The sequence below is a fragment of the Hibiscus syriacus genome, unplaced genomic scaffold (assembly GCF_006381635.1).
Source record: "Hibiscus syriacus cultivar Baekdansim isolate YM2019G1 unplaced genomic scaffold, ASM638163v2 tig00110505_pilon, whole genome shotgun sequence".
Taxonomy (NCBI): Eukaryota; Viridiplantae; Streptophyta; class Magnoliopsida; order Malvales; family Malvaceae; genus Hibiscus; species Hibiscus syriacus.
Window position 1 is genome coordinate 3,710,406 of NW_024062765.1, and position 72,089 is coordinate 3,782,494.

The window sequence follows — 72,089 nt, forward strand, 5'->3', positions numbered from 1 at the left end:
GAGTACTAAAAGTTTCGATTAAGAAGAAAGAAAGAAAATTAGATGGTTTTGGTTCAAAACTAACACTGAATATCTAGATCATTAACATGCAATTCCAGAAACATAAAAATTTCAACAAAAAACACACAATGCGAGCTGAAAATGGGAAAGTGAGAAATAGGAAAAGCTTACTTATGGATAGCCCAAAAGAGAAAATAAATACCTTCTTGCAAGTGAGGGGAGAGGCTAAGAAATAAACGTAATCGGTATTGCGTTCCAGCAATTCTTCCTCCATTTTTTCTTTGCAAATAAAGACAGAGCACTGCTTGGGTTTACAATTTTAGATGGCGGAAAATTGAAGAACAAAAACCAAACGAGAGTGCATGTGAACGAAAGAGACTGAGAGGTGAATACGCTGTTTGAGATTTCATTATATTTGATCATCTGTTGGAAAATCTTTAACCACAAGGATTAAACGAAGAAATTATTATATGCCATTTATACAAAATAATTCCAGCTTTGTTGGTGACTTTCAACAATGATACTTAGTTCATCTTAGTAGTATTTGTCAACTCTGTATTTCTAACCCTATTTTTTTCTCACAAACATTTCATCGAACATCTATGATTCACCTGAGATGACCTGTATCTAACATTACACCTTGAATCGTTGATGGTCCCGATAGTCCCTTGGTCGGGTCTTCTCTCAATAGACCCTTATTCAAGTTAACACCTCCACATAATTCAAAGTTAGATTAGAATTTCCCATACATCCCCGACTGAAAAGTTACGTTGGAAATGAGAAGAGAGAAGCGAAAAAGGAAATTCGAGATTGAAAAGGAATTTGGGGTTTAGAATGAAATTGAGGATTGTGTTGCAAGTTTTAAAAGTTGGGGGGACCTAAATGCAAGCGCCTGAAAAGTTTAGTGACCATATTGCAAACATACTAACGACAGTGTAACGACGTCACATGGTCGGTTACATCGGGGACCATATTGCAAATGGACTAAATGTTGGGGGACTGTATTGCAAACGGGCTAAATGTTGGGGGTTGTATTGTAAGTTTTAAAAGTTGGGGGACCTGAATGAAAACTTTAAAAATATTCAGTGACAATTATTATACTTTACCTATTTTAATTTAAATTAAACTCGAAAATCGAATCAATACTTTAAATCTAATAATTCAATTTGAATAATTTAAAATTTGAATAATTTAAACCAACCATTTAATAATTCAATTTGAATAATTTAAAATTTTAAAAAATTAATTTTTCTAATTGAGCCTAGTTTTATCTGCGGATTGAAATGCAACTTGATAGATTCCATTGAGCCCAAGAGAGCGGAGTGGAAACTGGAGGACGCAAAAAGCTGACAGAGAGGAGAAGAGACGCGACGATACACGAGGTGACTCATGAGTTATGAGACTCATTACTAATCAACGACGTTACTGGAAATTTACATCCGCTTTCGGGCGCTGCTTGGTCTAGATTCTTCTCGAATCAAATATCCCTCACAAATTATCCACATAGGCATCGTCATAGCTGAACTCAGCTTGCTCGAAAACGTCGCGATTTGGTGAACCCTAAAAGTAACCCCTCCATTTCCGTACACATTCGATTGCCTTATTCTCGATCACATCTGAATTCTCAGGTACCTCCGGATTTTAATTATTCCGCTTAGACTTCTGCATACTGTTTAGGTTCGTGCCTTTGGTTCCGTTGTTATTAGTATTATTTTTTTCTTCTGTTGTCTTCGATGTGAATCTACCGTTTTATTGGGTTTTAATTTGATGAAGTTTCCCTGAAATGTTTTTGACCATTTTTTATTTCCTCTAGGTTCTCCGACCCGACGATTGCTATGTGGTTGTTTTGAATGATTGATGTTATCGTCGTTTCCGATTTGTTGCATTTGCCATAACATCTTGTTTATTACCATTTTGCATTTTCTGTAGTTTTTCTTTATATTTGTCATGATTTCATTTGCTTTAGGAGCTAACTACTTTTTAGCCGATGATATTTTACTTTGGGAATTTGAACTAGTGGAAAATTTTGAATGGAAATAATATTATCACTTTTCTTTTGCTGTTATAGGCACTTGTAGCTGTTGAGTTTCCATGGCAGATCAGCACTGTAATGAAGGTTCGAGTATGGGCAGCACTTCTGGGGAATCTTCTGATTCACTTGTAGAGCTAAGAATCAAGACTCTTGATTCACGGATTTTTAGTTTCCTGTTGACAAAAATGTAAGCGCTAGCTTTTGATTGCCATCTAGTGCATCTTTAATTTTTATGAAAATTTTGCGTCATCAAGCTTTAGTTGATACCTCTTACTTGGATGGATTCAGACACCAGTTTCATTGTTCAAGGAGAGAATAGCTAAGGAACTTGGTGTTTCAGTTGGTCAGCAACGGCTGATTTTCAGGGGAAAGGTCTTAAAGGATGATAATCTCCTTGCTGAATATCGTATCCTGTCATATATGTTGCTAGAAACATCATTTCCTCAAACTAGATATGTTATGCACGAAGTTTTACTGTGCTGCAGTTTGATGCAGGACTAATTATTGGTTTCTTACATGGCACGTTCATTTGCACAATTATCACAATTATATAATTTAAAGCATGACCTCTGTGCATGCAAGTTTGTATTAGTTTTGTTCCTGGAAAAGTAAGTAGATTGCTAGTGGTGGTAACTGCTTCTTATTTACTATATTAATTTGTAGTAACTTCATGCTATGTGTCATAGGTAACCAGATTTGGAAATTAGTTATTGTAACTATAAAAAAAAGGGAATCAAGATGTTGTCTTATCTACTTAAGTTTGATATCTTGTTATAAGTTTCATTTCCTTATACCATATATCCTTCACTAGCATTTTAGAAGTTGAGAATGGGCATACATTGCACTTAGTTGAAAGGCAGCCTGCCCAATCACCACCTTCATCTGATGCAAGTTCAGGAGAGGCAGATGGAAATAACAGTAATAGAGGTATCAATATATACAGTGGTGCTTTCTGGTCTGTGAAATTAAATTCGGTGTGTTTTATTAAAAGCTGTAGCTATCAAGAGTGAGTTGAACTATGAATGACAGGAAATGGTGCTGCTTCAGGTGTCCCTCGTAACCGAATTGGGCAGATTTCACACAGTGTGGTTCTTGGGACCTTTAATGTTGGAGATCAAGGTGATGGCGGTGTTCCAGACCTTAGCCGGGTCAGTGCGCTCTCTCAATTTTTGAAGCGTATCGATTCACCTTTAACAATGTTGGTGAAGGGATGCTGATTATTAGTTCATTATTTGTTGCTTGACTTTTAGGTAATTGGGGCTGTTCTAAATTCTTTTGGAGTTGGAGGTCAGTCTACTACAAATGGTACCATTACACAGTCTTCAACCACTGTGAGTAATGCTCGGTTACAAACTTCTCTTTGCTTAAAATTAACAAGTTAAATCTGGCTTTTGATGGTATCAAAAAGCCCTGGTTAATCATCTTCATCATTTGTTACAACACGTGATTGTATTTCCCTCTAAGCTTTGTGTTGGAAAATGCTTCAGCTTTAAATTATTATTTCTCACATTTTCTTATGCATAATGCCGAACATGCCAATGATTCAAATGTAGCCAAAATGGAAAAACTAGAGTAATCATTGATAATGCTTTTGGCTTCTCAAGGTTGTAGTAATATAGAAGGCTCGAAGTAATTGAATAATCAAAATAATACTATCTTTCAGGTTCCTCAAGGAAATGAAACAAATGGAGGACGTGCTGCTGGTGAGAACCAAGCAGGAATCAGGCACAGTCTGCACAATCATTTCCCAGTCAATTTTTTCAAGTTGCTCATCAAGTTATGCCAATTCCTTTGAGTGTAGCACAAGTTTCGATTCCTTCACTTAATACAGTTGTGCAATTGAACTTATTCATCTTTTAGCATATTCTAATTTGATTGTTGTCTAATTCCATCCTTTTCTTTTTCTCCAGCCTATTTTCAATTCTTTAAATACTCTCTCCAAGTTTATGAACCGAATGGAGGCACATTCCCCAAATGGTGATAATTCTTAAATTATTAAGCATTTGTTTGGAAATAGTTGCAACGACTAATTGCTACTGCATTATGCAGGCTATCAGCCACATACATCTACAACTAACATAAGGGACCAGCCAAAGGTTGCATTACCATCTGATGCACGAGATCTGCCAACACCTGAAGCATTGAGCATTGTAATTCGACATGCAGTACGGCTTCTTAGCAGTCATGCTATTGGTGCATTGTCTGTAAGTGCCATGCATTAGCATGTTTCCTGTATTTACTGTCTTTTGGAAATTTTGAGGCTTTTTCTTGTTATTAAATGTTTAACCAAATTGATGTGAAGGTTGATATAATATGTTGAATACTAGTTTCCTTCTATAATTTGAAAACTGTTCCTCAGTTTTGTGCTAAAATCTCTATGAATTTTCTTCCGCATGTGAAATTATTGGCTGTCTGGTTGAAATTTTGTACGTTATGAAATGCACAAGTACTCATGTAGATTGAGGAAGCTAGATGGGAATTCTTTCTGTTATATGATTTGAACATCATAGTTTAAGTTAGAGCAGTTTTAAGATTATTATATAACCGAGGATTCTTTACTCTGAATAGATTCCACATTCTTTTTCTTTCTACCTTTCAAGTTTGAGAGATTTACATCAGATTCTATGTATCTTTTTAAATGCTGCTACTTTTGTAGCATATTGCAGGACGTTTAGAGCAAGAGAGGGATTCTTCTGATCCTACAGTGCGGGGGCAAATTCAAACAGAATCAGTGCAAGCAGGTCTTACAATGCAGCATTTAGGTTCTCTTCTTTTAGAGCTTGGCCGAACCATATTGACGTTGCGCATGGGACCTTCTCCTGTATGATCCACAATCTCTTGCATCCTTATTCCCTGTCCTCATCGAATAATAACATGTCACTAAATGCTTCTTTAAATTCACAGGCAGAATCTTCTGTTAATCCTGGACCTGCAGTTTATATATCTCCCTCTGGGCCGAATCCTGTAATGGTTCAGGTATGCTAAAAATTTGTTTACATTGTATCAAGTTGTAAAATGACTGTAGAATCCTGCTAATATATTATATTTATATATGGTAATGTGTAGATACATTGATTAATGGAACAACTCTGAGCAATTTATTCATGTAGCTGATTCTTTCATTCTAATATGTGTTTTCTGTTGATTATTACCAATAGCTAAATTGAAGAATATGATATATGGTTGTATCAATTTTTTAAAATACTGCACAATCCTGCTAATATATCCTATTCATGTTTGTTTCGGAAGAAAACAGGGAGTTCTTAGATGTAAAAAACTGTATTTTACAATTTTAACATGTTATTGTTAGTTCTATGCAACCTGGTGTTTTTTTTTCTTGAGTACAGACACTGTACATCACCAGTTGGCTTGAGATGTGCTGAAACAACAATGGATGAACTTGCTTTGTTAATTCAAGAGTTTAAAATGTCTTTAGGATCTTATTTATCATGCATGCATTGGTTGTTTATTTGCAGATTTTCCCCCTTCAAACCAGATCCCTCTTTAGTGGTTCCCAATCTCCATCAAATCCTTTGACAGTAGGTTCTGTTGGTGTTGGAAATCCTGCACGGCACATAAACATCCACATACATCCTGGTGGGTATGCAGTCAGGACATAATTTCCCTTTCTAAATCTAAAGTAAAGAGACTTTTTTATTTTGTAATTGTCATTATTATCAGGCAGAACTCTGGCATCTGTGGTTTCAGCAGTTGGTAATAGAACAAGTAATGCGGAAGGGATGCAAGGGGAGCGTGGTAACAATGGTTCAGTGCGGGTTCTTCCTGTGCGAGGTGCTATTGCTGCTACTGACCAACCACATGCTACTGGTGCAATGTCCCTTGCAGCCCAATCTACACCCACCGAGTCATCTCTATCCTCTGTTGTTACCGAACTCAATTCAAGAATTAGAAACTTAGTCAGTATGCAGGGAGATACCCAGGCTGCATCAGGTAAATGGCAATGAATTGTTTTCAGATTCTAATAACTACATTGTTATTCATATTATATCTCTGGTATTTGAAGGTCAAAGTAGAATTGTGGAATTCATGTTGCATCTGGTACAGGTAGTCGGCAGCCCAATAATATTGATTCTAGTGGAGCTGGGGATTATACTGTTGCTGCTTTACCAGCAAACCTTGAAACTGAAGAACCAAAGGTGTGCTTTATTCACAATAAAATGATCTCAAGTAGGGATTATCTGTTTAGTGTCTCTGACCACTAATTTGTTACTATTAATAATCAGTCACAACCTCAGCATGTTGAAGTTAGCAACAATAACACGAAGAGTGGTGAGAGTTCAAAGGATGCATCAGTTGGCACAGTTGGATCCTCTCCTAGTTCAAGTGGAGAATCTATGGTTAAATCAGAAGATTCTTCAGGAAGTGTTCTCAAATCCAGTGAGGACAATGCCAAACCTGTACCACTTGGATTGGGGTTGGGGGGTTTGGAACGTAAGGTGTGATGATAAATTTTTTACTTTTATTATTAATCTAATTATGTTACTTCTATTGAAAATGATCATATGATATCATTCTGACCAGGGACAAGTCAAACCGACAAAATCATCTTCCACTGCCGGTGATAGTGGGGCCTCTAGTTCTTATCTTGATCAAAACCTGAGTGCTAGAACTACTGGTCAAAAGATTTTGCAGTCACTTGCATCTCGGAGCTCTTCTATAAATAGGTTAGATCCTTCTTCAGGCAATCCAGGTGTTCAAAGTAGTAGATTGTCAAGATTGCAGGGTTCCGTTGATCAATCAGGGGCTGTTAATGCTGTCTCTGAAGTTCTTCAAAGTCCTGCATTAAATGGCTTATTGGCTGGGGTTCAGAGCAAACTGGTGTTGGTTCACCAGATGATTTTAGGAACATGTTGCAGCAACTCACTCAAAGTCCACAAATCATGAACACTGTAAGTCAACTGGCTCAGCAGGTTGATAGCCAGGATATTGGAAACATGTTTTCAGGTTTTGGAGGAGGTCAAGGTGGTATTGATCTGTCACGAATGTTCCAACAAATGATGCCTATTGTTACTCAGGCGCTTGGTCATGGGCCATCTGTACGTCCGCCATTCCCTGCTGTAGAACCTAAATTGCAGGTATATTGTGATGAGGGAAGGTCAAATCTTGTGATCAAGATTTTCAGTTTTTTTTAATTATTATTTACATATAATTTAGATTTTTCATGTGGTTTGTGTGTGTGTGTGTGTATACACTGACATGGAGGACTGTTCTATCTCTGTTTCTTCCAGGATATTGAAAACATGGCTCAGAGGATTGTGCAATCTAATCAACCAGGTAACGTCTTCCATGCCGTTGCCGAAAATGCAGTTCAAGTATATGGTAATGGGAGGAATGCCGAAGAACTTCTGATTGAGTTGTGTGGTAAAGGTCTTGCGAAGGTGAGTTGTCTGGCTCGGAGATATTGTCTTTGCAAATGCAGTGAGAAGTTTTAAGTGGTTCCATTATGTTGAGAAATAGAATGGCTTAAACAGCATTATCCTCTTAACTGCCTAATTTTCCATATTGGTTATTGAACAGAAACTCATAATATTTTCTTACATGTTCAGGAATACACAGATGCTACAGCAGGACCTACGTCAAAGATTTCAGGATAACTCTCAGAAGGATAAGTCTAGCTCCTGATTCTTAGAAGTAAAAATTGTTATTATTTCTTCTGAAAGTTGTGCGGCTAATCTCTTGTACTGTGTTGGGGTAATTTATTATCCAGACTCCATTTGTAAACTCAGGCTTCTGGGATGATTGATCCATATTTGTTTTGTATGTGCTCATTGTTTAATTGAAATTATCAATGATAATTATATAGTTTATCATCAGGCCATTGGTGTGTTTCTTTATGCTGGTTTCTTAGATATGAAAATGCAGACATCTATTACCTCGTTTTTCAATTAACTAACCACCCTATATTATCTAAAGATCCAAATGATCTAATATATACAAATTAAAGTTTCCTTAACATTTACGTGTTATGCTCGGCATTTCCGTTCATTTAAGCTTCTTGGATGACTGGTGTGGTTTAATTTAAGCTACATGGCTTCTCTTGGTTCTGCTCCTCTCGATTTTCATGAGAAATAACTTAAGCTAGGATTTGTTCATGGCCATCTGAATCAAAAGAGGGAGTGGGTACTCTGTGGATGTTTTTTAGTGGTTCAATATAACAAACAGTCCGTTCTATATATTGTTGATCAGGATTGTAGAATGAGAAGGGTGATGATTCCATATGCTTAGCTACTTTACATGGGCTTTATTTGTAATCTTAAGGGTATCTGAAACGTAGATAAGGTGAACCATGTTGTATTATTAACGTGATATAGTTATAGATATAACCCATAACTGAAATGATATCTGAAAACCAAAATGAACGGTGTGAAAGTAGTGTTCTTGACCAAGGGCGTGACTGCCGCACTCAAGTTATCTATGTACTTTGAAAAGAGAACTTTCAAAGTTGCATGTGGTTTGCTGGACTCTTGTCGCAATTTATGGTTATGCAGTCCGCAGAGCATGGATGAAAAAAGCTAACCCTAAAACTATATGAAATCAACTCGAGTCAAAACTATTTGTAACTTGAGCAGTGGTGATCCGAAACCGACTCGAGTCGGAACCTGTGTTGACCTGAACCCGAGTTGGACCTAGAATTTGTGGATTTGAACCCGACATGCATCCGATCTGAGAATGACCTGAACTCGAACTGAAAAGAGAATATGATAAACGAACCTGACCTACATTTGACTAATGTGAACCCGAACCCGAGATTAACCTGATAAATAACTGGTATTACCCGACCTATTTGATATTTACCTTAATTGATATTTACCTGACTTATAAATTACCATTGATGAAATTATAAGATTTTGATAAGTTGTGAGATTTTGAGTTTATAATAAATCATGTTAATTAATATGATAATTTTTAAATATTATAATAAATTATTAATTATGACAATTAAATTAATAAATTTACTTACTATATTAATTATGATTCTTATATTATAAATCTTAATTATAATCATTAAATTAATTTTATTAAGAATTTACTTATTGAACATGATTAATTAAATTAATTATAATCATTACAAGTTAAAATAATTTATTGGAATTGAATAAAAATAATTAAATTAATTATAATCATTAAAAGTTAAAACAATTTATTTATTGAACATGATTAATTAACTAATTAATTTGAATATTTATTAGCTTAATTTATGTTTTATGTAATAATTAATTAATAATGTAAAGATAATTTATCTTAAATTTTGAACATATATATAAAGGATAATATAAAAGATGAATTTCCTTGATATTAAAAAATTGAATAACATGATATTGAAAATTTGAATAACATAAAACTTATAACAATTCAATACAATAAAATTACAATAGAATGATAAAAAATAAATGTGTTAAAATTTAAGCTCTCATATCTTATAACAAGAATTTGATAAGCCTAAAAGTCTTACTTTGCAACCAGAAATTTCTTCATCGAGCTTTATCTCAAAAGATCTAAATGTTGCTAACATTATTAAATTACGAGAAATTTTTTAGCTTTAAAAGCCGAAATGCCACCAATATAATTTAACATGAGCAATTATTTAAATTTTTTTACAAGTTACAACTATTTATTCAAGTTAGACCAACAATAATTTACAAGGCAACAACAAGAAGCGTTGTATCAATTCAACATTCAACATTTCTGCATTCAACAAGCATCTAGTCAGTGATAAAACCAAAGGGAATATGATGGCCAACAGTGCCAAATATTTCTGACTTTACCAAACCCTTACATAATCAAGCATTCAACAAAAATTTCTAAATCAAACAATATCAAACATAATCATGACATAATCATGCAAGAAGCATTTAGCATGATACTTGTAGTAACTTGTAAGACACACAAAAAAACAGAAGCATTAGTAAACAATTTGAAAAATTAATTTAATAAGCATAATAGATATAGAAAAAATAAATTACCTTTAAAAGGAAGAAATAAGACATAATCATTTATAAACCAAATCCAATGTTTTGACTTACTGTAAAACACTATACAAAATTAAAAATAAAATCATTAATAAGCAATTCAAAATGTTATTGAAATTCAAATAAAAATAAAATAAAAAAATTATTTACCTTTACAGAGCAAAATCATTAACTACAACAAGATAATCTTTATCTCTTTCCTCCGGCTCAAAACCATTCAACCAATTACAGGTTGTTACAAAAATCTCATTATTTTTAGGTAAGAGTTTAGCTCTCAACTTGTTCAAAATTCGTCTCCCCATACTAAAGGATGATTCAGATGCAACTGAAGTAATTGAAATGACCAATATATCTCTCGCCATGCTAGAAAGTATCGGATAAGAAATACTTTGATTTTTCCAATACTCCAAAATATCAAAGTCTGATTCTCTAGTACAAGGGACAAGGGGCAAACTGATGTAAGAGTCAACATCTGATCGTCCACTCCTTGAAGCAACTAAATTGGCATCAAATTTTTTGAAAAAACAAAGAAAACAAAATAATTAAATTATGAAAACATAAAAAATAAATTAAAATAAATAAAATTGAATATGAAATTCTAAAAACTAACCTGAAATAGATCTAATTTTTTAAATGATCGAGGTCGATTAGAATTTGACCCACTTTTGTCTAAAGATGTGCTACTTTGGACAGAAGAAGAAGAAGAACCACAAGGTGTATTTTTTTTGAATAAAATACATATAACTCAAGAAAATCATTATAAATGAGACTTACCCTCCGTTGAACCCCGTCCTCGACATAAAGAACATTTACAACTCCTTCAAAAGTTGTAATTTATATCGAGGATCAAGTAAAACAACAAAAGACAAAATCATTAAGTGATAAGACCAATATTTCTCATATAGTTCAAGCATGGGTTCTGCCATTGCAGAAATACCTTCACAAGGATCATTATGAGCATCACACAACAATTTTTCAATTGCAACAATGTTAGCCAAGTACAAGTTAGAAGTGGGATACCTAGATCCAGAGAACATAGTAGAAATTTCATAAAACGGCTAAAAAAATCACAGATTGTTTGAACAGTTTCCCACTCATGATCAATAATGATTTTCAACTCATTTTCCCTATTAACAAACAAGTTTATGGCTACTCTAGCCTCAAGTTCCCTAAGAATCATTGAGTAAGTATAATTATATTGAGTAGAAACATCCAATAACAACTTACAACGGAAAGAAGAATCATAATCTTAATTCAAAGGCACAAAGGCGGGAGTTAAAATAATCAATAAACTTAACAATTTCACGCAATTTAATAATAGAAGAATCAATTACCTTCAAACCTTTTTGAACTATCAAGTTCAAAATGTGGGCACCGTACCTTATACGGAAGCACTTACCATTATAGGGAAGAGGAGAAATGACATTCAAATCATCTTTAAGTCTCTTAACCATTTTATCATTTGCAGAAGCATATCAAGTGTTATGATAAAAGTTTTTTTTTCAAGATCCCACTCACATATCATCTTTTTCACAAACAAAAAAATAGACTCACCATCATGGGCGGAGGAAAAAGGTGAAAATTCAGTATTTTAGACCAAAGTTTTAAGTTATTATCAACATAATGTGCAGTAAGAGAAAAATAAGAACGTGAAGTGCATCAGTCCATCACATGTAAAACATATACGACTTGAAACATAATACATTGAACTATGTAACAATTTTTTATGCTTTTCATGCTCCAACATGTAATACTTATTAACAGTATACCTCAATATATTTGTAACACCAGACCCGTACCTGACCCGGATACAAATCTGAGGTGTCACATTGACTTTTCGAACACTTTGACTCATTTAAAATTCATCTAAAACTTTTCAATGAAAAAAAAGCTTTTAAAAACATAGTTATAAACATATCATAACATCTATGTCTTACACCTTTTAGTACATGCCAACAATCAAATCACATACTATTTAGTTTACTTTGATATGATATTCTCCCAAGCTATGATGTCCTTGTAACATCCCAAAATCCCGGCTTGTTACCAAAATATAAGATTTTGAAATTTTATGGTCAATTTTGATAAATTGAAAAGTTCAGGGATTTAATTTAAATTATTTGTGTAGGATTGATTAGTAAATATGGAAGAATAGAAGGGCATAATGGTCATTTGACAAAGGAAATGAATTTAAATTTTTTTGGGTGTAATATAAACCCTGGAGGATGTGAGAAAAGGAAAGAAAAATCTGGAAACTTATTCTCTTCTTCTTCTTCCACCGTGAGTGCTTGACTAAGGTAAGAATGCTTCTAGTTGGTTATTTCTTGAAATTTATGAGTGGTTTTGATTCTTGGAGTATTAGGAAAGCTTAAGGAAGCTTAAAGAAAAGTAAAACCTAAATGATGGATAAGTTATGGGTGATTAAGTAAAAATGGTTTTTGAGTGAATTCATGAGAAAGAGTTAGTAAATGGATTTTGAAGTCACATTTGACTTGTCATAAGCTGGAACAAGAAATCTAAAGTGTTAGATAGGGATTTGAGACATGTTGATTAATTGGTATGATTTTTGGTTCTAAGTGTTACTAGTGAGATATTGGATGTTTAGATGTGTTAAAGTGATGTAAGTTGATTTGAATAAGTGTAGTTGAGTTTAAAGGCTTAAAAGGAGAGTAAAGTGGGAAATTTATGTAAGTTTTGGTTATTTTTGGGTTAAAATGAGTAAGTTATGGGCAAGGGGTATTAGTATTGGATGAACAATACGATACTTCAAAGAAAAAATAGGGATATTTGGGTTTGGATATCGATACTGGAAGAATAATATCGATACCATATGGTGAAATTGTACGAATCAATAGTATAATATCGATACTGAATGAGTAGCATCGATACCAAAGGTATCGATACTAAGGGACAAGTATCGGTACCATTTTTAGAGATAAAATTCTAGAATCGAGAATGGGTATCGATACTGAAGTATAATATCAATACCATAGCGAGGAAGTATAGGTACTGGGCTTAGGGTACCGATACTATTCAGAATGGAAATTTGAATTTAGTGCTTCGTTCAGTTTAAGTAAATGATGATTGATTAATAGTAATTTGAACTCCAATATTAATTTAGAACGTGTATTTGTGTAGATATCGAGCGAAAGCCAATTCTGGATGAATCGAAGATATAAGATTGAGAAAGAGAGAGATAAAGAGTTATAAGTGTTGCTTTGACTAAATGAGGCCAATGTGAGTGCATACTACTATGAAATATGATCATATGGAAAAAAGACTTGCGATGAGTCTATTTCCAATGTTTGATTGCATGATTTCATGAATACAAGTATATTATTGATATGGTTTCTATATGGACATGAGTATAAGCATATGTATATATGTTACATGAAATGTTATACATGAGCTATGTATTACATGTCATCCTAGGTGTTACATGATCTATGTGGGCATATGAGAATAAGATATAAACTCTGTGACCATGATCTATGCGATTATATGCCGATGTGAAAGTAAACTACATGATTATATGAATATGTGAACTATATAAATGGTAAATCCCAAAAGTATGTGATATGAGAGCTAAATGTATAGTTGGCATGCCAAGAGTCGAGGGTTCTACGTAGTCATTCGGGATAATTCTATGTGGTCCTTTAGGACAATAATATGTGGTCCTTTGGGTCATTTCTATGTGGCACTTCGGTGAATATTCTACGCGGCACTTCAGTGCATTTTATACGAGCTGTGGTGACAACATTAGTGCACAACCTCAATGCACTCACATACCTTAAGTTCTCAATGATGTACCATGTACAATTAAAAGAAAGTATATAAATGAACAGTGAATGATAATGATAATGATGTTGATGATGATATATGTATATATCTGCATATATGCTTTTGTTATATGATGCATTCCATGTGTTCTTTATATGTTTTTATGAAATGTTTATAATATGTTTAAGTGTTTTAAGATTTTATTACGCCCTTTATATGCCTCACTAAGTTAACGACTTAGCGTGTGAGTGTTTCACACATAGGTTCAAAGAAGCAAAATGATTAAAGCTAGGAGTCAAGACAACATAATTCTTCCGAAGATCAGATCAGAAAAGATTTAACAGTATGTGTTTTGTTGTATTAAATTTGGTTGGCATGCAATTAAATGTTAAATCGTATATGCTCTGATCACTTTTGTAAACGAACTTTACTGTTTATGTAAATTATTAAGTCTTTTATTTTCATATGGAGTTTGAATTTTCTTTATACACTTTGATCAAGGGATTCCACCAATTTAAACAAATAAAAGTTTAACTTTTCAATTATCCTTTAAAAGAAGATGTTTTAAAAATTCAATGTGACACATCAGATTCGTATCCGGGTCGGATACGGGTTGGGGTGTTACAGTTCTGCCCTTGCTTACTATGCTGATATCTCCGAACCTACGTGTGAAAATAATCACACGCTAAGTCTAGGGCTTAGTGGGACATTATGAGCAATATTAAATCGTAAAGCATTTATTTAAACCTTTTAGATAATTATACTTAATATGAAATTCAATTTATGTTTCATATAAATAGAATAGACTTTTATTCACCGTTCAACTTACAATCACTTTACAATTCATATAACTACATGTACACTTATACACTTTTCATTTCATATCAATTTGTTTAATTTATAACCATTTATTGAATTAGCTCAACATATATTGCTGAGAACTCTAGGTATGCAAGTACATTGAGGTTGTGCACTAATGCAATCACCACCGTTCACATAATTTGTCCCGAAGGACCACATAGATTTGTCTCGAAGGACCACATAGATTTGTCCCGAAGGACCACATAGAACCCTCGACTCTTGGCATGCCAACTATACCTCTAATTCTCATACATATACCTTGGGCTTTAACCATATAATTATTCTTCATTTCTTTCTTCAGATTTTGTCTTATCCACGAAAAACACATTCACATACAAGATTTACTCATAACAGTTCCTATAACATTTCTAACTTATCATTTATGTTCCATAGAACATATTCAGTTAGCACACATTTACATAGTATAGATTTAAATCCAGATATCATCTACTCATTGTATTTCAACTAGCCTTTATTAACTTATCATTTATTCACATAAATCATATAAGAATAACATTTCATATTTCATTACTCCAAATTATCATTTCTTATGTAAAACATGTTCACATAATTCATATATTTATACTCACAACAATACAATTTAAACATTACTTTATAAAATATGATTTAACTAAAACCATAAATAATTCAAATCTTTTAGTTTAGCTACATTTGAGGTTGGCTCCTCGCAAGACGTCCTCAAATCATATTTAGGATAAGTAATTAGCACTCACTTAAGCCTTAAAAAACTCTTTATCTCTTTCACTTTATCTTGGTACGTCCATTCATTCCACATTTGCTTTTAATCAAATCTACACATAGCATGACCCATATGAATACCTGAACTCAATTAACATCTAACCCAATAACTTTTATTTAAGAGAAATGAAACACTTAATTAATATTTTCGACTGAATAATATCGATACTCAACCTACAATACTGATACTTCTCTTCTATGGTACCGATACCCACTTCAGTACCGATACCATTTTAGCATTCTGGAATTACCATTTCCATTATAGTATCGATACCTTCCACTTGGTACCGATACCTCCACATCAATATGATACTACTTCAATCAATATCAATATTGTTCATCATATTCATACTTTTTCCTTACATTTTAACCTTATAGTATCGGTACTGTTCTTCCAGTACCGATACCCTTACCCAGAATTCATCTATTTCACTTCGAACATTTACCCAACTTCTTACTAAACTTCACTTAAATCTCCTAATTTAAACTCAATGCATGCCTTTAAACTCACTTACACTTATTACCACAACTTATATCCATTAAAACCCTTTTAACACCCTAATTTCTCCATAGAACTCTTGAAACTAAAAATCATACCAATTTTTCAAACATATTTTCAATCCTTTCTAACACTTCAAATCCCTTAATTAGACCTTTGACAAGTCAAATATGATTTTAGAATTCAATTACTAACCAAAATTCATATTTTCACTTAAAAACTCATTTTACTAATTCATCCTTAAATCACCAACTCTTAGTTTCTATTCATCTTAAAGCTTTCCTTAAGCTTCCATACCACTCAAGGATTTAAAACCAACCAAAAATTAAGAAAATAACCAAAAAGTAACTTACCTTAACCATAGAGCTTCACGTGAAGAGGAAGAAGAAAAGAGCCAGCTTCCATATTTTTCTCTTGTCTCTCTCAACCCACATGCTTAAAATATCTTTAAAAATGAATATTAAATTCATTCCATGATAAAAGACCATAATACCCTTTCATTCTTCAAGCTTTAACAATAAGTCCTAAATAAAATTTTCAAAATCAGTCCTTGAACATTTCAATTTATTCCAAATCAACCACTAAATTTTAAATTCTTACATTTTAGTCACTGACCCGATGTTTGGGATATTACAATATTCTTCACACTAGAATTAAGGTAATGATGCAAATTCCTAAGTTTTTCATGCTCAACCATACTCAAAGCATAACCATGACACGAAATAGCCTTATCAAACAACTCACAATATTTGTTTTGATCAAAAGAACTTATCAAAGCAGGATTTTCAGCAAGATATTCCTTATAAGATTGACATTTCTCAGTACGCCTTCTAGGGTTAGATGTACCAATATAAGAATCAACTTTATACCTTTTAATTTTGCAATACTTACACTTGGCATAAACAGAACCATCCAAAAATTTGATAAATGTGTAATGCTCCCAAACAAAAGAAGTTCTTCTCCCAAACTCGACTGAACATGTAGCCTTCCTCTTAGAGGATTTATTGACATCAATTACTTCGGACAGTTGATCGTTTACATCCCCTTAAAAACCTTATATTAGTCAATATTATATATATAACTTAAAAATCGAACAAAAAAAATCATTTACCTCTTTCAAAATGTTGTTCATTCAGATCTGTTGGGTTTCTCTTACAAAAGAAAATAAAAATATTAATACGAATAAAAAAATCAAAACTAACCTAGAAAGTTCAGCTCGTAAGACAAACTATCCATGAAACCCTAGAAAAAAATAAAGATTTCGAATGGACAAGGGGAATAATCTCGGTTAGAGAAGATGAACAGAGACAGAATAAGATGAAGAGTCTCGGTTAGATATAGGGCTAGAGAAGATGAACATGAGATGAAGAGTCTCGATAAGATTTAGGGTTATAGAAGATGAACAATAGATGAAGAGTCTCGATAAGATTTAGGGTTAAAGATATGAACATGACATGAATAGTCTTGTTTAGATTTATGGTTAGAGAAATGAACAGAACATGAACAGTCTCAGTTAGATGAACAATTTAGAGAAGAATAAGATGAACAACACTTGGAAAAGAAGATGAATAATACTCTTTTAGATTTAGGATTAGAGAATAAGATGATGAACAATACTCGGGTAGATCTATAAAACATGTTGGGAATTGGGATTGGGTGTTTGAAGAGATGGAATGAGGATTTTGGGGATGAACTCAAATGAACAGTGGTTGAGTTTAGGGTGTTTGATTGAAAAAATAGGTTTGATCTTGGGTTTAGATGTTTGTAAGGATCGAATGAGAGTTTTGGGGATGAACACAAATGAACAAGGGTTGATTTTTGGGTGTTTGATCGAAAAAAAAAAACAGGTTTGATCTTGGGTTTTGGTGTTTGTAAAAATCAAATGAGGGTTTTATGATGAACATGAGTTGAATTTAGTGTGTTTGATCGAAAAATAGAAGGATTTTTGGGTTTGAAGTATTTGTGGCTGAGAATTTTAGAAAGAAGTCAGATGATTTTGAGAGAATTGGAGTTTAGAGAGAGAAAGTAAAATGAGAAAAGAATAAAAAGTTTCTAAAGTTAGATAATTTTGAGTTTATATATTAGTTTAAATTCAGGCAGGTTGGCCCGCGTGTTTTTAAAGTTTAGTTGTCATTTTAGTGTCGCCCCTTGTTTTAAATTCGTTCAATTTAGTCCAAATGTATAACATAATTTATTGAATTTAAGCATTATATTTTTAATTCTTCTAATTTGATCCCTATATATTTTTCATTTCTTTCAATTAATATTATATGTACACTTATACATTAATGTATTCAACTATATTGTATATACTTTGAATTTATATAGTGTAAATTATATAAATACAAACTATATACTAGTTTATAACTTTATATATTAGTTTAAATTCGGGCCGGTTGACCCGTGTGTTTTTAAAGTTTAGTTGTCATTTTAGTATCACCCCATTGTTTAAATTCGTTCAGTTTAGTCCAAATGTATAACACAATTTATTGAATTTAAGCTTTATATTTTTAATTCTTCCAATTTGATACCTATATATTTTTCATTTCTTTCAATTAATATTATATGTACACTTATACATTAATGTATTCAACTATATAGTATTCATACATATATTATATACTTTGAATTTATATAATATAAATTATATAAATATAAACTATATTATATAGTATATAAATGTCAACTATAATATATAGTTTATTTATAAACTATAGTTTATATACTTCATATATAATATATGGTTTACATATAGTATATATGGTTTATATATAGTTTATATATATATATTTATATATATATTATATTATTATATAGTTTATATATATATTATAATTATTTTAATTTTTCTTAACTTTTAAAATGAATGCAATTTAGTTCATTTTACAGATTTCTTCACATTTTATAATTATTTCGATTCGATCATTTTGTGTTGTTTAATTTAGTCCTTAAAATTATATTTGCATATGAAATTGGCCCATACTTATTGCTTATTTATATTTTTGTAATTGACCCATAACTTTTTAAATGGATATAATTTAGTACTTTTTTATATTAATTTCAACCTCACATTTTAAAATTGTTTCGATTTGGTCCCTCATCAATGCGTGTTGTTTAATTTATTTAAAATTTTACTTTTACTTTTGTATTTGTTCAATTTAATCCTTAAAAATATATATTTTTTTTATCAAAATTGATCCATAATTATTTATATTTTTAGTAATTTACTTTAAATCATATACAATTACAAATTGCAATTCAACGTTTATGAAAGTCGAAAAATAATTAATTCAAAAATAAAAAATGACCCGAGTTGAAGTCAATTTGTATCCGATAAAGATCCTGATCTGAATTTTATCTGTCAATGATGTGACTCTATCTGAACGAGATCTGATTAAAGTCCACCCGAACCTGAATTAACCTAGTGTTTAACTGCTCCTCACCTGAACAGTTTTGACCTTAACTGACATCGATTCGAACTGAAATTAACCTGACCTAAACTGAATATGATATCAAATCAACTTAAAAATGACCCGAACTGATTTGACATGGATCTGATCTGATCTGAATTGAACCATTAAAATGCCTAACACGACTTATATCCGACTTTATCTGACCTGACAGATGCAATTGAAACCTAAACGATTACCTTATTTTACATCACTACAAGAGCAAACGCTATCCTGGCTGTATGGTACGAACATGACGTGCCCACAAATTATGTGTTGGCTGCACCACCGAGTCTACAGCATTTCATAATCTTCTTCTGACAAAATAAATAGAAATCACCAATAATTATTATTATATCTTAGGCTGCTCTTGAAATCCAATTTTAAAGCGCTTAAAACTGTGGGTTACGCTAAATGGATGTTGTTGCATTTAGCGTGGTATGAGTGATTTTCAGCCATGGTATGTATGGTTTTAGGCTCTTAGCGCCTTCGCAAATTGCAATGGTGGCACATGATACTGCGATTGAGCTTGAGGCTGTGGGGACGTTGCCTTGCCCCTTGTCAAGACTGTCATAACTATTTTTTTTAAACAATTAAGTTTTATTAAAAATAATTATGACTTTATTATTTGAAAAATTAATGATTTTGAATTAATTTAAACTAAATTGAATAAGTATCACCATCGACCTTTGAGTTATATAGGTAGAATACCTAAAAACCTTTTTAAAACAATTTTAAGAAAAATCACTTTTTAAGACAAAAATTGGTCTGTGTATACCAAAAATCTAATTTAACGAGTTCGAGAGTTGGTTACGCGTGGGGAAGGATAAGCACCCTCATAGCGCCCAAAAATTGGTACTTAATCGCTTACATGTTGTCGTAATGGTGGTGAAAATTATAAATTGAATATAAAGTTAGAAAATAATCCATTTATTAAAGTTTAATTATTTTGCTTTGAATTATTTATTAGGGAAAATCCTTTAATTCGAAAAGAAATATCGAGATTTGCTCATCCTCCGACGGGAAGGCTATCTCTTCTATCTCTTGCCTAAAAAGAATATTCCCTCCTCGATTTATCAAAACACGTAAATCAAATATAAATTGAATATCTACATTTTGCATTAAATGAATTACTATATAGAAAAAAACATTGCATAATTTGAATTAGAAATAAAAAATTAATTAGTAAAATAAATTTGATTTATTTCAAGTTCACATTTTCATTTGAATGTCGTATCGGATCGCACTACTTCGACCAATCAATGCTTTCCGCGCCCCATTCTACAAACAAGTGTTCTTGAAAATATTATAATAAAAAAAGCGTTAAAAATGAATGAAGTTTTGTACAATCGTTCGAAACCAATTCAAGAGCCAAGAATATATGCATACATAAATAATATGAATACATATATAATATCCATACATGGTAAAGTGTAAGGAAACAAAAACTAAATAAGAAAAAATTAAAATATACAAATAAAATAAACATATAATAAAACACAATAATTAAACGAATAAAATTAAAGTACTGAAAAAATAAAGAGACATAAATAAAAGATTACAACATTAAAGGAAATAAAATGTAAATACTGAAATTAAATAAAGAAAATAAAAAAACATAAATTTAAAAGTGCATAAAGTTAAATAGCATAAATAAAATGCAATAAAAACAAAATGTTAATATCGAATTTTATTATGTATCCTGTATCGTAAATGATGCGAGTTATACCCCAAGGCGAATTGTTGCAAGATCATGCATGGTTCGAACATGAAATAAAATAAATAAACAAATAAAAGGTTAACAATTAGTAATTAGCGGTTAGAAAGGTTAGTTAGAAAAGTTAGCGGTTAGCAAAGTCCGAATCATAATAATACAGATCATACCCCGGATCAGATTACCACAAGGTCAAATCGAATGTTAGAAACGATAAATAAATAAATAACAATGGTTAAAGTGCAATAAAATAAAAGTTAGTAGTTAGCAGAGTCTGAACCATAATAATGCAGATCATACCCCATATCTGGTCACCACAAGGTCGAATCGAATAATAGAAACAATAAATAAATAAATAAATAAAAAATGGTTAGAATGCAATAAAATAAAAGTCAGTAGTTAATATGCAATAAAATAAAAGTTAGTAGTTAGAAATAAATAACATAGCATAATAGTAACCAAATTAAAAAATAGTAAAATTTGCATGCATATTCGAAATAAATAAGAAATAAAATTACCAAAGTATAAAAAAGGCTAAAATACAAGGGGCTAAAGGTGATTTCCCCCCGATATTGACCAAAGCGTAAAACAAGCAAAAGCTGGGATGACATGTGGATGATTTACCCACTGAATAGGTGATCAAAAAGCAAAATGAATCTTAAAACTTAGGGACCTATGGGTAATTTACCCAAAAACACAAAACAAACACTTCCCCTTCTTTCTCTACACGCACAAATAGCCCCTTTTTAGGGCTCTAAACCGAACGTCGGCCACCACAAGTCGACCCTCGCACATCGGCCACCGGCCGTTGACCATCATACTCTAACCGACGACCTCGACTGTGGTCGAATGAGGACTGACCAAACGAGTTCACCCCACTTTTTAACCGACCAAAAAGCTACCAAAGCTTCATATACACAACCGACCACTGTAATTCAGACCTCACGTGCCGGTCACCGTGCTGGAGACCACCACTCTCTAACTGACAACCTCACTCCTCGATCACCAACTTTGATTGTTGGGTTCCTAACCCAATATCGAAACCAAAACCAACACCCCCTTAATACTCACCTAAAGCCTCAGTTTGGGGTTTTTCACCTAACATTCAACCTCATAGACCAACCACCGACATCTCCGAAAAACGGTGACTGACCACCGACCGAATCATCCTCACCATTTACATATTAAAAAAACTACGAAACAAAAAAGAAACGTGAAGGAGGGAGAGTCCCCAATTTTATTTGTTATTTTTAAAACTTACAAAAGAGAGGGCTGAAATATGTTTTTGGATTGACTTTTAAAGCCCCCTAAATTACAATAGGTATAATTATAGGTTTGGTCCTTACACTTTTTTCCTCTTTAATTTTTGGACAATGGCACAATTATAAGTTTGGTCCTTACACTTTGTTCCCTCTTTAATTCTCGGACAAAATTAGGGTATTACAGCTGCCCCTCTTTACTCGTATATTGTGTAAACAATAATAAAGCAAAGATAAAATAATGGCCTAATTTTGTCTAGGTACGATGTTTACTTTGTGTCTGGAGCTCCAATTCTTTGTATGAAAACAGAGGATTTAAAGATGACACTGTTCCTTCATGTTGAGGACGTCGGGTCAATCTAGAGATAATTTGGTGTTGAAGATGACACTACTCATCCATGTTGAAGAGTTTTGACCGCTTTCATATGACGTTGTTCCTTCTCGTTGAGGAAGTCGAGTCAATCTGGAGATGATTTGGAGATAATTTGGGTTTAAAGATGACACTGCTCATCTGTGATAAAGAGTTCTAGTCGTCTAAGGGTGACACGACTCCTACGTGATGAGGAGATCTGGTCGGTGGATGACACGGTTCCTACGCGATGAGTATGACTGCCATCTTTAGGAAGGGTGATAACACAGTTCCTACACGATGAGGACGACTAGTTATCTAGGGGTGACACGGCTCATACGTGATGAAGAGGTCTAGTCGGGGGATGACACAGTTTCTATGTGATGAGGATGACATACCATCTTTAGGGATGATAACACGGTTCCTATGTGATGAGGACGACTGGTTATCTAGGGGTAACACGATTCCTACGTGATGAGGAGGTTTGGTCGGGAAATGAAACGGTTCTTACGTGATGAGGATGGTAAGCCATCTATAGAGATGATAACACGGTTCCTACGTGATGAGGACGACTGGTTATCTAGGGATGACACGTCTCCTACGTGATGAGGAGGTATGGTCGGGGGATGACACAGTTCCTACGTAGTGAGGACGGTTGGCCATCTTTAGGGATTTATTTCAAGAGAAACTGTCTCAAGGGAGACAAAACTTTGTTTTAAGGGAAACGATCTCAAAGATTGGTGTTTCAAGAGAAACTGTCTCAAGGGAGACAAAATTCGTTTCAAGGGAAACGTTCTAAAAGATGGGTGTTTTAAGAGAAAATGTCTCAAGGGAGACAAAATTTATTTCAAGGGAAATATTCTTAAAGATGGATGTTTCAAGAGAAACTGTCTCAAGGGAGACAAAATTCGTTTCAAGGGAAATGTTCTCCAAGATTGGTGTTTCAAGAGAGACAAAACTTTGTTTCAAGAGAAACAATTTCAAAGTTTGTCTTAAGGAAGACTGTCTCAAGTGAGACAAAGTTTGTTTTGAGAGAGATTGTCTCAAGCGAGACAAAATTTTTTAGAGAAAAATGTCTAGAGCGAGACAAAATTTATTTTTTTAGAAAAATTGTCTCTAGCGAGACGACGCTTTATTTCGAGAGAAACAATCTCAACGATGACAAATAATCTACTTGTTCTTACACGTGGAGGAAAAACCTTTAGAAGTTCTGATCGTTCACTTCAGGATGTTGAATCTCCAAAGATGCCCCAATATTTATCATTTATTGCTTCAGCACTGGTTCTAAGAATAAGCTTTGTGTCTGAAAGCCACATGTCAACTACCAAGCTCCACTCCAGAGAGATGTCTTGTTTGAAAAACATTTTTCTTCTTCTTTTATTTTCAAAAGTATGAAAATATCAATTGAAAGACAATTGAAGAATATTTAATCAAAAGTTTGAAAATATTGCCCATTTCTAGGTTTTACAATTGAGGTAAATCATAAAATAAGAGTTCATTGGATATCAAAGAATTAATTACACTTTTAATCATTTAATAAATTATAGCTATTTGACAAGTTTCAAGATTAATGTTATCTTTGAGCTATGATTAAGTAAAGAGAGGATAAAATGTCCAGGTTATTGTCTTTTGGTCAAAGGCTAGGAGGCATTCTTATTTCTTTGACGTTCACTGATATGATGGAGTAACTTCTGTGCTTATCTACTGGAAGTTTCTGATTCTCACCTCTCATGTGCACATTCGGTTGTGTGATGCCTTATCAAGGGATTTATGAGATTGCCTTGTTTGTAACAGCTGCACCATCTTCATATTCGAGTTGCCTTTTTAGATTTTCAACTCGAATCCTCCTTTGGTTTCAAGAAGATATTCAAAATTTACGTATTAAACCCATTTTATCATTTTTTTTGTCTATCATGCATTAAAGATTTTAGAAAACCTTTTGTAAATAAAATATTAATCATGATGGGCGGGATGAAAGCTGAAGATAGTCTCTTTTGTTTAGAAATCCATGTATGATTAGAAGGGATTTTTAGACACGTAATGTAGGTTGCAGTTCATGGTTATGAAAGAAATGATAAATAAGCCCAAACAAGTGTTTAAGGGTAATTGAACCAATGATCAATTCATTTTGATGCCTTCAATTTTGTCTTGCTTGATTTGAGTCTGCTCGCATGTTTCTTTCTGGATGTTCTATGATCGTCTGGCGAACTGATTCTAGAGTGATTGTGCTTGATCAATCTCATAGTTTGAAGCTTGATGCGCCATTTGATATGAGGGACTCTTTGCATGTGCTTCTTGTCCTTTTTCTTTGTTTTCATTATTTTCTCTCTGCTTTGATTTGATCTTTGCACTCTGCATTTGGTTCACCTTTCAATATCTTATCTTGATTGATGATCTTCACTTATACGAGTAGATTTCCTCCACCTTGCCCCCATTATGGAGGGTGATCCTTGGTTAGGGTTGAATTAGAAGAAAACATAATTTAGGCTCAAAGGGGACATAAGGGATATATTTTCTCCTTTTGTGAAGGGTTAATGAAAGAAAGTCATTCTTCATTTCATACATGAAAGTCTTTACAGAAGAGGTATCCTCAGGGGGATAGATTTTCAGGATTAATTTTTATTCGCATGAAAACAATGTAATTAATGCATGATAGAATTATTTCGAATTAATTTCCTTTTCTGCTTCTTACTCTCAGCATGTCTCAATTGCTCAGGTTCATCCTTAGAAAATTGCTTCGAGATGCCCCATATTGTTTCTTCTGGTAGGAAGGTTCATGTTCAAGCGAACATCTTATACTCAATGTCTTTAGTTTTATTAGTAGAATAAGATATCAGTTTTGTGTCTAAGAAGACGATGTTGTGACTTTATTGGCTCAACAAAATGTAAGGGTATGACTTTTTTGTGTATAGAAAAGATAAAGGCAATGTTTAAAGGTCTCAAAGAGAATGAATGTCAAAATTTGGTTTTTGGTAGTGACCATGAATTATTTCGGGTAAAGAATTGAGAGATTTTATTTTGGGGTTTTAGACAAGATAAGAAAGGTTTAATCTTGCCATATGTCAAAAATCCATAATTCTTGAAGAATTAAGAGAATCCGTAATTCATTTGATATTCGAAGAACTAAAGATTAAAACTCGTTCAATTATTCAACCTTAGAAGGTAGCATAATTTCAATCATTAAAAGATTAAGCAAATATGAAAGACCGAACAAAAACGAGTTCAAACAAAACAATTCTCTCAATGCAAATGGTAGATGCAATGCCCCCATCATTATTCCATTGTCCATGCCCCTGAATCCATCAAGTTCTGGATCTTGCCCTTCAATGCCTTACAGTTTTCATCAGAATGTCTAGAGCTTCCTATGTGGTAACTGCACATGGCTTCAACATCATAAACCTCAGGATATGGGGACTCTTTTCTCAGATCATTCTGGCAGGCTCAGTCATATAACTAGCTGAACAAGCTCTCGCCGTATTGATTTTAGCTTCTTCTTTTAATTGTTCGAATCTTGCTTCTATTCTCAATGTGGTGCCACATGATTAGGACCACTTCATCAAATCCTCCACGAATTGATTCCATGTTTTTATGAATGGCGCATGTGAAAATGCTTAAAAAATGAAATGCATATGCAAAATGCAAAGATGCAAATGCTGATGCAAAAATGTTGATCCAAACGATGAATATCATAGAATAATTTTCACCAGAGATAAAAGCCTTCACATTATAAGAAATTTCACTTTACAGACATGCCTTCGCTTAGATACTGATTCTGAAATGGGTCAATGCTTCGTCTCGGATCTTCGCCTTTGAAAATAATGCTCCTCAATTGTTCTATAACCTAACTTTATTAATGTCCCGGCGGTACTGAAGTCAGTGTGTCGCTCCTTGATGACTAGCGATAAAATGATAGTAAATAAGGCTCTACTGCTGTATTACTACTCGGATCAGTGGATCATTATTCCAGTCTTGAATGCTGCACGATCTTCGAGCAAGTCTCATTCTTGTACTCTAAACTTCTTGTGATCAGTGGATCATCATTCCAGTCTCGAATACTGCTTGATTGAAAACTTTTACCTCTTCTAGTGAAAATTTTCTCTCAAATATCCCCTTGTGGATCAACCCTTTTGCATTACGATGATATGCAATGAAAAAAATGATAAAAAATGACACAAACAAAAGAAAAGAAATACGTTAGTACATGTAAAATAATTGATATGAATAAAAATGTTATTCAAAGATGAATAAAACACCTACCTTGTCATGATATCTACTCGAACATACTTTTATTAAATAGCATTCTAACCCGGACATGCTTTCTACCCAAAATGATTAATTTCAAGAATATAATTCTAACTGCATGGTATCTAGTTCGCATGCTTTTCTTTAACAAAATTTAAAGCATAAGGAAATGGTTCAAAAACACTCATCCTTTGTGTACACTTATTTTGGGTACCAACTTACGGACAGAGGTTCGATATAGCTATAACTAGAGTGACCATCCTACGGTTCACTACATGCATGGTTTATGCTCTAACAAGAAAAGGGTACTCGAATTGTCCTTTATGTCGGTGCCCCTTTGGGCTATCAAATCCTCGATCCTCACCTATTACAGGTTTCGAACGGAACGAGTTCAATTCGAGGGGATTTAGTGCCTTAAACATATACGAGGAATAAGTCCCTACGAAGGTATAAGGTATGTATCCCATGGGTTATTTGCTAAAACTCATACGAAGAATAAATTCATATGAGAGTAAAGCAGTCACCCTGACTTACTTGGATCAAAGCTCAGTCTAGAGCTTATACCATACAAATACACGTGATGTGTGTGAGGAATAACGTACAAACCTTTGACTCAAAAGAAAAACAAAATAAGGAAAAAACTTGATAAAACTTTGACAAAGTTGAAAATAAATTAAAACATTAATATGATAAAAAAAAATACCGAAATTAAAAATTTTAATAAATGGATCATAAGATAACTATAGACTCGAACTCATAATTTCCACCACCACGACAATGTGTAAGGCACCTACAACCTGACTCTCTAAAAAAAGTCTCTAGCAGAGTCGCCAAGCTATCATAACCATTTTTTTAAAAAACAATTAAGTTTTATTAAAAAATAATTATGACTTTATTATTTGAAAAATTGATGATTTTGAATTAATCTGAATTAAATTGAATAGGAGTCACCATCGACCTTTAGGTTAGGTAGGTCGAATACCTAAAAACGTCTTTTAAAACAATTTTAAGAAAAATTGCTTTTTAAGACAAAAATTAGTTTGACTATACCAAAAATCTAATTTAACGGGTCAGGAGTCGGTTACGCGTGGGGAAGGATAAACACCCTCACAACGCCCAAAAATCGGTACTTAATTGTTTATACGTTATCGTAATGGTGGTGGAAATTATAAATCGAATATAAAGTTAGACAATAATCCATTTATTAAAGTTTAATTATTTTGCTTTGAATTATTTATTAGGGAAAATCCTTTAATTCGAAAAGAAATATTGAGATTTGTTCATCCTCCGACGGGAAGACTATCTATTATATATCTTGCCTAAAAAGAATATTCCCTCCTCGATTTATCAAAAAACATAAATCAAAATAAATTGAATATCCACATTTTGCATCAAATGAATTACTATATAGAAAAAATGCATTGCATAATTTGAATTAGAAATAAAAAATTAATTAGTAAAATAAATTTGATTTATTTCAAGTTCACATTTTCGTTCGAATGTCGTATCAGATCGCACTACTTGGACCAAGCAATGATTTCCACGCCCATTCTACAAATAAGTGTTCTTGAAAATATTAGAGTAAAAAAGTTAAAAATGAATGACATTTTGTACAATATTTTGAAACCAATTCCCAAGAGCCAAGAATATATACATATATAAATAATACAAATAAATATATAATATTCATACATGGTAAAAATGTAAGGAAATAAAATCTAACTAAGTAAAAATTAAATTATAGAAATAAAATAAACAAATAATAAAGCACAATAATTAAACAAATAAAATTAAAGTACTGAAAAATAAAGAGACAAAAATAAACGATTAGAACATTAAAACAAATAAAATGTAAATACTGAAATTAAATAAAAAAATATAAATATAAATTTAAAAGTGCATAAAGTTAAATAGCATAGATAAAATGCAAAAAAATAAAATGTTAATATCGATTTTTATTATGTATCCCGTACCGTAAATGATGAGTCATACCCCAGGGTGAATTCTCGCAAGGTCGTGCATGGTTCGAACATGAAATAAAACAAACAAATAAATAAAAGGTTAACAATTAGTAATTAGCGGTTAGAAAGTTTAGTTGTTAGAAAAGTTAGCGGTTAACAAAGTCGAACAATAATGATGCAGATCATACCTCGGATCGGGTCACCACAAGGTCGAATCGAATATTAGAAATAATAAATAAATAAATAAATAAAAATGGTTAAAGTGCAATAAAATAAAAGTTAGTAGTTAGCAGAGTTTGAACCATAATAATGCAGATCATACCCCGGATGTAATATCCCAAATATTAGACAGGGACTATATCGAAAAGATTGGAAAATTTAAGATTTAAATAGAATAAATTAGTAAAAGATGAGAAAAAGGATTTGGAATAGTGTGTAGACTAAATTGTATCAATAGAAAAGTTAAGAGGGCATTTTAGTCTTTTAAGAGGAAATGAAATTAAAAATAGATAGAGATGTTTAAATAGAAGAAAGAGGAAAGTAAGATATTTTTCCTACACTTCTTCTCTTCTTTTTATTCACGTTGGAGCTTTTTCCTCCCTAGCATAAGGTAAATTCTCATTTGTTAGTGTTTTTTTTTAAATTATGAGTTACTTTGGTATCATTAAGTGATATATGTGCATAAGGAAGGATTAGATATGATTACAATGAAGAGATAAAGGAAATAATGGGAATTTTATAAAATGGGTTTAGAAAGGATATGTTAATATAGGAGTGTTTATGTATGTTTTATGATAAATTTGACTTGTCATAGAGTTAAATAAGAGATTAGAAGAAATGGATTGGATTAGAAACACATTAGAAAAAGTAGTATGATTCTTAGAACTTAGTGTTCTTGATAGATGTTTGATGTTTTATGAAATAAATTGAAGGAAAATTAGTATGGATAGTCAAAGAAGAGCTTCATAGTATAGTAGGATGTAATTATAATGAAAATTGACCTCATTTGGGTGAAAATCGGGTTGAAAACTAGAGATTATGTGTAGGGATATCGATACTGATAGAACAATACCGATACTATATGCTAAAAAGAGATGAAATTACTGGGTAGTATCGATACTGATTCAATTAGTATCGATACCATTGAGGCAGTATCGATACCATGGTAAGGGTATCGATACCAAACAAACATCGAATCTAATTTTGGTATCGATATCGTAAGGGGTATCAGTACATTAGTAAGGTAGTATCGATACCATGGTAAGGGTATTGATACCATTAAACATCAAACCTAATTTTGGTATCGATAACAGGTAGGAGTATCGGTAACCTAGTGTAAAAGTATCGGTACTAGGGTAGTAGTATCGATACTTCAGAACCAGAAATGTTAAAAATGGGTTGATAATGATATAGAAAGTTAATAATATATTCTTTTGAATATGATTTAATTACAATGGCTAGGAAGTATACTAACATTGAGTATGCACATATTTTAATGGATGATTGAATTAGATCGGAACCAAACTCCTGAGACAAGTAAAACAAAGGGAAAGGGAAAAGTCCCAGAGTAATCATCCTTACATTTTGGACACTTAGCGAGGAAATCCAGGTGAGTACATTTATTGTATGCAATCTAGATGAAAATGATTAGTAATTATTTAATATGAATTGTTTAATTGTTAATGTATGTTTTACTGTAATTACTATGTTTTATTGAATATATGGAAATGATATTGTGTATGAGTTAGAGTACAAATTGCTCTAAAAGAAATGAAAATACTAATACATATGGGTGCATTATTGGCATGAAAGGATGCCATAGTTGAAATGTATATGGGTACATTATCAACATAATAACATACTTTAGTTGAAATATATATGGGTACATTATCAATAGAAAAGTATGCTAGAGTTGAAATGCATATGGGTGCATTATCAACAGAAAAGTATACTAGAGTTGAAATGTATATGGGTGCAGTATCAACAGAAAAGTATGCTAGAGTTGAAATGTATATGGGTATCTTATCAACAAAAAGTATAATATGGTTAAAATGTATATGGGTACATTATCAACAGAAAAGTATACTATAGTTGAATTGCATATGGGTGAATTATCAACAGAAAAGATGTTATAGTTTAAAGTGCATAATGGTTTATTATAAACATAAATGGAGGGTACAAATGAAAAGAAAGAATCATGACAAATAATTATGATAAATGGGGAATCAAATATGTATGAATACCCAAAGTTTATTTATTATATTGACTCACTAAGATATACTTAACGTGTGTATTTCCACGCGTAGGTAACATCAGAATTAATCAAGTAAGGAGTGAAGCCGTAGCAACATACATCATTCACCGAGGTTGACTCACCAGTAACAATAGGACGATAGTAAACCTTTTGTAAACTTGTTGGCATGTAATTAAATTTAACATAACATATTGTAATGTGTTTTAATGAATACTTATTTATTATGTTTATTTATGTGGAAATTAAGTTTGCAACAAAATTTTAAAGACTTTACAAAATTAGTAAAACGTTTTTAAAGTAATGTGACAATTATATACATATACGGAAATATATATATGTATATGGGTATTACATTTATTGGTATCAAAGCTACACGTTTAGCCGATTCTCGCAAAATCTAGTTCTATTTTAAAATAGAAAAAGGATTACATGTCAATAAAGTTGTAAATGTTACTGAGATGGTGTCATTAGAAGGTGATTGATAACACCCTTACTAATGGTATTGTTATTATTATGAATGTTTTATTAGATGTCAGAATCATCGAACTCACGAAAAATGGGAGAACAAGAAATGCAAGAGGGAATGGGGAGTGAAAGTTATGAGGATAATATTGCACAACCTCTTCCTTCTGAAAATGCAAGTGTACATGCACCTCAAGGATTCCGACACCTGATTTTGGAACTTTCATGCAAGCCCTTGATGCTATACTGACTCAGTTTCAACCTCCCCCTGCTCCTCTAATACCTCGATTGTTGATTCCAAAGGACTTGAAGAGTTTAGGAGCTCCAGAGTTCAGAGGAGATGAGGGTGAGGGTCCTATGGAGATAGATATGTGGTTAAATGATGTGATGATAATGCTTGAAAGCCTACAATGTTCAGATTAGGAGAAGTTGTATCTTTGCTGAGAGGATCAGCTCGAGTATGGTGGTCCAATACTATGATGTATACACCATCGAAGCAAGTCACATGCAATTTTTCAGGAAGAATTCAAAAATAAGTATATGGGTGAGCAGTTTAAACGAGCAATGTCGATGAAGTTCCTTAATTTAAAGCAAGGTGACCGAGTCGTCCATGAATTTGAGGTTGAATACAACAAGTTGAGCCATTTTGCAACTGAAATTGTGCCAAATGATAAGGCTAGACGTGATTGGTTCATAGAGGGTTTGAGACCGAAGCTGAAAGAGATGATGATGACCTTAAACTTGTTGAGTCTGCAAGAAATTATAAATAGAGACAAAGCTATTGAAATAGCTTAGGAGGAAATATTAGCGGCAGCAGAGTGTTCAAGTGGGGAAAAGAGTGGGAATGCCTTCCACTCACCATTATGCTAAAAGAGGAAAAGGCTCGAGTTCCAGATTCTCTGAGAGAGATAGCTTTGCAGCAACATCACAGAAGAGTAGACAATCCTAGTCTTTTGCTGCTAGCTCGGGTAAAGCTTCTGGGGAAAAGAATACATGTCAAACTTATGGAAAATTGCACCGAGGAGTACGTAGATTTGTCAGTGGAGCTTGTTTTCTATGTGGCGATATGAGTCACTTTGCATGGAACTTCCCTAAGAAATCTGCTGATAACTCGGCACAGTCTGAAAGATCAGTTGCAGCCTCAAGTAGAAGTAGGGAAAGGGGTAGATCCAGTGGCAAATGGATTCAGTTCAAAGACAAGGTACTCAGGGAGTCGTAAGAATTTATAATATCACTAATGAGGATCGGGATGACCCTGAAATTATAACAGGTACATTTCACCTTTTTGATGAGCCTGTTTTTGTTCTAGTTGACCCTGGTTCTTCACATTCATATATTAGTACCAAGCTTATTAGAAGTAGAGGAATTCCTTTAGAACCAATTGTGAGTGAGATGATAGCGATAAATCCCAAGGGACAAAGTGCAAGAGTCACTAGAATATGTAGAAAATGTCCTATAAAGATCCAAGAGATTATATTTTCGGCAAACTTGATGGAGTTGCCCTTCGATGAATTTGAAATTATTCTAGGCATGGATTGGTTGTCTTCACATTATGGATGGGTTGATTATCGTAAGAAATATTTGTTTTAAAAGAATGATGAAGGTTCAGAAATTGTAGTAATCAGCGAAAGATCGAAATCACCCTCGAATGTGATATCGGCTATGACTGCGAAGAAGATGATGTCGAAAGGATGTATAGCTTTTCTTTCCAATGTGATAAATACTCGAGTTCCAGAAGCTAAAGTAAATGATATTCCCACTGTCAGAGAATTTCCAGATGTTTTTCTAGACGAGTTACCAGGATTACCTCCGAATTATGAAGTAGAATTTAGGGTTGAGGTTTATCCGGGTACAGAACATGTATCGATGGCTCCATATAGAATGGCTCTAACTGAATTGAGAGAATTAAAAGTCTAATTACAAGAGATACTAGATAAGGGGTTTATAAGACCCAGTGTTTCTCTGTGGGGAGTACCGGTACTATTTGTGAAAAAGAATGACGGACTATGCGATTATGTATTGATTATCATCAATTAAATACAGTCACAATAAAGAACAAATATCCTCTTCCGAGGATTGATGATTTGTTTGACCAATTAAAAGGAGCATCGTGTTTTCTAAGATAGACTTAAGGTCAGGATACTATCAGTTGAAAATCAAAGACGATGATATTTTAAAGACCACTTTTCGGACTCGGTATGGGCACTACGAATTTATAGTAATGCCATTTGGTTTGACTAATGCACCAGCTACATTCATGGATCTGATGAACCGAGTATTTCAACCATATCAAGACCAATTTGTGGTGATATTTATAGATGATATCTTGGTATATTCCAAGTCAAGAGAAGAGCATGATGTTCATCTTCGAGTAGTTCTTTAGAAGCTCCGCGAGAAGAAGTTGTATGTCAAATTGTCAAAGTGCGAATTTTGGTTAGCCAAGGTTTCTTTCCTTGGTCATATAGTTCCCATAGAAGGTATTCGAGTAGATCTAAGAAAGATCCAAGCTATAGTGGATTGGCAGTCTCCAAGGAACATTTCTAAGGTCCGGAGTTTCTTGGGACTTGTCGGTTATTATAGACGATTTGTGAGGAATTTCTCAATGTTATTATTGCCGCTAACTAAGCTGTTGCAGAAGGATGTGCCTTTTGTTTGGACAGAAAAGTGCCAAGAAAGTTTTGAAGGGCTCAAGAGAATATTGACGGAGGCCCGTACTTGTACAACCGGAGTCAGAAAAGAATACGTGGTGTTTAGTGACTCATCCCATAATAGATTGGGTTGTGTTCTGATGCAAGATGGAAAGGTTGTAGCTTATGCTTCCAGACAGTTGAAGAATCATGAGAAAAATTATCCGACGCCTGATTTAAATTTGGCGACAGTTGTGTTTGCACTGAAAATTTGGTGTCATTATCTGTATGGTGAGCTGTGCCATATTTATACATATTACAAGAGTCTAATGTATTTATTGACGCAGAAAGAATTGAACTTGAAACAAAGAAGATGGATTGAGCTTCTAAAAGATTACGATTTAATCATCGACTATCATCCGGGTAAGGAGAATGTGGTACAGATGCATTAAGTCGAAAGATTTTTGCTTCTTTACGAGCCTTGGATGCATGCATGTCAGTAAAGGAAGATGGTTCTTTAATTGTGAGCTTAAGTTAAAGCCGATGTTTTTGGATCAGATTAAAGAGTTGCAAAAGTTAGATGAGAAATATTTGACGATAACAACACAAGTCGGGAGGAATGAAATCAAATACTTTGAAATAAGAGTGGATGCATGTCTATACTATAAGGAAAGACTTTGTATACCCGACGATGATGATTTGAGGAGGGATCTACTGTATGAGGCACATTACAGCCTCTGATTATGCACCCAGATGGAAATAAAATGTATCAAGACTTGAAAAGTCGTTACTGGTGGTCTGGCATGAAAAGAACTATAACAGAGTTTATAACTAAATGTCTAACATGTAGCAAGTGAAAGGTGAACATCAAGTGACATCTGGGTTACTGCAACTAATAACCATTCCTGAGTGGAAATGAGAGCGAGTTACGATGGATTTCATTTCGGGGCTACCTTTGTCACCGGGTAAAAAGGATTCGATATGGGTTATTGTAGATCGGTTAACCAAGATAACTCATTTTATTCCAATTCGGGTAGATTACTCGAAGGATAAGTTGACGGAGTTGTATATTAAAGAAATAGTCAGACTGCATGGAATACATGTATCGATAGTGTCTGATAGAGACCCACAGTTTACTTCAAGGTTCTGGAAGTCGTTGCACGAGGCATTAGGTACTCGATTGAACTTTAGAATAACTTTCCATCTATAGACAGATGGGCAGTCAGAGCGAGACATTCAAATACTTGAGGATATGCTAAGGGCATGTGTGATTGATTTTAAAGGATCATGGGAAAGGTATTTTCCTTTAGCTGAATTCACATATAATAACAGTTATGAGTCAAGTATTATGATGGCCCTGTATGAAGCATTATATGGAAGAAAGTGTCGTACACCATTAAATTGGTTTGAATTGAAAGACTGAGACCTAATTGGACCGGAGTTGGTTAAAAAGATGGAGGAGAAAGTAAAGCTTATTCAAAGGAATCTCAAAATAGCCTCCGATCGACAAAACTAATATGCTGATTTGAAAAGAAGAGAAAATCGAATTCCAAGAGACAGATAAAGTATTCTTAAAGTGTCATCTTGGAAGAAAGTCATGAGATTTGGGTGAAAAGGAAAGTTGAGTCCAAGATTTATTGGACCTTATGAAGTTTTGAGAAGAGTCAAAGCAGTAGCATATCAATTAGCCTTGCCGCCGGATATGGACAAAATTCACATTGTTTTCCATGTACCAATGCTCAGAAGATATCGATCCGATCCATCCCACAATATTAACCTAGAGAAAATAGAGGTTCGAACGGATTTAACTTATGAAGAAGAACCAATGTGGATCTTGGCTAGAAAAATTAAGGAATTACGCAACAAAAAATTCCTTTGGTTAAAGTACTCTGGCAAAATCATAAGGTTGATGAGGCTACTTGGGAAAGAGATGAGGACATGTGAATACATATTCCTTACTTTTCATTTCAGGTATTTATCTAAATTCGAGGACGGATTTTTTTAAGGGGGAAATTGTAATATCCCAAATATTAGACCAGAGACTATATCGAAAAGATTGGAAAATTTAAGATTTAAATGAAATAAGTAGTAAAAGATGAGAAAAAGGTTTGGAATAGTGTGTAGACTAAATTGTATCAATAGAAAAGTTAAGAGGTCATTTTAGTCTTTTCAGAGGAAATGAAATTAAAAATAGATAAGGATGTCTAAATAGGAAGAAAGAGGAAATTAAGATATTTTTCCTACACTTCTTCTCTTCTTCTTATTCAAGTTGGAGCTCTCTCCTCCCTAGCATAAGGTAAATTCTCATTTGTTAGTGTTTTCTTTAAATTATGGGTTACTTTGGTATCATTAAGTGATATATGTGCATAAGGAAGGATTAGAAAGGATTAAAATGAAAAGATAAAGGAAATAATGGGGATTTTATAAAATGGGTTTAGAAAGGATATCTTAATATAGGAGTGTTTATGTATGTTTTATGATAAATTTGACTTGTCATAAGTTAAATGAGAGATTAGAATCAATGGATTGGATTAGAAACACATTAGAAAAAGTAGTATGATTATTAGAACGTAGTGTTCTTGATAGATGTTTTATGAAATAAATTGAAGGAAAATTAGTATGGATAATTAAAGAAGATCTTATAGTATTGTAGGATGTTATTATAACGAAAATTTACCTCATTTGGGTGAAAATTGGATTGAAAACTGGAAATTATGGGTAGGGGTATCGATACTGATAGAATAATACCGATACTATATGCTTAAAAAGAGATGAAATTGATAGGTAGTATCGATACTGATTCAATCATTATCAATATTGTTGAGGCAGTATCGATACCATGGTAAGGGTATCGATACCAAGAAAACAATGAATCTAATTTTGGTATCGATACCGTAAGGGGGTATCGATACCTTAGTAAGGTAGTATCTATACCATGAAAGGGTATCGGTACCATGAAACATCGAACCTAATTTTGGTATCGATATCAGGTAGGAGTATCGATACCCTAGTATAGAAGTATCAGTACTAGGGTAGTAGTATTGATACTTTAGAACCAGAAATGTTAAAAATGGGCTGATAATGATATATAAAGTTAATAATATATTCTTTTGAATATGATTTAATTGCAATGGTTAGGAAGTATACGTGTAACATCCTCAATATCGGGTGAGTGACTAAATTGAAATATTTCCGAATTTGTTGGTCAAAGTGATAAATTGAAAGTTTGGGGGAATCACATGAAAAATGTTGTGTAGGATTTAAATATTAAAGAAGGAAATATGGAAGGACAAAATGGTCAATTACAAGGAAAATAATTAATTTGGTTAGGTATATATGGAGGCCACGTGTATGAGAGGAAGCAAATATCTAAGCTTCCAGAATTCTCTTCTTCTCTTTTTTCCTCCCAACGTAAAGACTCATAGCAAATGTGAGATTTCTCATAAGTTGTGTGTTAGTTGAAATTTAAGTATGGTTTTGATCCTTAGATGCTAATTAAGCTTATGTAAAGCTTAATTTGCTTTAAAGCCACAAGGTGAGGAAGTTATAAGAGATTAAAGAAAATGGGTTTTTAAATGAATTTATGGAAAAGAGTTGATAAGTTGAATTTGAAGTTTAATTTGACTTGTCATCGTGTTAATTAAGGAATATGAAGTGTTAGAATTGTATTTAGAACATATTGAAATTTGAGTATGATTCTTGAATTACATATGAGGGATATGCTTTTGAGGTTAAAGATGATTTTCATGGATATAAGTTGGTTTAAGTAGTGATGGTTGGGTTTAATGACATGGTAGGGGTTTAAAATAGTGGAATTGAGTGAAGAATTGATGATTTTTGGGCTTAAAATACAATTTTGGGTTGTGTGCATCAATGCACATTCAATGTGTATCGATGTACTCTCAAATAGATAAACATGAATGCAATTAGTGCATCGATGCATAAGGAGTGCATCGATGCACCTGCTTAAAATACAAACATCGAATGGGATTTATGTACCGATGCATAGATGGTGCATCGATGCACCCGTCAAGGAATGCAACGATACATGGTGTAGTGCATCGATGCATACATTCATTAAAAGATAAAAATAGCTTTCTTTTTAGCCTAAGGAGTGATAGTTTAGAATATATCAATTATTATACTGATATAGATCCATGTATGATTATGTAGATACTGAAATCGAGCAAGCTTTGGAACAATCACCGAGTTAGAATTCGATCGAAAAAGAAGTCATAGGAATAATTAGTATTCAGTGAGGACAAGATGAGTGCATATTAGATAATGTGTTATGTTTAATAGAAGTAAGACTTGCGATAAGTCTATTTCCTATAGTAGAATGCATGAACACATTAATATGAACATATGTTTGACATGATACATGTGTGTTATTGCATATGTTAAATGATATGTGTGAATACAGGATATGATACATGATGAATGTATATAGTATATGTGAACACAGGATGATATGAAAAAGGATATAAGAGTATTATGGATTTATAGAAAACATATGTGAACAATAAATAGCAATGATATACATGTTATATGAACACAAGAGAAGTGTTATAAGTTACGTGATATATGCAATGAAATCATATGAGTAGTGATAAGTACATGTGAAGATATGAAATAATAAATAATAATGCCCATGTTATATGATACGAGAGCTATAGGTATAGTTGGCATGCCAAGAGTCGAGGGTCTACGCGGTCCTTCGGGACATACAATGATCCTTTGGGATATTTCATAGTGGTCCTTCAATACAAATCCCATATCCCCTAGTGAGACCCCATACGAGCTGTGGTGACAGCATAGTGCACAACCTCAATAGACTCACATATCTACAGTTCTCACGTGTGTACATGGGCTAATAAATAAATAACACGTGTTGTATATGTTTTTGATATTAATTGTATGATTTATCGGATGATATATATTGCTCGGTTAAATGAATCAGATGTTGATTAAAAGGTTAGGTACAAGAGGATATAATTACAAGATACATATGATAGTAATAATTGTGATGGAAATGATGTGTGATATGTATATGTATAACTTACATTATATTTAATGTTATAATTGTTTGGTATGGTATTACAAGATTACATGTTCATGCATGTTTAAATAGTTAGAGTTTTCTTCCATATTTGATTATGCCTCACTAAGTCTATGACTTAGCGTGTAAGTGATTTACACGTAGGTATCAAGAAAAAAGAGGAGCATGAATAGAAGTGGCAAGGACAACATCACTAATAGATTAGATCAGAAGTAATTGACAAAGTAGGTATTTTGGGTTAAGTATAGAGTGTTGGCATGTAATAAGTTGTTAATTATGAATGCTATGATAAATTTTGTATTTTGTGGTCTCTTTTATGTAAATTAACGTATTTTGTTTTATGAAAGTTTAAAATTTCCCTATTTTTTCTTTAAGTGTCAAACTTTGAAAAGTCAATGTGACACTTCAGACTCGTATCCGGGTCGGGTACGGGCTGGGGGAGTTACATTTAATGGTATCAGAGCCACGATTTAGTCGATTCTCGGCATAAACCCAAGTCTAGAGTGTCATATAAAGTATACATGCCAACAAAATAATGAAAACTTCTAATCTGATATAATTGTAAGTATGTTGTTTTGCTAATAGAACGATTTGATTATATTTTATTAGATGTCCAGAAAGATAGTTCCCGAGGTGAAGCGGGAGATGATAGATTAGCTGAGAGTAGTAATTCACCTGCCCTGGCCAGGAAAGGTGAAGAATGGGCTCCTTCTGAGTGCCTATAGCTGATCAAGATGTGTTCTTTAGGACGTTGGATGCGGTATTGGTGTGTTTCCAACTTCTTGTTTCCTCAACACAGAGAATGAATGTGGCAAAAGAGTTAAAAGGATTAGGAGTTCCTTAGTTCAAAGGAGAAGCTGAGGAAGGTCCAGTTATTGCAGACCTTTGGCTTAACGATGTAAAAATCATGCTTGAAGGACTCCATTGTTCTAATATGGAAAAGTTAGATGTAGTAGTCTCTTTGTTGCGTGTGCAAGCGAGAATTTGGTGGGCGAATGTCATTTTGAGGATGCTAAGTGATCAGATAACTTGGTATTTGTTTTTGGAAGAATTTAAGCACAAGTATATAGGAGATCAGTTCATCAAGCAAATGAAGCAAGAATTTTTTAATTTGAAGCAGATGAATCGTAATGTGTATGAGTATGAGTGCGAGTTTAACAAGTTAAGTCGTTTGGCAACTGAGTTGATTCCAACCGAGAAAGATGCGTGTGATTGGTTTGTAGAGGGCTTGCGCCCGAGATTAAAAGAGATGTTAATCGTGTTAAATTTGTCCTCGTTTCAAGAGGTAGTAAATTGTACGAAAGCTCTTGAAAGCGCTCAGAATGAACGGTTTGGGGAGCATAGAGCTTAATCTTTTAAAAGAACGGGGGTTTCATCGAGCATGGTACCACCCAAGAAAGGTAGAGATTCGGGTTTCGATCTAAGCACCGTCAGAATCGATGGCATCCTCCGTTAAAGAATCAAATCAAATGAGAGTTAAACAAACTCATTCGGGAAGGTCTAGTGATAAGCGAGCACAGTAGAGTCAAATTATACAATGTCAGATTTGTGGAAGAAGCCATAGTGGATTGTGTAGAGTGATCACTGGAGCCTGTTTCGATGTGGAGAAACAGGCATTACATGAAGGATTGTCCGTTGAGGGATAGAGAGCCTGTATAGTCAGAGCGATTTTCGTCGATAACTCAGAGAGGACGCGGTAGAGGTAGAGGAAGAAATCAGACCGAATCTTCTACTCAATAGGAAATACGCTCCACAGCTAGAGTATATAATCTCCAGATCAATGGGGATTGTGATGACCCAGAGATAGTAGCAGGTATTTTTCTATTGTACAGTAAATGTTATGATATTGGTTGATTCGAGTTGCATATCTATATATGAGTAGTGAATGGGTGAGAGAATTGGGAATTTAGATAGAAGTCATTTGTAGTAAGATAAAGTGACAAATTTAGTAGGGCACAATGCTTAAGTAAACAAGATATGTGGAAGGTGTTCCATTTGGATTCAAGGAATTGAATTCTCTGTTAATCCAATAGAGTTATTTTCCAGGGATTGGAAATAATAATATTGAAGATGGACTAGTTATATAGTTAGTATGCAAATGATGATTGTAAATTAGGAAGATGTACAACTAATCATCTTAGACGGATTGGAAATATCAGTGTTGGAAGATATATGTTATGAGGAATAAATATGTTTTGATTGAATAAGGATTTTACAAGGAATGAGGTTGTGCAAGTAGTGTTAAATATCAAAATTATGGAAATACGATGAGGAATGTTATTTAAAGATAAATATAAGTGATATGAAATGATTTTGGAAGCATAAGGAAAAAGATGTGATTTATGAGATAAGAAGATGGTGGTTTATGAAGAATCAAATAGATATAAAGAAATTAATTGGAAATGAGTGTAAAGTGTGCATTATAGGTTTGATAAGGAAGTAAGTAAATGATAGATAGTGTTGTGGAAAGACGGTTTAGTTTTAGAAATATAGGTTTTCACCAATTATGACGAGGAGTAAATGTTATAGATAAGAAGATAATGATTTAGTTATATGTATTAAAAGTTAAAGCATAATTGAAATAATGTTTCTCTCGGTTCAGATAGTGAAGGATAAGTCTGTTGTGTTGCAAATGATATGGATGTATAAAGTTAGGTTATGATAATTCGAGATTAACTAAAGAGGTAATATGTGAATATGAATATGAGACAGGTAAACAGTAGTTTAATCTATTAGTACAATGAAAATTCGAGGACGAATTTTCTTAAAGGAGGGGATATTTGTAACATCCTCAATATCGGGTGAGTGACTAAATTGAAATATTTCTGAATTTGTTGGTCAAAGTGGATAAATTGAAAGTTTGGGGGAATCACATGAAAAATGTTGTGTAGGATTTAAATATTAAAGAAGGAAATATGGAAGGACAAAATGGTCAATTACAAGGAAAATAATTAATTTGGTTAGGTATATATGAGGCCACGTGTATGAGAGGAAGCAAATATCTAAGCTTCCAGAATTCTCTTCTTCTCTTATTTCCTCCCAACGTAAAGACTCATAGCAAAGGTGAGATTTCTCATAAGTTGTGTGTTAGTTGAAATTTAAGTCTGGTTTTGATCCTTAGATGCTAATTAAGCTTATGGAAAGCTTAATTTGCTTTAAAGCCACAAGGTGAGGAAGTTATAAGAGATTAAAGAAAATGGGGTTTTAAATGAATTTATGGAAAAGAGTTGATAAGTTGAATTTGAAGTTTAATTTGACTTGTCATCATGCTAATTAAGGAATATGAAGTGTTAGAATTGTATTTAGAACATAATGAAATTTGAGTATGATTCTTGAATTACATATGAGGGATATGATTTTGAGGTTAAAGATGATTTTCATGGATATAAGTTGGTTTAAGTAGTGATGTTTGGGTTTAATGACATGGTAGGGGTTTAAAATAGTGGAATTGAGTGAAGAATTGATGATTTTCAGGCTTAAAATACAATTTCTGGGTTGTGTTGCACTCTCAAATAGATAAACATCGAATGCAATTAGTGCATCGATGCATAAGGAGTACATCGATGCACTGCTTAAAATACAAACATCGAATGGATTTATGCATCGATGCATAGATGGTGCATCGATGCACCTATCAAGGGATGCATCGATACATGGTGTAGTGCATCGATGCATACCTTCATTAAAAGATAAAAATAGCTTTGTTTTTAGCCTAAGGAGTGATTGTTTAGAATATATCAATTATTATACTGATATGGATCCATGTATGATTATGTAGATGCTGAAATCAAGCAAGCTGTGGAACAATCTCCGAGTTAGAATTCGATCGAAAGGAAGGAAGTCATAGGAATAATTAGTAATCAGTGAGGACAAGGTGAGTGCATATTAGATAGTGTGTTATGTTTAATGGAAGTAAGACTTGCGATAAGTCTATTTCCTATAGTAGAATGCATGAACACATTAATATGAGCATATGTTTGACATGATACATGTGTGTTATTGGTTATTGCATATGTTAAATGATATGTGTGAATACAGGTTTATATGATACATGATGAATGTATATAGTATATGTGAACACATGATGACATGAAAAAGGATATAAGAGGATTATGGGATTTATAGAAAACATATGTGAACAATAAATAGCAATGATATACATGTTATATGAACACAAGAGAAGTGTTATAAGTTACGTGATATATGCATATGAAATCATATGAGAAGTGATAAGTACATGTGAAGATATGAAATAATAAATAATAATGCCCATGTTATATGATACGAGAGCTATAGGTATAGTTGGCATGCCATGAGTCGAGGGTCTACGCGGTCCTTCGGGACATATAGTGATCCTTTGGGATATTTCATAGTGGTCATTCGGGACAAATCTCATAGCCCCTAGTGGGACCCCTTATGAGCTGTGGTGACAACATAGTGCACAACCTCAATAGACTCACATATCTACAGTTCTCACGTGTTTACATGGGCTAATAAATAAATAACATTTGTTGTATATGCTTTGTGATATTAATTGTATGATTTATCGATGATATATGTATTGCTCGGTTAAATGAATCAGATGTTGATTAAAAGGTTAGGTACAAGAGGATATAATTACAAGATACAGATGATAGTAAGAATTGTGATGGAAATGATGTGTGATATGTATATGTATACCTTACATTATATTTAATGTTATAATTGTTTGGTATGGCATTACAAGATTACATGTTCATGCATGTTTAAATATTTAGAGTTTTCTTCCATATTTGATTATGCCTCACTAAGTCTATGACTTAGCGTGTAAGTGATTTACACGTAGGTATCAAGAAACAAGAGGAGCAAGAATAGAAGTGGCAAGGACATCATCACTACTAATAGATCAGATCAGAAGTAATTGACAAAGTAGGTATTTTGGGTTGTGTATAGAGTGTTGGCATGTAATAAGTTGTTAATTATGAATGCTCTGATAAATTTTGTATTTTGTGGTATCTTTTATGTAAATTAACATATTTTGTTTTAATGAAAGTTTAAAATTTCTCTGTTTTTCTTTAAGTGTCAAACTTTGAAAAGTCAATGTGACACTTCAGACTCGTATCCGCGTCGGGTACGGACTGGGGGTGTTACAATACGAACATTGAGTATGGCACATATTTTAATGGATGATTGAATTAGATCAGAACAAAACTCCCGAGACAAGCAAAACAAAGGGAAAGGGCAAAGTCCCGGAGTAATCATCCTTTCTTTTTGGACACTTAGCGAGGAAAGCCAGGTGAGTACATTTATTGTATGCAATCTAGATGAAAATGATTAGTAATTATTTAATATGAATTGTTTAATTGTTAATTTATGTTTTACTGTAATTACTATGTTTTATTGAATATGTGGAAATGATATTGTGTATGTGTTAGAGTATGAATTGGTCTAAAAGAAATGAAAATACTAATGCATATGGGTGCATTATTGGCATGAAATGATGCCATAGTTGAAATGTATATGGGTACATTATCAACAGAAAAGCATACTTTAGTTGAAATGTATATGGGTAGATTATCAACAGAAAAGTATGCTAGAGTTGAAATGCTTATGGGTGCATTATCAACAGAAAAGTATACTAGAGTTGAAATGCATATGGGTGCATTATCAACAGAAAAGTATGCCAGAGTTGAAATGTATATGGGTACATTATCAACAGAAAAGTATACTATGATTGAAATGTATATGGGTACATTATCAACAAAAAAGTATACTATAGTTGAAATGCATATGGGTGCATTATCAACAGAAAAGATATTATAGTTTAAAGTGCATAATGGTGTATTATAAACATAAATGGAGGGTACAACTGAAAAGAAAGAATCATGACAAATGATTATGATAAATGGGGAATAAAATATGTATGAATACCCAAAGGTTATTTATTATATTATGACTCACTAAAATATACTTAACGTGTGTATTTCCACGCGTAGGTAACAGCAGAATTAATCAAGCAAGGAGTGAAGCCGTAACAACATATATCATTCACCAAGGTTGACTCACCAGTAACAATAGGACGATAGTAAACCTTTTGTAAACTTGTTGGCATGTAATTAAATTTAACATAACATATTGTAATGTGTTTTAATGAATACTTATTTATTATGTTTATTTATGTGGAAATTAAGTTTGCAACAAAATTTTAAAAACTTTACAAAATTAGTAAAACGTTTTTAAAGTAATGTGATAATTGTATACGTATATGGGTGTTACATCGGTTATGGTCACCACAAGGTCAAATCGAATAATAGAAACAATAAATAAATAAATAAACAATTAAATAAACAATCGTTAGAATACAATAAAATAAAAGTCAGTAGTTAATATGAAATAAAATAAAAGTTAGTAGTTAGAAATAAATAACATAGCAGAATAGTGACCAAATTAAAAGTTAGTAAAATTTGCATGCATATTCGACATAAATAGGAAATAAATTACAAGAGTACAAAAAGGCTAAAATACAGGGGGGCTAAAGGTGATTCCCCCATATTGACCAAGTGTAAAAAACAAGCAGAAGCTGGGAGCACCTGTGGGTGATTTACCCATTGAATAGGTGACCAAAACACAAAAGGAATCTTAAAACTAGGGGACCTATGGGTAATTTACCCAAAAACACAAAATAAACACTTTCCCCTTCCTTCTTTGCACACACAAACGATCCCTTTTCAGGGCTCTAAACAGAACGCCGGCCACCGGGCCGGTGACCATCCTACTCTAACCGACGACCTCGATCGTGGCCGAATGAGGACTGACCAAATTACTTCACCCCATTTTTAACCGTCCGAAAAGCTACCAAAGCTTCACATACACAACCTTGCCACCGCAAGCCGGACCTCACGCGCCAGCCACTGTGCTGGAGACCACCACTCTCTAACCAACAACCTCACTCCCCGATCACCAACTCCGATGGTTGGGTTCCAAACCCAATACAAAAACCAACACTCCCCTAAGACTTACCTAAAGCCTTGGTTTGGGGTTGTTCACCTAACATTCAGCCTCCTAGACCGACCACCTACCTCTCCGAAAAACGACGACCGACCACCGACCGAATCATCCTCACCATTTACGTATTAAAAAATTATGAAACAAGAAAGAAATGTGAAGGAGGGAGAGTCCCCAATTTTATTTTCTATTTTTAAACTTACAAAAGAGGGGGCTGAAATATGCTTTTGGATTAACTTTTAAAGCCCCAAATTATAATAGGTACAATTACAGGTTTGCTCGTTACACTTTGTTCCCTCTTTAATTTTTAGACAATGATACAATTGCAAGTTTGGTCCTTACACTTTGTTCCCTCATTAATTCTCGGACAAAATTAAGGTATTACAAAGAGCTTTCATTTTTGGCATGGTGAGCACAGATTGTTGCATCTAATTAACCGATAATGCTAGTGCTGTTGGAAATAGTAATTGTGCAGATTCAGGTTTTGAGTTCATGTTTCTTTTTAAATTTAATTTAGTACAGTTTCGAATCATTTTGAATTTTTATATTTTTGTAAAATTTGAGTTATTAACTTGCTAATTAAGCTTGAATCAATTTGAAATCAAAATTTTATATATCATGTTTATTTTGTCACCGTCAAATGCTAAGCAGTAAGAAACAACTAAATAGTATTGATCTATCTTTGTTGATTTTAATCATTATTTATCCCAACTTGTTTTCTCTCGTCTTAACTAAACTCCCCATCCCAAATCATTGTGTTTATGCGCATATGCTTGGTATCTAATACGGAGGTTCCAACATCAAAATCACTTAATTACAAACAGTGGCAGATGTAGTGATTGTTCAGGATAGGTACGTGACTACTTTAAAATTCGAATTTATTTATATTAGTAGTTTATTTTACTGAGAGTGTCCACCCCGAATATTAATTATGTCTATCTCATATAAAAATTTTATGTTAATAATATACATGTGCTCAACTTAAAAAATATTCGTAAATTGGCCCGGATTACAAGATGATATTAAAAACAAAAGGGAAAAACAAAGTTTGAGGTAAGTAAGGTTAAAGGGAAATGATGCATTCAATGGTGCATTCAATGGTGCATCCAGATCAGCAAGCTCAATGTCCCAAGTCGCTAGAAAGGAAAAGTGAAAAGTTAATGACGTTTCTTTTTCTTTAAAAATAATCGGCTAATTATTACCAATAAAACATAAAGTTTAATTATTTGGTCCATCGTAAATTATTAACAATCTTGAATTAAAACGCCAATGCCTTTGACTCCAGTTGTAATTTGTTGATGCTGGTTTATCTGCTAAACTTTCGTAGTCTTTCCGTACAGTATTTGATATGCTACGCCCAAGAGCTTAACTCCAATCAAATATTATACAGTTTTATTATAAGATAATTTTTTAAATTAAATTAAATTGAAAAATAACATTTTTCTTGATAAATCGATTGATAAGAGATGATATAATCATTATCTATGACAAAAAGTCAGATACACACAAAACAAATAAAAAATATGAGATATCATCTTTTATCAATATTCTTATTATCCATGAATAATGAATGTAATTGACAACCAAAAGAACCATTGATTAAATTGAACTCTTCTTCTTCCCCCTGATTTTAGCTTACTTGAATAAGGTTTTAAACTATTAGCAGGGCCTAAAAAATAACTTGGGCCCCTAGTGTATAGTGGAGCATGGGGCCTGGGTGCTTCGTCTGGTTCAACTTCACTATCACCATCTTCCAGCACTTCACCCTCGGTTTCTTGTCAATGGATCTGCTTAAAAGCTGAAAATATTTTTAAGAATGGGCTCCTCCAAACCGGGGCCCTAGGCGGTCACCCCCTGCCTACCCTCAGGGTCGGGCCTGACTATCAGATAATTATTTCATGTTCTTATTACTAAATATAATTGCTTTATGAAAAAAACCTATTCATACATCCCTAAAAGCTCGAGCCATGATATACAAAATGTCTACAAAACACGCATACTAACCGTACACCCCTATAAGAAGCATTACCATTGTGGAGAAGAAGACAAAGAAAAGAACTCCAACCCATGTGGGAGACTAGGACTGTAAAATCAGGTAATCGGTCAGGTTTCAGTCGGATCCTGGCAAATCGGGTAAAATCGGGTACATGTCAAGTCAGGTCAATTTGATGGTTTGACTCAGATCAGGTCGGGTACATGTCAAATCAGTTCGGGTCATTTTCATGTTGATTTGACACCAGATCCAGATCGGGTTCAGGTTGGGTCATTTTCAGTTCGGATTGATGTCAGTTCAGGTCCGAAGGAAATAAAGAATAGGTTAATTCAGGTTTGGGTGGACTTCAGTCGGATCTCATTCAGATCAGGTCACATCATTGACATATAAAATTCAAGTCGGATGTTTACCGGATACGGATTGAGTTCAGTTTGGGTCGTTTTTATTTTTTGATTATCTATTTTGTCATCTTTCGTGATTATTGAATTGAAAGTTGTAATTGTATATGATTTCGAGTAAATTACAAAAAATAATCATGGATTAATTTTGTAAAAAATATAAATTTAAGGACTAAATTGAAGAAATGTAAAATTACAAATAAAATTTAAATAAATTAAACAACACACATAGGTAAGGGTCCAAATCGAAATAAATTTAAAATGTGAGGTTTAAATTAATATAAAAAATGACTAAATTACTCATTTAAAAAGTTATGGGTCAGTTACAAAAATATAAATAACAAATAACAATGGGCCAAATTAAGATGCAAATATAAATTTAAGGACTAAATTGAATACATATAAAAGTGAAAGATTTAAAATTGAAAAAAACAAAAAAAAACACAAAAGGATGAAATCGAAATAATTGCAAAATGTGAAAAAATAATGAAAAATAGAGTAAATTGCATTCATTGAAAAAATTGAAAAAAAATTAAACACTTATAATATATATATATATAAAGACAAATATATAATATACATAGTTTATATGTAGTTTACATGTAGTTTATTAATAAACTATGTAATTTATATATATAAATATATAATATATAAGATTTATGTATGTAGTTTATATATATAGTATATTAAGTACATATATATTACTATATAAATAGTTTACATTAAAAATTATAGTTTATATATAAACTGTAAAATTATTAATGAACTATGTGTAAACAATATATAAACTATATAAAGTATTAAAGTATATAATTTATATTAATATAATATAAGTTTATATATAAACTATATATTTATTATAAACTATATAATTATTATAAGCTATATATATATAAACTATGCTTATATGAACTATATATATAAACTATATATGTATAAACTATAAAAAGTATATAGTTTATAAACTATAATTTATATTAATATAATATATATATGTATGTATATAAACTGTATATGTATAAACTAAATAAAGTATATAGTTTATAAAAACACTATGCATAAACTATATATATAATATAAATTATATAGTTATTATAAACTCTATATATAAACTATATGGTTATTATAAACTATATATATAAACTATATGGTTATTATAAACTATATATATAAACTATATATGTAATCTATGTAGTTTTTATAAACTAATGAATTATATATAAAAAAAACTATACATGTAAATATAAACTATATATGTATGAACTATATATATAAACTATATAGTTTATATAAACTACATATGTTTAAACTATGTATATAAATTATATAAATAAACTATATAGATATATATATATATATATATATATATATATATATATATATATATATATATATATATATAAGCTACATATGTATAAACTATATATGTAATCTATATAGTTTATATAAACTATATATATAAACAATATAAAGTATATAGTTTATAAAATATAATTTATTTTAATATAATATATGTATGTATAAACTATATATAGTTATTATAAACTATATATATGTAACCTATAGTTTATAAGGAATAGTTTATATATAATTTATATAAACTATATATATAACCTATAGTCTATAAACAATAGTTGATATATAATTTATATAAATTATATATGTATAGACACAATTGATAATTGATATATAGTTTATATAAACAATAGTTTATATAAATTATATATGTAACCTTAACCTATAGTCTATAAACAATAGTTAATATATGTAATCTATAGTATATGTATACATGTAAACTATATATGTATACATGTAAACTATATATGTAACTTATAGTACATGTATGTATAAACTATGTTTAGTATATATAAACTATATATTAATATATAACCTATACTATATGTATTATGTATATATACAATCTATATATAGTTTATATAAACTATATATGTAACCTATAGCTTATAAACAATAGTTTATATTATTGTACTATATAGTTTATAACCTATAGTATATAATTTATAAACTATAGTTTGTTAATTATCTTAACTATAATTTATATTAATATAGTATATAGTTTATAAACTATAATTTGTATTAATGTAGTAGATAGTTTATAAACTATAGTTTACATTAATATTAACATATTAACAATAGTTATATTAATATAGTATATAGTATATAGTATTAATATTAATTATAGTCTATAAACCATATACTATATTAATATTAACTATAGTTTATAAACTATACTATATAATTTATAAAATATAGTTTATATTAATTTTATAAATTAACTATATTTTATATTAATATTAACTACAAATTATAAACTATATTATATTAATATGAGTTAATATTAATATTAATTATAATCTATATTAATATTAATTATAAATGATAGTTTATATTAACTCTATTAATTAAATAATTTATTAATATAAATTATAGTTTATTAATATAAATTTTATAGGGATGAAATTGAAAGAATTTAAAATATAAAGATTAAATTGAATCATTAAAGTTGGACTAAATTGAATAAAATCAAAACAAGGGGACAACGCTACAATGTCAAATGAAGTTAAAAAAACACGTGGATCTTGAACCCGACCCGAACGGAGCGTAATATATAAGGTAATTTTTTTTTTTTTTTCCTCATTTTCTCCTTTTCGATTCATTCTCCCATTTTGCTCTATCTCTCTCTAACTCTCCGATTCTCTCTAGAAATTCATCAGTGTTCTTCATTGTTCTTTGAAAAACCCTACATTTGATCTTCAAAACCACCAAATCCCAAACATTTTTCTATTTTTTCGATCAAGCACATGAAATTTCTTAACTTGTTCATCCGAGTTCATCCAAGTTCATACCAAAACCCTTCTTTGATCTTCATAAACACCAAAACCCATATGTTTTCTTGTTTTTTTTATCAAACACCAAAAATTTTCTCTCATGTTCATCCCAGTTCATCCTTGTTCTTCACAAAAACCTTCCATTGATCTTCACAAACATCAAAACACATATCATTTACTATTTTTTGTATCAAACCCCAAACCCAAGCAGTAGTTCATCCTTATTCTTCCCCAAACCATTCTTTGATCCTTACAAACACCCAAGAGTAAAAATTAACTTGTTTTCTTTGATCAAACCTAAACCCTAACACCAGTTCATCTTCTATAACCTAAATCCAAACCTGAACCCTAACCCAAACCCAAACCCGAACCCGAACCCAAACCCAAAATCAAACCCAAACATGAACCCGAACCCAAATCCAAACCAAAATCCAAACTCAAACCTAAAAAACCCTCTGTAACCGCAACTGTTCATCATGTTCTTCTTCTTCTTCCATCTTTGTTGATATTCAAACATTTATTTTTTTCAAGGGTTTCATGGATAGTCTTTCTTACGAGTTGAATTATCCAGTTATATTTAATTTTTTTATTATTTTATTTTTATTTAATATTGTTCATTAATATATTCTTTATTTCTTTTGTAGGAGAAAACCCAATAAATCAAAATGAAGAACATTCTAAAAGAGGTAAATTATCCTTGTGAATTAATATATAACGTTCATTCATTTTGTTTATTTTAATATTGTTTGTTTGTTATAATTTTTTAATTGTATAGCTGTTGGTTGTTCATTGGGAATGGTTGTATAGGGTCGTTAGTTGCCTTGTTAGCAGTTAGTGTTTATTTGTTTCCTTTGTAGTCCTTGTTTGTGTAGTTGTTGGTTGCTCATTGGGATTGGTTGTATAAGGTTGTTTGTTTCCTTTGTTTGTAGCTAGTATTTCTTTGTTTCCTCTTATAACACCCCGACCCGTACCCGACTCAGATACGACTCTGTGGTGTCACATTAACTTTAAAATACTTTGACTCTTTTAAAATGCGATTTGAACTTGACAAGAAAAACAATACTTAATAAATCATAGTTAAAAATACATATCAGAGCATCTAAACTTTACATTTAAGTACATGGCAACAACATTCCCAGAACACAATTACATATAATTCAAATATTTTCTAATATGATAATATTCAACGGTATGTTGTCCTGCCCCTTGCCTACTCAGCTTATTCCTCACTTAACTTTGAACCTACGTGTGAAAACCATCACACTCTAAGTCTATGACTTAGTGAGGCATTAAGAGCAATATAAACCAATAAAACATTTATATAAATTTTATAAAAGAAACATTAAGTACAAAACACCACAAGTTTTATAACATATAACATATCTTATTAAGCATTGATAAATTTATACTCATATTACTCTTGCTTATACTTTTCATATCATAAATATTTCGTATAAACTACATATAACTTATACACTTTTCATTTAATATCAATGTGTTTAATCTATATCCATTTGTTTAATTAGCCCAACGTATATTGCTAAGAACTCAAGGTATGTGAGTACATTGAGGTTGTGCACTAATGCAGTCACCACTGCTCATATAATTTTCACCGAAGTGCCACGTAGAATTACACCGAAGTTCCACATAGATTTTCCAGAAGGACCGCGTAGAATTTGTCTCGAAGGACCACATAGAATTGTCCCGAAGGACCACGTAGAATGCTCGACTCTTGGCATGCCAACTATACCCCTAATTCTCATAAAATATACTTTGGGCTTTATCTTTATAATTATCTTTCATTTCTATTGAAAATATTTTGATATTTTAATATACCAAACAAAGTTATTATTTAGATTTTTTTATAAATTTTAATATTATATTCGATTCAATCTTTTGAATATATATAATTATTTTAAAGTTAAAACGTCAATTTTTTACTCCTTACTCTACTGAAAATTTGAGTCTTATACTGGAAATATTTTTGAAATAGTTGTTGCTAAAGATTTTGAGCATTAATTTAGTCAAAAATGAATTTTAGCTAAGTAGTACCGATACTGTCAAAAACATAATGCTAAAATGGTACCGATACCATACATGGTATTGATACTACTTTGAGTAGTAGTACCGATACTACTCCTTCAGTTTTGAATATGAAAAATTCCAGTATACTAAAATGGTACCAATACTACTGAATATAGTAGTACCTATACCCTTGTGACAGTATCGATACTGATGTTTTTCAGAAATCAAATTTTTGTATTTAATGCAGGGAGTATCGATACTTATAGATATAGTATCGATACTAATAGCTTCTGAGCAATATTTAATGTGGGAAACTGCCCCCAACGACTCTATTTACTCCCACAATAACTCAAACGGTTAGAATTGATTGAGGGACTATATAAACAAGATCTTAAGCCATTTGTGATGTATAGAAACAAAAAGAGAAAGCCATAAGCATCAAGTATGGGCTAAATTCTTCAATATTCTTTTTGCTTTCAAAGAACACTTCTTGTACTTATTTGTATTCATTTCTCAAGTGTTCTTATTTGTTTTTGAATTGTGCAAACCTATTCCTTGTGAGGTTTTTATAAGTTTGAAATTTGAAATTTGTTTTTAAAGTTAAACCTATTTCTTGTACTTATTTGTTTTTGAATTGTGCAAACCTATTCCTTGTGAGGTTCTTATAATTTTTGAGGGAGTTGTAAGGTTACACCTTATCCTTAAAGGTAAATACAAATTAGTGAATTTGTTAAAATTCTTAGTGTGGATAGCTAATGTAGTGGAAGTAGACTTTGGTTGATAAAGTCGAACCACTCTAAATTCTTGTGTTCATTCGTTTAAATTTTTCCTCTTAAGCTTCCACAAAATTTTTATTGCCAATTCACCCCTCTTGGCTATTTCATCCTTTCGATTGTCTCAACAATTTGTATCAAAGCTAGACTTATTAGAAGGTTTAACCACCTCTTGAGAAGAACCTAAAGGATTTCAATTATCATCCAAGTCATCCATGATATATCCATTAAATTTTGAGATCGTTTGTGATTCTCAACCCATCAACAAGCCTTCATACTTCAATGGAGTCAACTATGCATATTGAAAGAATATGATGAAATTCTTTATTCAAGCAAGTGTTTTGAGAGTATCATCTTGTTCCAATGCCAAGGAGGTATGGGAAAAACTTGAAGTTACTCACAAAGGTATAAATGAGGTAAGAGAAACTAAAATTAGTCTTCTCAATCATAACTACAAAAACTTCAAGATGAGATCGGATGAAGACAAAAAATCCATAATCGATCAATTTTCAGTTATTATCAATGGTCTCAAAGGCTTTGGAGAAGATATTCCAAATGAGAAGCTAGTTAGAAAAATGATCTACAACCTTCCCAAGTCATGGCAATCCAAGAATACCACCATAGTTGAAGTAAAGAATCTAAATACTCTCACTCGGATTAGCTCATTGGACCTTTTCTTACTCATGAAATGATGGTAAAAGAAGAAGAAGATCAAGAAAAGAAAGATGAAAAAAAGGAGGAAATAGAAAAGAAGAAAAAGATTAGTGTTACTCTAAAATCCACTAAAGATGAGAGTGACTCAAATTATGAAGATGAAGATGAAGAAATGGCAATGTTTACCAAAATATTCAAACGATTCATGAAGTTAAACAAAGGAAGAAGATTTCAAAGAAAAGAAAGCTTCAAGAATGAATCCAATGAGAAGGATGAATGTAAAAAAATGGGGCATGTTAAATTTGACTGCCCATAATTAAAAAGAATAGATCCTCCAAGAAGAAGCACAAAGAACATGTAGCTACATGGAGTGATGATGAGTCATCCAATGAAGAGGAAGAAGAAGTAGCTAATTTATGTCTCATGGCCACTGAAGGAGAATCTAAGGTAACCTCTAACTCATCTACATTATATGAATATTCCTTTGATGAGTTGCAAGAGGCATATGATGAGTTGGCCTCAGAATATAAGATCATGGTTTCAAAACATAAGAAAAATATTTAAAAATGGAAAAATGAAAATGATCTCTTATCTAATATCAGCAATGAGCTTGAAAGTAAGGTTAAGGATATACAAGTCAAAATAGAGGAGTTTGAAAAGAAAAATTATGACTTGCACATTTTACTTTCAAAGGTTCATGATGATCATCAAAAGAAACTTGATGAACTTAAAGCTTTTTTTAATACAGTTGGAACAAATCGGTTTGAAAAAGGATAAAGTTCAAAATCCAACTATGTAAGAAATAACTTTAGACCATACAATCATAGAGGTCCCTAAAGAACCTCAAATGGTAAAGTTATTAAAAGAATATGGGTTCCTAAAGGACATATTACTACTAAAGACTAGGATATCCTGGATAAATGGATACCTAATTGGACTAGATTATTAGGAACTAATACCTATGGACCTAAAAGAATTTGGGTACCAAAAATCAAGACTTAATCTATTTTTGAAGGTGGAGGAGCATTGCTACAAGGCACAAAACACAAGCTCAAACTCATGATACCTTGATAGTGGATGCTCAAGACACATGACCGATGATAAGAGCTGGTTCTTGGAACTTAAAGATAAAAGTGGAGAAGTAGTAAAGGTACAAGGAGTATCAAATTATTGGACATATGTATCAATAAGGTTGGATATAATATGAAATATTTACATGGTCATCTAGATAATATTGACATGGTCAATGTATGGTTAGTTGCTAAAGATGAGCATGATTGTTGTTGGGGACTGCTAGCATGAGTTTTACAAAAACTTGTTCAAAGCAATCTTGTAAGAGACTTGCCAAAATTAAAGTTTAATCTTGATAAAATTTATGATGCATGTGCTAAATGTAAAAACAAAAGAACTTCCTTTAAACCTATTAATGATGTATCATCTAATAGAGTATTACAAGTGATCCATATATATCTTATGGGACCTATTAGAACTTCTAGCTTGAGTGGAAAACAATATGCATTTTTATTGGTTGATGACTACTCTAGGTTCACTTGGGTTCTTTTCTTAAGTGCGAAAGATAAAGCTTTAGAACTTTCATCACTTTCTCCAAAATAATCCAAAATGAAAAGGGTTACTCTATTTCAAGTGTTAGGAGTGACCATGGAACTGAATTTGAAAATATTGGCTTTGGTATTTTTGTCATTCAAATTGAATTAGCCAAAATTTTTCAACCCTAGAATCCCTCAACAAAATGGTATAAGAGTTAATACATGTTTTTTATAATAATCCTCTTCCAAGGAATTATTCTTGTGTTGATGATGATATAGGTATCTTATATTCAAATGAAGTGGGTGAATCATCATCGAAAGAAGTGAAGAATAAGGAAACTCAAGATGTTTTCAAGGATCTAACTATAGATGAAAGGGAAGTAACATACCCAAGGGAGTACAACTATGTCAATGATGGTGAGATTTTGGGTGATTCATCCAAAGGGGTAACCACTAGAGCTTCTCTTAAAAACATTTGTAAATATGTTGCATTTATCTCATGTATATAGCCTAATAATATCAAAGAAACATTAAATGATGAACATTGGATTATGGCTATGCAAGATGAGTTAAATCAATTTGAGAGAAGTCATATATATACATTAGTTGAAAGGCCTAGTAATAAGTCTACTATAGGTACTAAATGGGTATATAGGAATAAATTAGATGAAAGTGGTAATATAGTGAGAAGTAAGGCTAGACTTGGTTCTCAAGGGTATACTCAAGAAGAGGGCATAGATTTTGATGAAACTTATGCTCCCGTAGCTAGGATGGAAGCTATTAGAATGTTATTAGCATTTGCATGTTTTCATGGATTTACATTATTCCAAATGGATGTTAAAAGTGCATTTTAAATAGATTTATAAAAGAACAAGTGTATGTGGAACAACCTCCCCGGTTTAAGGATTCAAAATTTCCAAATCATGTTTTCAAATTAACAAAAGCTTTGTATGGTTTAAAACAAGCTCCTAGAGCTTGGTATGAAAGATTATCAAATTTCTTATTGAAAAAGGTTTTTCAAAAGGGAAGGTTGACACTAAATTGTTTACAAAATGCAAAGGTAAAGATTTGTTATTAGTTCAAATTTATGTTGATGATATAATTTTTGGTTCTACTAATGATGTTCTTTGCGAAGAATTTGCTAAGCTAATGCAAGGTGAATTTGAGACGAGCATGATGGGCGAGCTTTCATTTTTCTTGGGGCTCCAAATCAATCAAATAAAAGATAACATCTTAATCAATCAAGAAAAATACATCAAAGATATGCTCAAGAAGTTTGCATTGGAAAATGTGAAAACCCAAGCAACTCCTATGATCTCATCTACTAAGCTTGACAATGATAAAGAAGATAAATGTGTAGATGTTAAACTTTATAGGTCTATGATTGGATCTTTGCTTTATCTTACTGCAAGTAGATCGAACATTATGTTTAGTGTTTGCTTATGTGCTATATTTCAATCATGTCCTAAGGAATCTCATTTACAAGCCATTAAGAGAATCTTTATATACCTTAAGGACACTCCTAGCATAGGTCTTTAGTATTCTAGAGAATATAACTTTAGCTTGCATGCCTTCTCAGATGCAGATTATGGATGTTGCAAATTAGATAGAAAAATCACCTCCGGTACATGTCAATTCCTAGGAAATATGTTAATTTCTTGGTTTTCAAATAAACAAAATAGTGTTGCACTATCTACCACTGAAACAGAATATATTTCAGCTAGTAGTTGTTGTGCACAGGTTTTATGGATGAAATAACAACTTTTAGGAAATTGAAGTGGGTATCATTCCTATCAAGTGTGACAAAATTGTGATATATGTCTCACCAAAAATTCCATCCAATATTCTAGAACTAAGTACATAGAAATTAGACATCATTTTATTAGAGATCATGTCTCAAAAGAAGATATAATTCTAGAATATGTAGATACTTTGCACCAAGTAGATGATATTTTTACAAAACCCTTAGACAAAGAAAGATTTTGGGCACTTAGGAGAGAATTAGGTCTAACCAACCTCCCTTGATTTTATGTTTAAAATAACTTTTACATTTTTTATATAAGGAAATATGCATGCAAAATAACCACTTTAATGCCTTCTATGCTATTAGTTAGGCGAGCTTATGATTTTTTATGAAAATTAACAATGTGTTAAAATTATGCTTAAATATATGTTTGTTTGCTTGAACTCCCAATTAGAGTTGCCTATACCACCATTGTTTTTAAATTTGCATCTTATGTGTTTTTCTTATAATTTTTTGAACCATTCTGTGCACTTGGTACTGATATTGTTCATAAAGTATCGATATTGTTCTTTCTTAGTATCGATACTGTTCATGCAGTACCGATACTACTATAGCAGCCTCGATAGGGTATTGATACTAGGTATCGATACCAGTCAATTTTTTCCTTAAAGTATCGATACTCCCTTTGGAGTACCGATACTACCTGTTAAGTTCAGCCTATAAATCCCAAAATATCACATTTTTTAAAACCTAAAAACAAACACACTCAGTCACACCTCTCTCTCTCACTCAAAACCTAATCTCAACATTGCCTCATTCCAACATTTTCAAGTGGGATTTTCGTTGCTTTTCTAATCTACAACCTGATAGCATCATCAACATAGTGCATTCATCATCAACATAGTGCATTCATCATCAAATTCCATCTCAATCCAAAATTTCAAGGTATTTTTTTAAAAAACCCTAATTTTTTTCTTTGAATCTAGGGCTAGTTTTAGTTAGTTTATGTTTAAATTAGTGAATGGGTTTTACTTATTTTGCATTTTTACACTAGAATCTACAATTTTTTCAATATCTTCAATTTGATTTGAATTAAAAAAATTGTTTGTTTATATATATATACACACACTCTTATTTTTCATAAAATAATAATAATAATATTTTAGTTATAAAATACCTTGAATTTGATGACTCATATTGAGTTTTGGGATTAATTTAGTGCATACATATGTATTATTTTCTTTGCATGTATAATATTTATTTTGATTTTCGTTAAAATGTCTCACAAACGTCCTAGATCATCATCCTCTTGTGCTAATCCACCTCCTAACCCTTTGCCAAATCCTCCTCCCAATTCAACCGAAATGACTATCGTAAACTCTTGTTTTAATGAACCAAATCATAGAAATCTATACTACCGATACCTAAATCATTCAGTCTTACACTATTAGGGGTGAGTGTCTTCCCTCTCTTAAGGCAATGCAAGAGATGAACTTCAAATACCTACCTATTCTCCAAGCTTGGAAATTTGACAACACATTCAAAGTAAAACCCGTTATCTTTCACCAACTTGTGCGCATTTTATATTCTAACGGTTTGCATTCAAAACAAATCTCATACTCAAACTAAAAGTATTTATTCATATCTCTTGGGAGAATACATTACAATTGATTCTGATTATATTGCTCATGCCTTTGGTCTTGACAACATCGGGATAGATAATGAGCGAGATTTTGTCACTTCCTCTATAGAAGTAGGAAAGAGCGCTAGTATACTAGACTTCCACGAGCGTTTTCTACACTTAATTATCTCTTGGTGGTTTCGTCGTTCCTGAGGAAAATAGTCCTCTTTCTGAAGTATCGACATTTGGTGGATACATTGTTTTCAAAATAATAAACGTATTAATCTTGCTCAAATCAGGTTCGATGAGCTACTGGAAACTGTAAACAATATTCCCTCTAAAATAATCGAATCTTTGGTTTATGGTTGTCTACTTAGTAATTTCTTCATCAAAGTCGGTCTTAGAGTCAACCTAGATGTTGTCATCCCTTTAGGTACCCAAATTGATTTTACCTCTCTTCGCAAGTCCAGATGAACTCAGGTTGGTACAAATTGGGAACAATCAACTAAAAATACACCTGGTGCTAGTTCTTTAAAGGCAGCTCCAACTTTGGCTCCTCCTCATATTGATGATGTCTTACAGGATGTTAATGATCCTATAAATCGCATTCCTGACTAGCCACCTAGCGATAGTAGTGCGATGCATCCATATTTTCAATAGTTGATGGAGACAATGGATATAAGGTTTGCATCCATGGAGTCCATTTTACTGCCTTGGGGACTCAGTTTTTCGAGCTACAACGCGAAACTCGAGCTCGATTCGACATAGTAGATGATAGACTCGACGCTCTTTCACGAGATGTTGCATCCTTCCGAGAACCTCGTTCAGATCTCGATCTCCCATCGGATGTTTGAACATGCTATTGTTTGTTAGTTGTTCTTTTTTTTATCTATAAACCCTAAATTACTTAACATTTTGATATTTTGGACTTGGTTGCAAACTTTTGTTTTGGATCATTGGATTTTTATTTTGCATTGTCATGTTACATCTTATTATGTTTACGACCATGCACACTACATTTTGAATATTATTAATGTTGACTTCCTCTTTTGGCATTTTGATCTCCACATCTATCCTTTACATCTTGTTTATTGTCAATTTTTTATTTAACAAAAAGGGGGAGAAATGTTAAAGTAAGGGGGAGTAATTTTTTTCAAAGTAAATCTTAAAATTTTTAAAATGTTTTGTTATATAAAAAATGGGGAGATTGTTGAAAATATTTTGATATACCAATCAAAGTTATTATTTAGCTTTTTTATAAATTTTAGGATTACATTCGATTCAATATTTCGAATATATATAATTATTATTTAAAGTTAAAACATCAATTTTTTACTCCTTACTATACTGAAATTTTGAGTCATATGCTGGAAATATTTTCAAAATTGTTGCTAAGGATTTCGAACTTTAATCGAGTCAAAAATGAATTTTAGCTAAGTAGTACACATACTGCAAAGGCAGTACCGATACTATCAAAAATAGAATGCTAAAATGGTACCGATACTATACATGGTATCAATACTACTTTGAGTAGTAGTACTGATACTATAAGTGTAGTACCGATACTACTCCTTCAGTTTTGAATATGAAAAATTCAGTATACTAAAATGGTATCGATATTATGTACAATACCGACACTACTGAATATAGTAGTACCAACGGTCAAATTTTTGTATTTAACGCAGGAAGTATCGATACTTATAGATATAGTATTGATACTAATAGATTCTGAGCAACATTTAATGCGAGAAAATGCCCCCCAACGGCTCTATTCACTCCCACAACAACTCAAACGGTTGAAATTGATTGAGGGAGTATATAAACAAGATCTCAAGCCATTTGTGATGTATAGAAACAAAAGGAGAAAGCCATAAACATCAAGTGTGAGATAAATCAAGTCAACATTCTTCAATATTCTTTTTGTTTTCAAAGAACACTTCTTGTACTTATTTTTATTCATTTCTCAAGTGTTCTTATTTGTTTTTGAATTGTGCAAAACTATTCCTTGTGAGGTTTTTATAAGTTTGCAATTTTTAATTTTCCTCTTTGAGAGAGTGTCTCAAAAATTTGAGGTATAATTAGTGAATTTGTAAAAATTCTTAGTGTGGATAGCTAAGGTAGTGGAAGTAGACTTTGGTTGATAAAGTCGAACCACTCTAAATTCTTGTGTTTATTTGTTTAAATTTTTCCTCTTAAGCTTCCACAAAATTTTTATTGCCAATTCTCCCCCTCTTGGCTATTTCATCCTTCTGATTGTCTCAACAGTTTCACTGTTTAAAGTGTGTCTTATTTGCTTAGAGTATATTCACATAGATGATTCATTCATACATTTCTCACTTATCATTTATGTTTCATAGAACATATTCACTTAGCATGTATTCACATAACATTTCACTTAGCACATTGTCACATAGCATTATCAAATATTATTATTTATTCACATTCTAACAATTACTCTTAGTATTTTATTTTACATAACATTATTTAATATCTTTCATTTAATCACATATCGCATACGTTCATAGTGATTTACATAATTGTTTCATTTTACATATCATTATTCAACTTATCCATTTACTTATATAAAACATATTCGCATAGAAACTTCATATATATATATATATTCATAACATTTCATTTTACTCAAAAATATTTGAGGTTGACTCATCACAAGTCATCCTCCAATCATAAATATAATAAGTAAATAGCACTCACCTTTGCCTCACGTAAGTCCTAAACTAAATCCTTTTCTTTTCTTTCAATCTCGTACTATGTTGATTCCTTCAGTATCGTTTCGATCCAAATCTACACATAGACATGTCCCATATCAATACCGAATTTCCATTAACATTTAACCGATTAACACTACATAAATGGAATGAAAACTTTAAAATTACAATTTTCAGGCTTAATAGTATCGGTATTCCTTCTACAGTATCAATACTTCTCTCTTATGGTACCGATACCCCCTTCAGTACCGATACCATTTTGGCATTCTAAAAATTCTGATTTCAGATACAATATCGATACTTTCCTCTTGGTATCAATACCTCCACCTTAATATCGATACTAATTCAATCAGTATCGATATTGTTCATCCGGTTCATACCACTTCTTGCAATTTAACCTTATAGTAACGGTATTGTTCTTCCAATATCGATACCCTTACCTAGAAATCAGGTATTTCACTTCGAAAATTACCCAACTTCACCCAAATCTCCTACTTTTAATCTCATTCATGCCTTTAAACTCATTTATACTTATTACCAATAACTTATATCCATTGAAACCCCCTTTAACATCTCATTTTCTTCATAAAACATATTCTTAATCCTTTCTAACACTTCTAACTTCTTAATTAAACCTTTGAAAAATCAAATATTCCTTTAGAAATCCAAATACAATCAATTATTAATTGATTCTCTTAAAAACACATTTTACTAATTTACCAGTAACTCATGAATTCCATGGCTTTTGGTTATCTTGAAGCTTTCTTAAGATTTTATATCAACCAAGGATTCAAAACCGACTAAAAAATGAACGAAAAACCAGTTTGAATAGCAACTCACCTTAGCATGGAGTTTCACGGGAAAGAGAAGAAGAAAAGAAGAGAAAGTTTCCAGACTTTTCCTTTCTTTATTTCTTTCTTCTTATCCCATTTTATATAACCTTAGGAAAAGATATTTTAAGTTCATTTATGCTAAAAGACCATTATGACTATTGAGTTAATCAATTGATGGAATCGTCCAAGAGGGGGTGAATTGGCAATTAAAATTTTGGTGGAAGCTTTTGCAAAAAATTGAAAGTAATTGCACAGCGATTTAGAGTGGTTCGACTTTCTTAACCAAAGTCTACGTCCACACCTTAGCTATCCACACTAAGGATTTTCCAACAAATTCACTAATTTTTTCTTTCTTTTGAGGCCAAAGAGGTAACCTTACAACTCCCTCAAGAATATACCACAATTCTTGAGAACACTCTTTCTCAAAGAGAAGATTACAAATTTGCAAACTTAATGAAAAACCTCACAAGGTAAATGTGTTTGCACAATTCTAGAACAAAGAAAAGAACACTCAAGAATAAATACAATTGAGTACAAGTAGTGTTCTTGAAAGCAAAATGAATATTGAATGAAAAATAGGCTTGGAATGCTCAAACTTGAGGTTTGATGCTTTCTCTTTGATTCTCTCTTAATTCTTGATTCTTGTTGTTTCTTGTTGTAGATCAATAGCTTCTAAGCTTGTTTAAATACTCCTTCAATTGATTCTGAACATTGGGGATGATTAGTGGAGTCAATAGAGCCGTTTAAGTGTGAAAACAATTAATAAAATAAGTTGGGAGCGTCAGTGCATCGATGCATACACAAGGTGCATCGGTGCATCAAGTGTAAAATTCAAATATTTTGACCGTTGAAACGGAACACTTAGTGCATCGGACCACTAAGTGTGCATAAAATGCATTCGATGTTTTGAATAAGCCTAAGTGTATCGATGCATAAAATGCAATCGATGTTTTTATTAAAACCTGAGTGCATCGATGCATGGAGAGTGCATCGATGCATAAACTGCATTCGATGTTCAATGTATTCATTGGTACATCGATGCATGGATTGATGCATCGGTGCATTCCTTTGAAAAATTGATTTTAGGCTTGATTTTGGTTCAAAATACTTTGTGAAAATTGTTTCAAAAATATATTAAGTATAAAACACAATTTTACACATTTAGTAAGGTTTGAAATTGATCTTGAAAGACTTGGAGTAATAATTTGATTTTCGATTAATTGAATCGAATATACTTATAAAAATATTTGTAAAATCTTAAAATTCATTTATACTTAGTTTGTTATATCGAAACATCAAAATATTTTCAACAATCTCCCCCTTTTTGATATAACAAAACACTTGAGTAATTTTAAGATTTGTTTTAAAAATTTCTTTTTGAAATCAATTTGAAAAGTTGAAAATTACTCCCCCTTACTATGATACATCTTCTCCCCCTTTTTGTTAAATCAAAAAGACTTAAAAAATTTAGCCAATTTATTTAATAATAAGATTAAGCTGCTAAGATCACAATCAAAAGAGAGATTAGCCATTAGTTTCATATTCAAATATTCATATCGAATGTGAAATGGTAAATTGGTCATATATGTCTAATGATGCAAAAATAAGAAAATTCAAACCAAACTAAACATATATGTATTAAGTTCTTATAGCCAAAACAACCAAAACACTAATCCAAACATTCAATCATCCAAACAATCAATGCCCTATATAATGATCATCCTAGAACTAATCTAAACTAGTTTTAAAATCAAAATATGATAAAATAGAGGTTTTTAGAAAAATGCCTTGAAAATTTCGGATTGATGAGAATGAGAAGTTGTTTTGCACGATTTAATGATATTAGCATGATATGGAGATGAAAAACTTGAAGATTCCGACTATTTTTCGTTGATTTTGAGCAAAAAGAGAATTTAGAGAGGGAGAGAGGTGAATGGCTGGAGAGGGTTTAGTTTTAGGGTTTGAAACAAATAAGAAAATAAGCCTTTTAAACCCAAAACCCGACGGATGCATCAATGCATGGCTTTGTGCATCGATGTACATTCAAGGAGTGCATCGGTGCATATTCAAGATGTATCGATGCACATACAAAGGGATGCATCTATGCACTGTTCAGTGTATCGATGCATTAAGCACAAAAATGAAAAAATATGTATTTAAACACTGAAAATGCTAAAATAAACTACTCTAGTGGTATTGGCAACTCATATAACTAAAATTAATCATGTCCAATCAATTAATTTTATCTTTGAACTTCATTTGAACATATAATCAATTTTCACTAAAAATCATAAACCCCCTAACTAATAGCAAAGAATGCAATAAAAAATTATTATTATTATAAGCATTTTTTCATTTATTCTTAAAAGTGCTAAAGTTAATTTACACTAAGTGAAGATAGGTCAGTTAAACCTAATTCTCTCCTAAGTGTCCAAAATCTTTCTTTATCTAAAGGTTTTGTAAAAATGTACGCTAATTGGTGCAAAGTATCAACAAATTCTAGAAATACATCTTCCTTAGCGACATGGTCTCTAATGAAGTGATGTCTAATTTCAATATGCTTAGTTCCAGAGTGTTGTATGGGATTTTTAGTGAGACAAATAGCACTAGTATTGTCACACTTGATAGGAATAGTACCTACTTCAATTCCATAATAAAAAAGTTGTTTCATCCATAAAACTTGTGCACAACAACTACCGGCTGAAATGTATTCTGCTTCAGTGGTAGATAATGCCACACAATTTTGTTTCTTTGAAAACCAAGAAATCAACATATTTTCAAGGAATTGGCATGTACCAGAGGTGATTTTCCTATATAATTTACATCCTCCATAATCCGCATCAGAGAAGGCATGAAAGCTAAAGCTAGAGTATCTAGGATACCAAAGTCCTAAACTAGGAGTGTCCTTAATGTATCTAAAGATTCTCTTAACAGCTAGTAAATGTGATTCCTTAGGACATGATTGAAATCTGGCACATAAGCAAACACTAAACATAATGTTCGGTCTACTTGCGGTTAAATAAATCAAAGAGTCAGTCATTGACCTATATAATTTAACATCCACACATTTACCTCATTCATCTATGTCAAGCTTTGTTGATGAGCTCATTGGAGTGTCATGAGGTTTCCCATTTTCCAGTCCAAACTTCTTGAGCATATCTTTGACGTACTTAGCTTGATTGATGAAGATGCCATCTTTCTTTGCTTGATTTGGAGTCCCAAGAAAAATGAGAGCTCCCCCATCATGCTCATCTCGAATTCACTCAAACACTAAACATAATGTTCGGTCTACTTGCGGTTAAATAAATCAAAGAGTAGTCATTGACTAATAATTTAACATCCACATTACCTCATTCATCTGTCAAGCTTTGTTGATGAGCTCATTGGAGTGTCATGAGGTTTCCCATTTTCCAGTCCAAACTTCTTGAGCATATCTTTGACGTACTTAGCTTGATTGATGAAGATGCCATCTTTTCTTTGCTTGATTTGGAGTCCCAAGAAAAATGAGAGCTCCCCCATCATGCTCATCTCGAATTCACTTTGCATTAGCTTAGAAAATTTTTGGCAAAGAACATCATTAGTAGAAAAATATTATATCATCAACATAAATTTGAACTACTAATAAATCCTTACCTTTTATGCTTTAAAAACAATGTAGTGTCAACATTCTCTTTTGAAAAACCTTTTTCGATTAAAAAATTTGACAATCTTTCATACCAAGCTCTAGGAGCTTGTTTTAAACCATAAAGAGCTTTTGTCAATTTAAGAACATGATTTGAAAATTTTGAATCTTCAAAACCAGGAGGTTGTTCCATATACACTTCTTCTTTTATAAAACCATTTAAAAATGCACTTTTAACATCCATTTGATATAATTTGAATTCATTGAAACAGAAATATGCTAATAACATTCTAATAGCTTCCATCCTAGCTACGGGAGCATATGTTTCATCATAGTCTATGCCCTCTTCTTGAGTATACCCTTGAGCAACAAGTCTAGCCTTGTTTCTCACTAATTACCACTTTCATCAAGCTATTCCTAAATACTCATCTAGTACTACAGTAGATTTATATTAGGCCTTTCAACTAATGTTCATACTTTACTTCTCTCAATTGATTTAACTCTTCTTGCATAGCCATAATCTAATGTTCATCATTTAATGCTTCTTTAATATTTTTAGGCTCTATGCATGAGATAAATGCAATATAATTACAAATATCTCTAAGAGAAGATCGAGTTGTTACCCTTTTGGATGGATCACCTATTATTTCACCATCCTTAACATAGTTGTATTCCCTTCGGTAAGAGACTTCCCTTTCTTCAATGGTTGGATTCTCGAGAGGATCTTGAGTTTCATCATCTTCGTTTTTCCTTGATGATGGTTCTCCAACGTCATGTCCAACGTCATTTATATTTATAATGCCTACATCATTATTCACACAAGAATCCTTCCTTAGAAGGGAATTATCTTCGAAAACAACATGTATAGACTCTTCTACAACTAAAGTTCTTTTATTAAATACTCGATAAGCTTTAGAATTTAAGGAATAACCCAGAAAAATTCCTTCATCGCTTTTAGCATCAATTTGCCAAGGTTTTCTTACCGTTATTTAAACAAAACATTTACATCCAAAAGGATGAAAATAGCTAATGATAGGCTTTTTATTTTTGAAAATTTATATGGAGTTTTCTTTAAAATTAGCCTAATCATTACTCGATTTACAACATAACAAGTGGTATTTGTTGCTTCCGTCCAAAAATATTTTGGCAAATATTTCACAAAGCATGGTTCTAGCATTTCCTCTAAAGTTTGATTTTTCCTCTCAACAACTCCATGTTGTTGAGGGGTTCTAGGTGCTGAAAAATTATGGCTAATACCATTAGAATTACAAAACTCAGTAAATCCAAGATTTTCAAATTAAGTGACATGATCACTTCTAACACTAGTGATAGAGTAACCTTTTTTATTTTGGATTATTTTTGAAAATGTGATGAAATGTTCTAATGCTTCATCTTAGTACTTAAAAATAGAACCCAAGTATATGTAGAATAGTCATCTACCAAGATAATGCATATGTTTTCCACCCAAGCTAGTAGTTCTAGTTGGCCCAAAAAGATCTATATGGATCAATTGTAATACTACTAGTTGATACATCATTAATGGATTTAAAAGAAATCGCTTTTGTTTTCCTTTAGCACAAGCATCACAGATTTATCATTATCAAATTTTAGTTAGGCAACCCTCTTACTAAATCTCCTTGAATTAACCGTTGCAAACACATACTAGCATGTCTTAGTCTCCTATGCCATAACAAACTATCATGTTCATCCTTAGCAACTAGGCATAAATTAGTCATATCAATAGAGTCTAAATTCACCATGTATATATTTCCTATTCTATGACCAATAAGCATAATCCGATTAGATACAATGTCAATGACTTTACAACCATTAGATTCAAACATGGCATCGAATCCCTTATCACATAATTGACTAATACTCAATAGATTATGCTTTAATCCATTCACATATAAAACATTCTTAACTTGTATGGAAGATATATTACTTATAGTACCTATACCTTCAATGTGACCTTTTGAATCATCACCAAAAGTCATTTCTCCTCCATTTTTGGCGTTAAGCTCTATTAACTGGCTTTTGTCTCCGGTCATGTGTCTTGAGCGACCACTATCAAGGTACCATGAGTTTGAATTTGTTTCCAGTTCCTTGTAGCAATGCTCATTTTCCAACAAACATAGATTAATTTCTAATTTTTGGTACCAAAATTCTTTTGGGTCCATATTCATTAGTTTCCAAAATCCTAGTCCCCTTAGGTATCCATTTGTGCAGGATATCCTTATCTTTAGTAGTAATGAGTCTTTTAGGAACTCATATAATTAGAGGTTCTTCGGGGACCTCTATGATTGTAGTTTTTAAAACTTTTTCTAACAAAGTTGGTTTTTGAATTTTTCCTTTTCAAAACGTTTGTTCCAACTTTATCAAAAGAAGTTTTATGATCATCAATTTCTTTTGATGATCATCATTGACCTTTGAAAGTAAATTTTGCAAATCCAAATTTTTCTTTTCAAACTCTTCTAGTTTGATTTGCAAATCACTGATTTTACTTTCAAGATCATTGTTGGTCTTGGATATGAGATTGTTTTCATTTTTCAAATTCGAAATATCATTTTTATATTTTAAAAATAATTTCTCAAAATCCGAAGCCAGCCCATTATATTCCTCTAATAACTCATCATAAGATAAATCATCTAAATCAAATGAGTTAGAGGTTACCTTAGAATCTTCCCTGAATGCCATCAAGCACAAGTTTGCCACTTCTTGTTCTTCTTCATCGGAACCTTCTTCATCGCTCCATGTAGCCACATGAGCCTTGTGCTTATTCTTTGATTGACCCTTTCTCTTCAATTGTGGGCAATCATATTTGACATGCCCCTGCTTTTTGCATTCATGGCAAATGATTGGGTCCTTCTCTTTTAGTTCATTTTGAAGCCTTCATTTCGTTTGAATTTTCTTCCTCGGTAAGGTCTCATCATTTTTCTGAACTGTTTGGCAAACGATGTCATTTCCTCGTCATCGTCATCTTCATCGAATCACTCTCATCTTTTGGGATTTGAGAGCAACTCCAATGTTTTTCTTCTTCTCCTTCTCCTTTGGTGTCTCGCCAATCTTATTGAGGTCCACCTCATCTTCAAGCATTATTTCATGAGTGAGGAGGGAACCGATTAGCTCTTCAAGAGTTAAGGATTTTAGGTTCTTAGCCTCGATGATTGTCGTCTTCTTTGATTGGCACGATTTTGGAAGTGAGTAAACTAACTTCTCACAAGCTTTCATTTGAAATGATCTCCATATGATTGGAGACCATTGATAATCGTTGAAAATCTATCCGTCATAGCTTTGATGTCTTCATTTGGTTTCATCCTGAAATTTTCATAGATATGTGTTAGAAGACTAATTTTAGATTCTTTTACCTCGTCGGTGCCTTCATGAGTGACTTGTAGTTTATCCCGTATTTCTTTGGCAGTTTTACAATATGAAACGCTTCCATATTCATCTGGTCCAAGAGCACAAAATATGATATGGATGGCTTTGGAGTTGAGCTAGAAACATTTCGTCTCTTCACTCCACAATCTGGATGAGTGAGAGGCTTGATATCTGTCTTCTACAACATTTATGCTCCCATGTCACTTGATTAAATGAAATACATCATCATATTCTTCCAATAGGCATAGTTAGCTCCATTGAAGAAAGGAGGCTTGTTGACGGGCATCGAATCGAGACCAGAGTCGAAGTTTGAAGTAGAGACCATTGATGACTTGATTATCGATGTAACTCTTCCCGAATCAACTCAATAGGGGATTAAAACTTCAAATGAGTGTGGCTTTGATACCAATTGTTGAGTTAATCAATTGATAGAATCGACCAAGATGGGGTGAATTAGCAATTAAAATATTGGTGGAAGCTTTTGCAGAAAATTGAAAGTAATTGCACAGCGATTTAGAGTGGTTCGACTTTCTTAACCAAACTCTATGTCCACTACCTTAGCTATCCACACTAAGGATTTTCTAACAAATCACTAATTTGTTCTTCTTTTGAGGCCAAAGAGATAAACTTACAAGGATTTTCTAACAAATTCACTAATTTGTTCTTTCTTTTGAGGCCAAAGAGATAAACTTACAACTCCCTCAAGAATATACCCTAGTTTTTTAGAACACTCTTTCTCAAAGAGAATATTACAAATTTGCAAACTTAATGAAAAACCTCACAAGGTAAATGTGTTTGCATAATTCTAGAACAAAAAAAAGAACACTCAAGAATAAATACAATTGAGTACAAGTAGTGTTCTTGAAAGCAAAATGAATATTGAATGAAAAATAGGCTTGAAATGCTCAAACTTGAGGTTTGATGCTTTCTCTTTGATTCTCTCTTAATTCTTGATTCTTGTTCTTTCTTGTTGTTGATCAATGGCTTCTAAGCTTGTTTAAATACTCCTTCAATTGATTCTGAATGTTAGGGATAATTAGTGGAGTCAATAGAGCCGTTTAAGTGTGAAAACAAATAATAAAATCAGTTGGGAGTGCATCGATGCATACACAAGGTGCATCCGTTTAAGTGTGAAAACAAATAATAAAATCAGTTGGGAGTGCATCGATGCATACACAAGGTGCTCGTGCATCAAGTGTAAAATTCAAATATTTTGACCGTTGAAACGGAACACTTAGTGCATCGGACCACTAAGTGTGCATAAAATGCATTCGATGTTTTGAATAAGCCTAAGTGTATCGATGCATGGTATGTAAATCGATGCATAAAATGCAATCGATATTTTCATTAAAACCTCAGTGCATCGATGCATGGAGAGTGCATCGATGCATAAACTGCATTCGATGTTCAATTTATTCATTGGTGCATCGATGCATGGATTGTGCATCGATGTATGGATTGGTACATCGATGTATGGATTGGTGCATCGGTGCATTCCTTTGAAAAATGATTTTAGTCTTGATTTTGGTTCAAAATACTTTGTGAAAATTGTTTCAAAAATATATTTAGTATAAAACACAATTTTACACATTTAGTAAGGTTTGAAATTGATCTTGAAAGACTTGGAGTAATAATTTG

At 32.3% G+C, this 72,089-nt stretch overlaps 1 pseudogene; it reads left to right on the plus strand.

The window, feature by feature from the left end:
* The first annotated feature begins 1,336 nt into the window (after positions 1 to 1,336).
* On the plus strand, positions 1,337 to 7,799 carry LOC120130050 (annotated as a pseudogene).
* The last annotated feature ends 64,290 nt before the right edge of the window (positions 7,800 to 72,089 follow it).